The sequence below is a fragment of the Sander lucioperca genome, chromosome 1, assembly GCF_008315115.2.
Source record: "Sander lucioperca isolate FBNREF2018 chromosome 1, SLUC_FBN_1.2, whole genome shotgun sequence".
Taxonomy (NCBI): Eukaryota; Metazoa; Chordata; class Actinopteri; order Perciformes; family Percidae; genus Sander; species Sander lucioperca.
The window spans coordinates 35,759,911-35,831,591 of NC_050173.1; the positions used below are offsets into that span (position 1 = coordinate 35,759,911).

Below are 71,681 nucleotides of genomic sequence, written 5' to 3' on the forward strand. Positions count from 1 at the left end.
AAGCCCAAAGTCCACCCCAAAGGGACTTACCATCTCCAACAGAAAACACTGTTCACAAACTGCTCCAAACAGCTCTGTTGTAGTCCAGCCTTTACTTCTGTGACGAATGTGCGTCACTTTGTAACATGTTATAATGCTTGCCTAGCTGCTAGCATGGCATGACTGGGTAGTAGTCCTTACCTAGCTACTGCGCATGTGCGACTCCCAACAAAGATGGAACAGAAGTGAGATGCCTCACTCTGTAGCTAAAACAGAGAGCTCAACACACAGGGTGAAAAGAGGAGCTGCAGCAATGTGCAGTACAACAAAAATATGATGTGATATGATATGATGATTATGATACCAATATAAATTCTAAATACAATGATGAACCTGAAAATTAGCATAATATAAGCACTTTAAATGTAACGTTAAGTAAATAAATTTGGTTTAATAAGGACAGTATATTTTATTATGCGGTGTAATCTCCAGAGAACATTGTCAGGTTATTGCTTTTTATACCATCTAACCACCTAAAAAGACTTAGGTCTACAGCCATGCTTACAGGTAAATGCTAACTGTAAATGTTTAGCAGGATTAATGGTAACCATATTCACCATTTTTGTTTAGCGTGTTAGCATGCTAACATTTGCTAAATAGCACTAACACAAAAACCAGCTGAGGTTGATGGGAATGTCAGTTTTGCAGGTAGAGCTGCAACGATTAGTTGACTAACAGATTTGTCGATCGACAGAAAAATATTTGAAAACTATTTTGATAATTGATTAATCATTAAAGGAATGGCATTTTGTTTTATTAGACAAGACTCTGACCTGATGATGGTGCTAGATGAAAAGTGAGGGGATCACCAAAGTTATTACAACTCATCCTGAGGAGGACATGAGTGACACAAAATTGTTAATGACAATGCATCCAATGTTTGTTAAGACATTTACTCAAAACCACAAATGTCAACCTCATGGTGGCGCTATAAGAAAAGTCAGGGGATCACCAAAAGTCAGTAGGAATGTTTTTGCAAAACGGTAATCAATCCAATAATTACCAGGATATTTCAGTCTGGACCAAAGTGGTGGGAAAAGCTGAATTAACTTATTGATTATAGTTAATCATATAAATATGATTCTTTACATTTTTTTTCCTGGATTCTGGGAACCAGCAGCCAATATACATACTATTACACACTGTGCTGTGTGGGACAGGCATATTACATAACAGCATGTGTATACAAGTGTGTTTAGTTGAAGGAGGCCCAGAATGCAGGCAGTATTTTAACAGACCAGATTCACACAGACTTCAAACACACTCATTGCTTCCTCAGTCCCGCTCTCTCCCAGCACCATACATTACCCCTGTCAGCTTCCATGCTGTGCAGCTCGATTTTTTTATTTGTTTGTTTAGCTCAAGAGGAGGAGGAGGAGGAGGGGGGCTTGAAAACTTCTCTATAATGGGTCATCCTGCTTAGGTAACTTCCACTGGTATTGGTGAGTGGGTCACAAAAAAAGAAGAAAACAACACTACGTGGGCCAAAGATTATGCAAGATAATTTAACTGAAATCCAAATATGAGAACATCAACAAAGCGTGCATGCGTGCGTGTGAGAGAGAAAGTTAGTCTATGTGCATACTTGTCTGTGTGATGAATTAGTCTCCAGACAGATGGCCTATTCCACTTGGAGGGATCGTACTACCAACCCCAAAGCAGAGTGGATACATATTTGCCTTTGGTTGTCTTTGGAATGATTAAATATTTTTCTAGCAACTGAATGACTCGGATGTTGCATTACCGTCAGACTGCAACAGCTTTGTTTTTCTTTTTAAAAGATACTGCAATGCATCTTTTAATTTGACCAGAACTAACAACTTATTGACTTGGAATATAAGGCTGGTTATATTCTGTATATCCTTATTGTCATCAAATCCCTTGGAAAGTCTAAAACCAACAATGAATTGATCCTACTAAGAAGTATTGAATGCATAGCCAAAACCTAAAAGCTTATTTCTCTGTATCATAAAGCTACATTGTTGTCCGAAAAGTAAACTAATTAAAACCTAAAGATATTCAATTTTAACATGATATAAAACACAGAAAAGCAGGAAATCTCTATATTTGAGAGGTTGAAAAAAGCATTTTCTGACCTTTTTGCATGAAAAATAACTTTAACAATTAATCGATTATCAAAACAGTTGGCAATTATTTTTCCGTCAATCAACAACTAGTCATTGCAGCTCTACTTTGGTTTATGACCAGCAAAACTAATAACATTCCCATCAGCCTCAGCCATACTTTGTGTTAAATGCTGATGAGCAAATGTTAGCATGTTTACATGCTAAACTTAGATGTTGAACATGGTAAACATTGCAGTGCCACAGACAGGGTAGAGGCATCAGAAGGATTGCTTTTGTTCTTTACATGTTTACAATAAGAACATTATTGAATACACCAGCCTTATCCTTTGAAATATAAAGAAGACAGCTAACCAACCACATAATATTAAATCTGTATTCATTCATTCATTCAGTACTTCATCCATAGTATTGGAACACAATAAGTCAATATTATCCATATGTTCATATTGCTGCTCTTTCCTGGTGTCAATCTGTCTGTCTGAGGGGTCTAGAGGGTTTGCGGCGGTGAAGCTAAGACCCTGGAGCTAGTATGGCCTCGGCCCCACGCTCTGTGATTAGCTCATGGTTTTCCTCTCATTGCTTCACTCACTTGGCTCGTGTGACATTGACGTGAGCACGTGGTTGACAGGAAGAAAACGTTCAGCTATCATGGCGATTTGCGTCAGTCAGGCAACCTGCAGCCATTCTGCTGCTGTATCTGGTGTCGTAATGCTAGCCGCTGTGTGTGTGTGTGTGTGTGTGTGTGTGCAGTGTGCGCTCACACATACGCACACCTCTGTATCTGACAGTGTGTCAATGATGTTTCACATTAACATGAGTCAATCTGGATGCTGAGCTCACTGTCATTAATCAGCGGTCAGCAGCAGGGAAGTCTGGGTTTTTCCCTTAACCTACTTTCAACTGCAGAGACAGACATAAATAGATAGATAGATAGATGAGGGGACTATGTAACTGTTTGTTGACAAAGAGGGAAGAACAAATTGCCGTAATTATTTAGAGTAAAAAAGAATCGCTGGTGCAACACAGATGTCTTCTTACTTTATAGTTTTTTTTATTTTTTTAAGGTGCATAACAGTGACTGAACGTTAGAGTCCTCAAGGACTCTGATGAAGATGTAACTTTACATTGAAACGTTAGTCACTGTTATGCACCTTAAAAAATAAAAAAAACTATGAAGTAAGAAGACAAATGTGTTGCACCGGCGATTCTTTTTTACTCTACACTGTTTTGTCCTGCCCTGGTTGCACTGGCTTGTTGTAGATTGCAGAAGCGCAGAGAACCCTCTCTTTTTCACTTGGTGTAATTGTTTATTTGATTGTTTATGACTGCAGGACACAAAGTCCAAATTGTTACCTGATCCATCTTCTCCTCTTCCTCCATCTGATCCGCTCCGTCTCCCCTCAATCCTGGAATGCTCACAGACGAGCCATACAGTGACGTGGCTGAGTTGATTTAAAGGTCCGCAGTTGTCAAATTGTAGAGTTGCCTTTTGGGTTTGGCTGATGTTAGCCCGGGCAAGTTGATAGTGCAGATATTAGCTGTGCCTAAGCCGCATTAGATCACAACCCTGACCAGGGTATGTGTGCGTGTGTGTGAATGAAATATAGGCTGACTGCTTTGTTGCATTATGGCCATGGATAATAAAAAGGAAAGTAACTAACAGTTCCTAGAGATTTCACACACACACACACACACACACACACACACACACACACACACACACACACACACACACACACACACACACACACACACACACACACTGAGCCTTGACATATTGATAAGTGAGCGGAGGCTGGTAACAGAAACCTCCCTGGTTGTCCATGTGTGTACCAGCTGTGGGAACTGGTGACCACACATCTCTGGCACACACACACACACACACACACACACACACACACACACACACACACACACACACACACACACACACACACACACACACACACACAGACAGACACACACACACACACACAGGGGTTTCTCGGCTGAGATCACAGCTGGATCTGCCACAGGTCAGAAGTATTTGAAAGGGGAAAAAAGCGGCAACCATTTAAAACCCTTTGATTCCCTGCAATGTCCAATCAGTAAATGAACTGCAGAAATAAAAGCCTGCTTTGGTCCAGACTTAACTCGTCTGTTATGCAGGTTGCATGTCTGTGCGTAAGCCCTATTGCTCATTTCTCCCTCTATTTTCCTGCCATTATTCAGCAACCCACACCTCTTAAGTCTGACAGTGTGCTCAGTCGAACAGGGATAAAAAAAATACGCAATGCTGAGTGGTGAATGTTGAGAGAGGCCAATGTGGTGTTGATTACCTTGTCAGCAATGAGGTTGCTGAGTTTACACAGCCACTGAGAGACTAGAGAGAGAAAGATAGAGGGAGAAAAGAGAGGGACAGTGGAGGAGAGGAGTGAGGCAGTTAACTGCCTTTCCATACAAGGAGAGGTAGGGGGAGAAAAGAGGAAGGAGGGGGAGGAGAAAGCGAGAGGCAATGAGAGAAAGAGAGGTAATATGAGGAGATACAATGAGAGAGGGAAGAGAAAGGAGATAAAGACAGAGTATAGAGGGATAAAGGCTGATAAGGCAGACAGCCGGTTGCAGTGAAGTGTAGCTGTATCCTCTCTGAGGTCCCAACAGTGTGATTCTGCTGCAGCTTCTCTCTCTGTCACTGACTGACTGACCCAACACAGGTAGGACACACACTGAGCCTCCATTCATTCTCTGTACGAGAGTCTGAGAGTATGCATGCAAGTGGGAAAGCTTTTTTAGCCATATGAGATCCCGTAAGCTTGTTTCTTTATCTGGTGAAAGGTAATGTATTTTTTTTGTAAATGAACAGTGGTGGAAGAAATCTTCCAATCCCTTAATAAGTAAAAGTAGCAATACCATAATGCAAAAGTACTCCATCCCAAGAAAATAATTATCCATTCAAAATGTAAAAGTATATAATTATCATAAAAGTGTATTATAAAATAATTGCCAGCAAAATATACATAAAGTATCGAAAGTTAGTTACTATTTCTGCAGAGTGCCAACTTTCAGAGTGTTATATTATTATTATTATTATTATACTGTTAATACTGTGATTATGTTATAATTAAGACTGATGCATTAACATTTAAGCAGGATTTTATTGTTGCAGCAGTTTAAGGAGGAGACGATTTAAACTCCTTTGAGTGGTTTAATCTGTAACAATGCATCGTGTTTCCGAAATATATCATATGTTTTTAATGTGTAGAATCTTATTCTGCAAAGTAACCAGTAACTACAGCTGTCAGTGTTGTTTGATAAAAATACAGTATTTTCCTCTGGCATGTAGTGGAAAAGAAGTATAAAGTAGCATCAAGGGGAAACACTTTAGTAAAGTACAAGTAGCAAAATTGTCAACCTCAAAAATGTTTATGTATATTGCACTACTGAATTTTACGACATGTTTGTTTTAGCAAGAATAATGTGCACATGTATGTCTTTATTGTTAGAATTGGATTCTTTGCAATGGAAGTTTCTTTGCTTATTGTATCCCTGAACACAAATATATTGCCATGGAATTCACACTTCATTAATTTGTGCGTGTGTTTGCACATTTGCATCGGGAGTTGCTTTGCCTTTATTAGTGCAGTTTCTATACAACATACTCTGTCCATCCACACTGGTCTCTGTGCTGAAGTTGTGGCTTCAGGCAAACCAAACTCTGCATGCCCTCCTCACTTGTCTCTGTCTGAACTGCTGTCTACACTGTGATGGTTTCCCACCACAAGAAGCAGTCATGTTTCTGACCCCTTGTTGTGATGCATCCCTGGCTGAGTGTGTCTGTGTTTCTGTGTATGCATGAAGGTGAACATTATACAGAAGTGTGTAAAAAGTGTCAGAGTGATGCATCCTTTTTCTCAGCAGAAACTCCTGAATCCACTACTGCCCCCCCCAAACAAAAGATTTTTGAGAACATCTGAGGGAAAACAGCAAATTACCTCCCTGCAATCCCCTCGTTAAAAACGAACACACCTCCCACTGTGTGCACAAATCTGTTGTGTGTGCATACCTGCATGCCTATATATATGAGCTGAGATGGATGTGTGTATTATCTCTGCATGAGTCTGCTGTAATTACACAGTGAAGGTGCCCATGGGGCGGCAGCCGGCACATTTGGCTCCGCGCCACATCCCCTCGTTTTATTGTGTCTTGTGCCTGAAAAACTGCTGCATGTGTCTGTCTATGTTGACTGATGAGAGCAGGTCTGCGTGGTGTGAGTGCATACCTGTGTGTGCGTGAGAAAGTGTAAACTTTATGTCGACTGAAAATAAGTGTGTGCCTCTGTATGCATCAATAAATACCATACAGTCTATTATTATTACTGCATGTGTTTTCAGGAGCAGCAACAGACTGGTAGCAGGTCTGTGTGTGTGTTGACTGATAAAGTTCAGTGTGTCAGTGTGGGAATTCAAGAAATGTCTCTTTAGCGTGTTATAGTGCCAGTGTGACAAGTTCAGAGAGGGAAGGCCGAAGTGTTTACTGAACCAAAGTCTCAGTGTAGTATAGGGTCATCTGATTAATGGTTGTTATAGCAACAGTGATCACATTGCATCACATTAACGGACTGCCTTTACAGTAAATCAGCACAAATCATTCAGCGTCTGCATCAAATCACTTTCCAGTTTAAAATGCTGATCTTTCTTGTCTGGAATGTGTGTGTAAAAGAGGTAAACTCTGCAACAGCCAGTGACAGGAATGACCTCCTTTTATATTTTATACAAAACAGTGGGCAGAGCAGACAGGACACTAGCAGTTAAGATCACATACTGATGTGAAAAACCTCCAGCTCCATGTGGTGAACTTTCATTAACCCAGGCACACAGATCTCAATCACAAGATTAAAAAACAGCTTAAAAAGACCAAAAGAAAGAGAGTTACTTTTGGAACAAGTTGCATAGTTAAGCATCTCGACCTGGAGCTTTATCCGCCTCCTGTAGAGCAGCAAAGTTGCAGCCAGTGAGAAGATCAGATGACTGAGTAGTGAGATCAAAGCTAGGCTCTGTGTGTCTCCATACACAAGGTATTTTTATGGCTGGCTGTTAAAAGTGTGCAGTGGTTAATATACATTTAATGGAGACAGGGAATTGATAAAACACTCAGTGACATATAAGGCTGCAGTCAGAAAAGTGTCAGAGTTGGAGTATTGCAGCTATATTGGCAGAGTAATACTATCTGACCTCTGGAAATAGACTTCAGGGACAATGTGCAGCTTGGACATGTGTGTTATGTGCTTTGAGGGTGTGTGTGTGTGTGTGTGTGTGTGTGTGTGTGTGTGTGTGTGTGTGTGTGTGTGTGTTTGTGTTTGCATGTGTGTTTTTGTGCACTGGTCAACTTGCCCAAATTTAACTGTCTGCATTCTGCAGCTGCTTGGAGGTTTAGTTATATCAATCCATAGAAACACCACACAAGGCTGCAGCCACAAAACATCATTCTCCGTTTCTGTGAGACAGAGAAATATATCTGTCATCAAGTCATAAACGGTCTTAAAGTTCAAACATCTGCCAATGAAATAGGAAGACGGTGAAATAACACCACACTTCACATGCATTTGTGCCCAAATTTAAAGAACATTCGTGTGAGTGTCCTCAGAGCTGCAAATTGGACAGACATATCACTCGCAGTCTTGCATATATCACGTCTTTATTCATGTGAATTTTTTTTATAGAAACAATAAAACTGTTGGTAGTTTCCATGAATATTTTACAGCTCACATTTTGAATGCAGCCTTGAAAAACTCAAGTCTGGAGTAAATTAAGATGGAGACATTGCAGTGCATTCGCATATTGTTGCCCACAATAGAGTAGTTTTTCAGGCTGTTGGTCTGTAATTATGCCACCATTAAAAAGGTTGGAGAGCAGAGGTGGGATGAGAGTATGGGTGTAGAAGGTGGAGAGGAGGATGAGATGGAAGGATGTGTGTTCAGATGTAAGGGGAGGGTGCAGAGAGGAGAGAAGTAGCATGGCTCTGATTTACATTCATCTCCAAACGCAACTCTTTAGCCCTACACTATGAAATGTAAGACTGAAATGTGTTCAGAGCAATAATGATGCACATGCCCTCCTCCCCTCTCTGTCTCTCTTAATAGGGTGAGTCTGACTCAGCAGCTGGTGGTCAGTGGATGGGCAGTCGGTGAGGTCAGTAGTGCAGCAGAGCAGACAGTATTTGCATCTATCCTCAGAGATGCTGCTAAAACTGTTGTTTTATTTTAGGCCAGCTTCTGTGGCAGACATTACCGTAACAGCGATGAATGTTAACCGTTTTGCGGTGTAGCCACAGATTGGCTGTGGACCAACACACACTCGTCACAGCCCAGGGGAATAGGAGCTATTTCTTTTTATCGAAGCTGCCAGGGTCAACGAGTTCAATCAGCTTTGTTCTTAGATAAAATGGATGTGTTGTGATATGTGAGGGCAGGGAGATGGAATTTCCCAGCTTTCTACTGATTTTCCAGTATTGTCTGGGTTTGGTTTCCTAAATGTTCCTGTTAAGATCCCTTCAATTGCTTGCTGATCGACAAATGTTGCCAAAGTACTCCTGACAGACCTCTTCAACAGCTTTTGATTATAAAATGTGCCACACATTTCATGGTATTCAAGAAAACTCTTTCGCAACCATTTTTCATTTCTCCATTTCTTTCAGATGATGTCATCAAAGCACCTGACCTGCGGTTGGCTGCAGCAGCTACTCGTTGTACTTCTGAACCTTTGCCTCACTTTTGCTGGGCCTTTGCGACCACTCAATGGGACAGAATGCACAGCCAAGGGTCCTGCTTCCTACATCCTGGTCTTTACAGGTCACTGGAGCCCACAGGCCTTCCCTAAGCAGTATCCACTCTTCCGGCCCCCTGCACAGTGGTCCAAACTCATAGGTGAGAAATACTAAGGGACAAAGAAGTTGGTTATTAGAAAAGCAGCCATTTCTTATGGAAAGTTTTACCTCTAAGATGTGGTAATACAATGAATTTTGACCATAATTTCCGACTTGCAACAGCAGTGAGGAGTCGGGGGTTGTTATTTGACCTGCCTTAGTCAAAATGTACCCACGCATAGTTGTGTTAAAGAAGAGGCAAACCAGGGACAGAGATGGTGTCCACAGTGAGATGAAGCTTTAGCTTCAGCTTCAACTAAAGGCAGAGTTTTGCTCTCCATCATGTGTGCGTCCTGGGTGCATTCCCACCTGTAGGCTACTTAAAGCTGTTCACTTGTGATGGATCACTCAGGACCGATTTTTATACTAGGTGGAAATGGGGTCACTGCCAGCATGCATGCATATGTGCATACAGACACATACACAGGGGTGAGGGATGTTAATGCGCAAAGAAGCAGAGAGTAATAAGAAAGGCAGTCTAAATGCTAACAGATGGGGTTTTCTCTAACTTCTGTCCAGCCATATATCTATTATTTTTCATCAACTCAACCCTTCCTTCCCACATTTCTGCTGGTTTACCACAGTGTTGGCGGTAAACACTGGAGTAGTGATGTTCGGGGCTGGTGAAGGTGGGTGATGATAGTTGGGGTGTGGTGGGGTCAGACTGCTTACATCAGAGCCAGGAGGAGGAGGAGGAGGAGGAGGAGGAGGAGGAGGAGGAGGAGGAGGAAGAAAAGAAGAAGCGATTCAGGCTTTTCCATTCTGCTTTTTTTTCTCCAAGCCATGGAGCATGGGATGGATGGCAGATGTTTGTACATGTGTTTGTGCATGTATGTGGTGGACTGCTCTTGTGCATCACTGTCTCTGGTGGCTGTGGCTTTGTCTGGTTTCCAGCTCTTTCACTGGTGCCCTGCTGCCCTGCCAGAGGATAAAGGGCTACTTACTCCATATAGAAACAGGCACAGGATTCTGACACACCCATAATGGCTTTTAATGTCCCTGGGCTCTGGGGGACAGGGGGTGGAAGAAAAACACAAGGGCCCTAATGGGCTGACAGTCTGCTGGTAGGAAACAAAAACATTGTTAGAAATGGAGTTTGTCACAGCACAAAGAAAAGCATAACCTGTCGGGAGCGATTGGGGGCCTGTAATGGTTTTGTCTGGGGGCTAGGGGCCAATGACACTGCCAGAGGGAAGAGGGAATGGAGTTTGTCATGGCCACAGAAAAAACACTGGCAATTTAGGAAGGCCGGGAAGTAGGCTTTAACGTCTTGGTGGGGCTTAAACGTGACGTGTTATCGAGTTTCAAGGTCTTGACGCTTGTGGGAAATTTGTTAGAATGGAAATGCAATTAAGTGCGTAAGTAATGGCAGTTTGGGGAGAAACAAGATAGTGTGTGAAGTGTGCTGGGCAGGTTGTGTGTGTGGCTCTATGCAAGTATGTGCATTAATACATGTGTCAAGAGTGTTTAGGTATAAATGCATGGGTGTGTATGTGTGCCTGTACGCAGCTCTGAAAGTGAGGTAAGGCAGAACCATCAGAGCATTTGTCAGCGTGTTTCTGGCTAACCTTACTCTGCCCTTAAAACCACTGGCCCAGGCCAGTGGCTCTGTGGGTTTCAATACAGAGTTCCAGAACCTGCGGTGCAAACAGTTTAAACTAAATCAGTCTCTTGATTCTCAACAGATTTCAGAGATAACCATAACTAAATATGAGAATGTGAAGCAAATGGTTGTGTTGGCCCTAAGGGTATGAAAAAGTATCAATAAAGGTTTTAAAAATTGTTGAAAAATCGGAGATCCTGACCTGTCTCCTGGCAGTTCTAGTCTGTGTTGTGGTTTTATCAGTGATAGATGGAGAAAAGATGTAACTATAACCGTGCAATAATGCCAAAGACATGCATGTGGGCAATTCCTTCAGAATTGTCTGTTTAATTGCAGGATGTAGGAGGCAGCCGTAGAAATACATACAGGCTCCATGGTGGAAATGATCTCACCGTCTGGCTGAGGCTCTGTGGTACTTCATTGACATTGATATGCATTCCAGTGAATACGCATCTTACTCCTGGCTTCTCCTTTTTCTTGTTTTTCTTTTCTCCCTTTAGCGGTCAGCCATAATCGCCATTTTCGGCTGTGGGAGGAGGGTGCTCCAGCCAGCGCAGGGGTGCAGAACTTCGCCGAAGTCGGGGTGACAGTGGAGCTGATGAAGGCCGCCAAGGAGGCCAGAAAGAGACGCGCAGTCGGTGCCATGCACCGAACGGCCGGCATCCCTAACGGCATTGGGCACAGCTCCACGGAGTTGCTCATGCAGCCCCGGAGTTCACTGGTAGGCACAAATAAAACTTAAGTAGCAGCAATACTCATTCACAAAAGCATACACATGCTCAGACACAGTAAGTCACACAAACCGACTGTTTCACTAAATGTATTCAGTCATTTGGTGACCCGAGCCTCCCCATAACGTCGTCCATCCGCTCTGACCAAACACTTCACCACATCTTTCCACTATCCAATCATACTATGTTTAGCCCAAGTGCTGAAGCCCTGCAACCACAAACGGCCACATCCATCCTGCACTCTGCTGCCTGTCCCACTGAACTCTGTGAGCTCAGGATGAAGTTTAGTAAAAGGAATAAGTTCATAATTTGGGGAACACGTTTATTCACTTCTTTAAAATTATTTTTTGGGCCTTTATTTTTCATAGGACAGATGACATGAAAGGGGAAAGAGAGGGGGGAATGACATGCAGCAAAGGGCTGCAGGTCGGAGGCGAACCCGCGGCCGCTGCATCGAGGCGTAAACCTCTATATGCCTGCTCTACCCACTGTGCCAACCAAGCCACACATTCACTTACTTTCTTACCGAGAGTTGGATGAGAAGATGGATACCACTTCATGTCTGTACAGCCAGCAGCCGGTTAACTTAGCTTAGCATAAAAACGGGAAACATGGATCTCAACAGGGTCAAATACGTGTCGAGAGTTTGGTTGGAAGAATGTTGTGAGATTTTTTGTCACGCCAACACAAAAATGACAACAGGGTTTAGGGGACGCCTGTTGGAGATCCTGTGGCTCAACAGAAGCCAACCACTTCCACATTTTCTGGAATTGTAAGGTCATACACACCTACTGGAAAGAGATACATACACATATAAACAATATATTTGGCACCAAGATCCCTTTTCAGTGGGAAACGGTATATCTGGCTGATATAGATTTTGGCAATTGGAAAACTAATGACAAAAAATTACTTTGTATACTACTGACAGCAAGCAAAAAAACAATAACAAAAAAATGGTTAAGGGCAGAACCACCCACCATCGAGGAATGGATTGACATTATTTATGGGATATACATTATGGAAAAACTGTCATTTTCTCTTAAAGCAAACAGAAAAGTCGGATCTGGACTAAATGGATGGAGTATGTAAAACCTGTCCGACAGGACTTCATATAACTGCATCTGCATTGAAGGATAACATAATCCCTTTATTTAACTCAGCCTTTAAGGTTACTTATTTCTAGAGCACAAACCTTATCCACCAAAGTGTCAAGTTATCCCCAGCTTTCATCTCCTTTGCGTATATTTGTTGTGTATATAATGAGTCTGTCACTAAGATAGTCTGTAAGCTCCCTAGTTCAGCTTTGTTCTGTGTCCTCAAAAAAATGGAAAATGGGAAAAGCAAAAGAAGTGATGTTGTTTTTGTATGCAACTGTACTTGTATTGTTTTGCTTTTTCAAATAAAGAAAGAATTAAAAAAAAAAAAAAAAAAAAAAGACTGGAAACAGGGGAAACAGCTAGCCTGGCTCTGTACGATGGTAATCTGCCTACCAGCAGCTCTAAAGCGCAATAATTAAAATATCTTGTTTGTTTAAACTGTACAAGTAAAATGTACATTATGCCGTGTTACGTGGGGTTGTGCTGAGCTTTTTCTTAGCTAGACACAGTCCCTTCCTGTGAACACTGCTGAAGCCTCATATAACCTCATGGTGAATGGGCTGATAAATGTGGACTGCTGTTGGGCTGCAGGCTCAATGTCCAACTATGGCAGCCTACAACTTTGCTCATCGCTGGACTGTGGGGTACCACTACTGCTGAATAGTGAGTGCATTTGGAAGCAAAGGTCATGGTTGGACTTGCTAAATTTGTTCCAAGGGCTTCAACAAAGGCTAAGGATTTGAGGAAGGAATGAGGTATGGCACTGTGGAAAAATGTGTCATAGTATTCACCGAGTTAAAACTAGAAAGAAGGCATTCTTTTATGTGTAAAGCATAATGTAGCTGATGAAAGAGGGGAAAAGAGGTGAAGAGGAAATGTGGACATTCCCTGGAGTTTTTAGAAATAGGTGTGTGCCTGCCTGAAAGTCTGGTGACCTACATTGGTTCATTGGATATTCCACTGCCTGGAGCCGGAGGCCCTTCAAAATCATAAACAACCCTGTCGGAGGGCATCTTTGCTAAGTACTTGTCATGGACAGCAGCTTAACAACTTGTCATCTAGGTACATGATGTCTGTTTTAGACCAGTGGACAGAGCAGCAAAAATAAGCAGGGTATGACTATTATGTGTGTTTTGAACGTGACAATGACAGACTGAATGATGTGGATTTGTTCACAGCTTCATCTGGTATTCTGCGTTCCTGTCTGCTTCTCTCTTTTGCACACTCATATCTAAATCCCATCTTTTTTCTCTTCCCCACAAACCAAAACATTCATACGCAATGCCCCAAATATCCCAAACACATATGATTCCTTTCTCCATATTGATGAGCCTCCTGCTATTGCTGTTAAATGTGTAATTCAAAACAGGATGATAACGGCAAACAAGTACCATTCAGTATCCAACTGGCATTATTCTTCAAGTATTTATGTATCAGTGGCACCACAGAAAATGGGACAACAACAACTGAGCATAAAGGTGCTTTGCACTACTGGACCGAGTTGCATGTTTTCTAAGTCGGCTCGCTTTCTAGGTTCTGTCTTCGGCTCTGCAGAAGATTTTCTGTGATGGAGAAAAAGTAAGCGGGATCATGAGAGCTTTGAGTAACTCTGTGCTCCAGAGATACTTCCTGGCCTGTCTATTGCAAACCACCATGGACTGATCAAGCCAGTGACAAGGGATACCCTTGAGTAGACATCCTTGCTGACTGGCCCAATGGATATAGCAGGACAGGACTTCTTGGAAAAAAACACTGTTTGAGAGGAGCCTGATAACGACAAGAGGAGGGAGGGATGTTAGCAGAGGAGGGAAGAAAGGAAGGAAGGAACGAAGGAGGGGATCAGTGGAGGATTCTGAAAAGCAACAGAGCTGCTTCTGATTTGGTTACTCTGTTTCTGCGTCACAGGCAAGAAACAGACCACATGTGTCATGCTGACACTACCTGTGTCCTGTTCCAGGAGGTGTGTTCTGTCTGGTGAACTGGTTTGATGTCTGTTCCAGCACTCTTCTATCCAGCACTCTGTTTGACTCTAGGCCTCCCTTTATTAGCTCTCCAAACCCACTTATCCCACGCCGAGCCTTAGCAGCTCGGCCCGTCCCTAAATATCAGGCCGCAAGTGGGGAGGCGTTTTGAAATGCGCTGTTTTCTGGGCGTATGCCACCTCAATGTGCGCTGACCCCCAGGCTACTTCCTGTATGAGGTCACCAGCTCAGGAAACATCCATCACACAGGAGACACAGTCCTGCACAGGAAACTGAGTGGGTGCATGCATGTGCACACATGCAGTCCCCAGTCCCTGCATTTATAAGTTACAAAGTGTATAAGGCCTGACATCAACAGTGTGTGTGTGTTTTTTTTAACTTACTTTTTCCTTTGATTTCCTTTAACTTCATTTATTTTACACACAACGTATATCAACAGACAGGGGGCAGCATAACACATAATATTGTAGTGAGGTAATCAAATTATCTTAAGACCGATTGATTGTTGTTTATTATTATTATTATATTATTATATTATTCTATCAGAGTGCTGGAGTTAGACTTTTAATTAGAGCTAGAAAAATAATCACAGCTGTGCTTAGATTGCTACTCTAGCTCTCTGGGTCCTGTAACCTCTGTCTTCCACTGAAGTATTCCACTGCATTTTCTCTGTAGTTTCATTTACAGTTATAATTTGACAAAGTAAACAAAGACAAGAAATCCGCATTAAAACAAATATCTTGGAAAAAATATCAAAATATATGTCTGAGTATTTTGCTCCTGGGTACTACATGAAGAAAGAAAGAAAGAAATCAGTCTACAGCCATAGTGGCTCTGTGAGGCTGTACATTGGCACAGTGGAGCTTTGAGTTAAATGCTAACATGCTGATGTTTAGCAGTTATAATGTTTACCATTACATACATGATTACGATCTTAGTTCTTTTACATTTTTCTTATTATTCTTTCATTTGAGGATTATCACTGTACACAAAGCTCAAATTCCCAGAGCCATGCCATTAGCTACAAAGACATCCATCCTCTTAATTTTAAAGCACTTAACGGCCTTGCTCCTCAATTTGTTTTCAGTGATGCTTACAATGTATGAGCCATCAACTTGATTAACAAATACCTGATGTTATCAAGTAATATTGTTCTATAAGAGTACATCATATGTGTATTTTTTTTTAAGATTATTTTTTGGGGCTTTTCCGCCTTCAATGGACAGGACAGCTAGGTGAGAAAGGGGAGAGAGGGGGGGAAGACACGCAGGCGCAAACCGTCACAGGTCGAACTCGAACCCTGAAACCCTGTGTCGAGGCAGAAACCTCCATGTCTATGTGCGCCCGCTCTACCCACTGACCCAACCCGGCCACCATCTGTGTATCTTTATTGCTCTGTCTACAGTCTTAACTGTAAACTAAATGTCCCTTTTGGACAGTAAAGTTCGAACTAACTGCGTTCACTCTCTCTCTCTCTGACCGACAGTTGTCTCTGATGGTAAAGATGGTCCCCAGCCCCGACTGGTTCGTTGGCGTGGACAGCCTAAACCTCTGTGAGGGCAGCCGGTGGAAACAGGAAGTCACCATTGACCTCCAGCCTTATGATGCCGGGACAGACAATGGATTCACTTTCTCTTCTCCAAACTTTCCCACCAGCCCCCCAGAAAACATCACAAAGGTGACGTCACAAGAACAAAAATCATACATTGATTAATTAATTTAGTCATTCATTCCATGGTGAAGCAAAGCAAGGTGGTTGGTCCTTGTTTTCTTCTTAAAATAGGTCAGCAGCATGAGAATGGGACATTGTTCTTAGCTGTCTCCACTTGAATGATTTCTTGGCGGCCTTTATGCCTGACCTAAAGTGATTTGACTAAAAAGGGCTTGTCTTATAAAATAGACCATCTATTGTTTTCCAACATGTGTTTTAAAGTGGACTATTGTGTTGAGAAGCTGCTGGCTCTCACAATGAAATATGCCTGTTCTTTGCTGACTTGTTCAGATCACATCTCAGATGCCAAACCATCCAGCCAACTCCTTCTACTATCCACGTTTAAAGGAGCTTCCACCTATTGCCAGCATAAAGATAACTCAACAGAGCAGATCATCTGACCGCCAAACCCCAATGTCCAATCATATTCTGCCAAACTCTATTATTCCTAAGCGCTTCTCAGGTAAGACCACAGGACTCCCTACATCAGTGGTACCAAAACATTTTACGTAGAAGGGCCAAAAAAAGAATTATGATTTGTATTACATGAACGTTGTAATATGGTTCCACTTAAAGAGTTTTACATAACTTATGTAGGCTACAAGAACATCTTCTGCAGAGATTTGTACTTCTGAACTCTTTCTTTCTTTACTCACACACACTGTGTTTTTCTCACATCTCTCTCCCCTCGATTCAGCGACACCATTGGACTGTGAAGTGTCTCTCTGGTCACCCTGGGGTTTGTGTCTTGGTCCCTGCTCTAGAGGTGGTGTCCGCCACCGCACACGTTACATCCTCTTGCGGCCGGCCAATGCTGGCGTCCCCTGCCCTGAGCTTGAGGAACAGACTGAATGTGTACCACACAGCTGTATGAGACTCCAGTAACCCACAGCGTGCACAAGCACAGATACTGCCAGTATTCAACACTGGGACTCTCATGTTATTACTGCTGGACTGAGAAATGTTGCTGCATTTTGAGCATCTCCTTGATAATGCAAAGGATTTTTGTGTTTGTCACAGTCAAATTGTGAAAACCTGTGCAGCCCGTTAATATTAGAGTGTACACTCCTCTGGGTGTATTTTAATGGCAATAAAGGAAAATTTAAGTCTGAGTGTTGGACAGTTAATAAATGTTTGAGATAACACTTTGAATGTGTTCAGATAAAAAGTGATTTTTATAAATTCATGTGGATGCAGAGTAGAGAAAATTAAGAGGCAAAAGTGGCCCTCTTTAAAGACCAGTTTGAGACTTATTATAGTTTGTTAATTATCAACAAATATATGCATTTAATCTGTACGCTTATCGTGGCACACCAGAGTCAGGAATCTTCCACACACTGTTACATGTATGCACACAATCCTTGCACATACTGCATACTTTTACAGGCATGGAGGTATTAGTTTACAACCTATACATGTTTGGCACATGCATCTTATTCAAAATAACCTCACACCCCAACCCCGATTTATAAATATCACCTTTCACAAGAAACACCTAATAGCTGACTTGGCTTCGAGCTAGTCTGAAGAAGCTGGCCTATTTTATAATAAGATACTTTTTTTAAGAAAGGTTTTTATAGAAAGAAAGATAAATATTTGTATTATTATATCTTTTGATATTTCAATGTTGAGATTTTGTATATACTGTATGATGTATCTTATCTTGTATAACTCATGAATAAATATGGAGGTGTGTTTTTCAAGTAGAAAAAGTCTGTTACTTTGTTCCCCTGTATGGCTTTTCAGTTGCAAAGTGATAAGATGTAAAAACAAATTTCTTTATTTAAAACTCTTGTGAGACTAAAGGACATTCCTGATTTGCACAGTTCCAGTAATACATGATGAAGTCAATTTATTTGTGTATGCCAGAGCATAATTTGACCAGTATTTTTATTTGTGTCCAAAGAACTCACAGCTTAAATGTAAAAAATACACAGCCATATATATCACAGTGTATGATGCCTTATATTCACCAAAATATAAGTCACAGTTCTATATATTTATAGATGAGAATTATATGTATTCCACAGTATATTTATATCCTAAACGTTGATTACTTCATAGATGGGCTACTTTCTGTGTGGTATTTTAATGGTTAATAAATTAAAGTAAATAATAACTTTTTTACTCATGGGAATTGTAATAATAATAATAATAATCATAATAATAATACTGCTACTACTACTACTACTACGACTACTACTACTACTACTACTACTACTAATAATAATAATAATAGAATATTATTATATTCTCTGGCAGAACGTCCCTATGAATACTGACTGCACTGCACTGCATTGAAGAGTTTATAGCGGGGTAGCACCTCCTAGTGGTCACAATCAACAACAACAGTTGCTACTACTACTAATATACCACATATAATAATGAACAGAGTATCTGCTGTGTTCTGTAGGTCAAAATGCATCACAATTGAGATCACTTTTAATCATAATTGAAATACAAAGACGGATCAAGAGTCTTAGGTAAGATTGTATCTACTTGTATGGTACTTTAATTGCGTAAATGCCTATTTCTTTGCACTATATGTTTAACATTGCAATTAATTATTTAAAAAAAATTGAATCACAAAATATGTTGCATAGTGCCATGTATATGTTCCTAAAATAATATAGATAAGGTTTTGTTCTGTGATATGAACAGCAGCTCAAATTGTAATAATGTTTTTGTGTTTCTAAAGCAAAAATATTGACTTTCAAATGTCAGTTATTTATTTATTTATTTTTTAAGATTTGTAATAAAAGGAACTCCTAGAGCAAAGGTGGTAAGCCACCCAAATTGTAAGGCATCTCATCTTGTGATGAGTTTAGTTAGTAGATGCTCAACAAATTAAATATGGCATTCCTTATGTGAAATAAAAATCAGAGCTAGACAATAAAAATTACGTTAAAAATGGTCGATATATCATCAGATATACCGGTACTAGCGTAGCCTACATGTTGGCGATAAGTAAGCTAACTAATCGCAGTAGGGAAATGACAGATTCAAATTTTAACATCCAATTCCATAAATTCATTATCTCAATGTTTGGGTATGTGTAAAATAATAATTAATCATATTCAGATTCCAATTTTGTAACTGGTAAATATCATATCGGTACGCTACTGGCTTGACTCTAATGCATTTTTTATTTCTTTATTTCATTAAAGTGATTTAACTTTTTATTTCAGGCGTGTCGGTCCACCTCCGCTGTAATACTGCGGAACATAAAACTAAAAGCATCCTACAGTGCACAACGTAATCACTATCGTGATTCACAGGCCTGTCACTAGAGGTCGCTGTTTCCACACACTTGCTCTCTGTCTCCGCAGTGCTGCCTGTCTACGAGGAGTGCGTTTGATTGTTGCAGGGCTCAATGGCGGACAGAGCAGGATAGTTGCGCTAGCACCGAGGACAATAACATCTCGACTGTGTGAATTCCTGGCGTGACTTGGTCCGCCGCCGCGTGCCCTCGTTTGCAACGGTTCTAACGGGCTCTCCTTTGCACCAACGTTAAATACAAAGTCGCCGCAGCTATTTTCTGCTTGTCTTCTAGCATTCCTGAGTTCCTATCCCAAGCGGAGAAGTTACACTGTTCATGGTGGCTCACTGAAGACAGCTAGCTTGCGAGCAAACCATGGGGGACTCTCTTGAATTGATAGGGAAGCGTCTGCTTTTGCTCCTCGACGACGACAGGTCCGCGAATGGATCCGAGCCGGAGCAGGCTGCCTGGGCCCGGGACTGGCTCCGGGGAACAGTGCGGGCAGTAAGCGTCATCGGCCTGGCCGCTTCGGAGGTTAGCGGAGGAGAGGCGACAACAACAACCACTGCTGCTGCTGCAGGGCTGACGGTCAGTGTTTACATACAAGTGATGCCGTACTGCGTAGCTAAATACCTACCAATGTCTATATAAAATGTATACTAGCTATTAAATATGTGTTCAAACGCATTGAACTCGTTTTTAACCGTCAATGTTGGTGTATTTGTTGGCAGTTAACGTAAGCTCATGCATATATTAGCAAGCTACACGTCTCAGACAGTGAGGCGAAGCTAAACTCGAGGCCGGGGATTTTCTGGCCTTTGCTTTGTTCGCTTTTTAGCTTGTTAACGAATGACATTAAGCTCCACTAATATTGAGCTTAACCCCCTAGCAATCAGTTGCAAAGCACAGATGCGGCAGAGATAACCAAACGATCACGATATGGTAACAAACCGCTTGCAAGCAACAGCGAATAACAGCGTTAGCTAGCTAGCTCGTCAGTTCCCATCGTTAGCTAACGTTAGTCTAGTTAAAGGCCTCACAAGTTCAAACGAGGGTGAACCAGGAATTCTTTCGACTTAACTGTGGGTTCCAGATTGTTAAATTTTCAGACTAAAGCGCAAGTTTACTATCGAAAAAACTCTTGTATGAACGAAATTAATCTTCTCAAGCTGCTTCCCCGGCCAGCGAAACTGCAGAGACATTTGAGATTTGTAAAAATGTGGGGAGGTGGTGGGTAACGTTACAAGTATACACTAAATAGCTAAATTCTGGTTTTTCAATTATCAAGTTAAATAGTATTTATTTAAATTTACATTAACACTTTAATTTTTTACAGAACGTTTAAAGATGTTAAGGTCTTAAATATGCACATAATAATACAGTGAATTCTTAGAACATAGGGTTAATTTGATTAAAAAGCACCTAGTTGGAAAGAATCTCGACTAGAGTGAGGATTAAATAAATTAAATTGATCCCATTTGGCTATCGTATGATTATTAAACTAAATGAAATAGATATGTTTTAAGGACAATAATCAATGAGGGTCCTTTGGGTTGTTGCGGGATGTCCTTTTTGTTTGTTAGAAATTAGTTGACTCAAAACAATTAGCCTACTCTTAGATTCTCTCTCTGTAGAATAAGAAAGTGCACTTTTATCTATTGGAAAAACAAGTCTGGCTCTCTTTTCTGATGTGTGCATTCACCAAAATGGATATTTACTGGAGAAATGAGGTCCATCAACGATGAACATTAATAGGGCTGGGGCTTGGATATCTTTTTCTTTTTTTCTGTCAGAGAAAGTATTCTTCTGCCCTGTCATTATGAACCTTGACAACATAGTCAATGCAATCATATTTAGCCAAGATCTTTGATTTACAGGGATAAAGGGGAGGTTGTCAGAAACAGGTTTGCTAGTCTCCTACTCACAAAACCTTTTCACTATAACAAACAAAACGAAACAAGTACACGTAGGATTATGCACCTGCTCAATGAGTTTAAATTCATTTCATCACCATTCTGTATGTCATGGGTCACCAAGAAAAAAAGACAGGTGTTATGGCTCGGTTTACTTCTCAGATTCCCACCAACCTGATTACATGTGAATTGATGTCAACCACTTAGGGCAAATGCTAGTTTTTCGATGTTACATGAGCTTGAGGAATAACCAGCATGACAACTGGGATGTGTAGAAATAAAATACAAAAATAAAATACAAAACGTGCTAAGATCTTTTGTTCAGAGGCTTGATTGAGTGGTCTCTGTGAAAAAGGTGGCAGTGCACATTGCTGGCAGAAAGGTTTGACATGTATTTTGAGTACAGCTTGGTAATAATCTAGATATACCAATATAATAATGTTCATGTATCATCTGGATTTCTGCTTCTCATCATCTTTGAGGACTTTTTGAGTTTTTCTCACAGATGTCAGTCCAACAAAAAACAAAAAAATTAATGTAAAACTAAATTGAAGAATGAAAGAAGCCTGCATTATAATATCATGTAATAATCCCCTTATATCTGAATTTGGTCAGACTAGAAGCAACACTGGCTCTGAATTTCTGACTAAAGACAGGGGCTTTTTTTTTTTTTTTACAAGAGAAAAAAACCAAAACAAATCCTTAAAATGTGTTGCTGTGTAGACCTTCGGCAGTTCATAATAATAATGCCTGGCATTTATTGTTAGTAAATGAAAACAAGAAGTGGTCTTCTACGGCTGAGTATGTATGTAAATGAAGAGAATTTTTGCCTCCTGCCAAAAGTCCTGTTCCAGATGTGAGGTGAACAGATGCACATGGTGCCACAAATTGAGGCAAAGACGTGTCCACTCTGTGTAAAAAAAAAAAAAGAAGGTTGGATTAAAAGAACATTTGCTATAATCTCAAATTGTGTTATTCCTCCTCATTAATGTACGGACATGTTATGTCAGTTCATGTCATCATCACACTTTGTGCCGTGTTATATTGTGCAAGAAAATATCACTACCCCATTAATTAATATGGAAGAATGTGGAATTATTTCCTTTTGTCATTTGAGTGAACCAACTGTATAAAAAGTGCTTCTCAAACGAGTCTTGAGAGAATCCTCTTGTAAAGTATATTATGTGTGTGTGTATAAATGTCATGGTGTCCTGGTGGTGTCTGATAAAAGTCAATGGTACAAATCTTGCACACAGTTCATAAGAAGAGGAAGCCCAGCTGTTGTCAAGGTTACTTTGTGAAGTAGTTTAGATTTTGAAACCTTGGCTAATGCGTGTCATTGTTCAGTTGGATTGTCCATTGTGAACCAATGCATATCAGTTTTATTTTGTTATTTTGACACAGAAGATGCATAACTAAAATATCTTGCATTAAGAAACAGGGTTATGCTCTGGATCTATTTTATTGTCTCATTAGATCTGTGGCAGTTTCAGTTGCTAGAGTATTACTTGCCCCTCTCTCGTGAACTTTAGTTGAGGAACCTTTTGAGCCAAACACTTAAGCGGAGATTCAGACTGAAACAGTGCAGGGGGCTGCGTTTGCGTGGGTGTGTTTAAGGTGAGACATGAAATACAATCTAGGATGTCTAGTTTAAGTAACAGATTACATGGGTTAAAGGGATAGTTTGAATATTTTGAAGTGGGGTTCTAGGGGGTACTCATACATGTACATATGTAGATGGCAGTCGGCGCACCCCAATTTTAGAGAAGCACAAGGGAGTAGCGACACGGAAGCTAAGCAATGTACTGCTGTGGACGGGGGCAGCAGCAAAAACATATTTTAGTCTCCTAAAAAAGGGGGCACCTAAAAAAAACAAAACAATATCAAGCGGCGCTTCATTTAGAATATTTTTACCGCTTTACCTTGCGATCAGACAGCCCTTTCCTTTGGCACTACATTTTCTCAACCTTAGAACTGTATTACGCCGCAGATTAGCTGTTTGGGTCAGACTTTCAGCGGTTTATGGAAGAGACAACAAAAACGAAGACGTTTCGTCATTCACTGTGGAGACAAGAGGATACCTTTTATGAGCCAGAGTGTACAGAAGAAGAACTTTGAGAGAGAGAGAGAGCCTGCTTGGTTCTTTCTGTGATGAGGGGCGTAGCACAAAATGCTGGGCCCTGTAGAAAGGCATTTTCTATGGGCCCCTCCCCGCATCCACAGCTATTCATTCTAGCATCTTTTTGGGTCCTCCTCACATGAGGGCCCTGGGTACTCAGTCCCATTCCCCCCCCCCCGAGTCCGACGCCCCTGTCTGTGAATGATTGCAAAGATTTACAAAGAATATGTTTACGGCATTTACTATGTTACTGGGAAGTTTTGGGACTGATTGGTGGGATTGCTGTGGACAAAGTACACACGGCGATACACTGGTAAGAGCAAATTACGTTAAACCATGTATCCAGCTAATTTTAATAGCTTACGTTACTTTATTGTGTAAACAGTTTACCTAATTTAATGTTGTATGTGGCGTTTTCTTTTGTGGGTGCAAATGTTCCACCAAAACAAGTTCCTTCCCAAGACCAATTTGCAGAGCCACCGTCGCTGTGTCCAAAACTTAGCACCGCCCGAGACGGTTGGATTGGTTTAAAGAAATGCAAACAACCCGGAGCGTTTTTTTCTCTTATCCTAGAATGTTTCTGTGGTGGCCAGACTGCCATCTACTACACAACTACACTGACTATAGATAAGTAGCCCTACTCATACCTCATACACCCCCACTTCAAAATACAGTTTGTAATACCCACAGACAGTACTTATAACTTTGCAAACGTATGAACTTTTTTATCTTTTGTTTCGACAATCGTGAGGTAAACAGTAGAAATACAGAGTGTGCAGAAATGTGCAAATTAACGAGAGGGCTGCACTTTTTCACACAGGGCTATTGTCGTATGAATGCACCCTAACCACCAATCTGCTCTATTAGGGCTTCTCAGTGTCCTTTGGATAAGTTTGTGGTTGTTCTTGGCATCTTGCTGGTCTGATGGTGTGTATCTGTCAGTGTGGATTTGTAACAAATGACAATCATGCTCACTGAACCTACCCTGCAAATACAAGATAATAAAAAAGATCCTGACACATTAATAAACAACATTTCCAATTTTAATTCCAATCCATTCATGACTAACTGGAGGTTTCCTGGTGTGTGTTCTTAAAGGTGGAGTCTGTGATTCTGGAGAAAGATTGTTGATACTTGAACTCGGCACACAAACAGCGTCAATGTGCTACTTCAGAACGTTAGCATGTGCCAGATTTACCATCCCTCTCACTTCCACTGCCTTTCTCTTATACATCCATGGCCTTTCCCCTCCTGTGCACAAGCACGACTGGAATAGTGTTGTGTGGCTCGGTTCGATGCACTTTGTTTATTTCCCATTTACAGAGCCAGGTCTGTGCATAAAACACCTGATCTATTTTTAGGGCACACACAAAACGGAGAGCTAGCGGACCGTGAGGCGATATTGGCTAAAATTGACAAAAAGTGTATTGCATTAGAAAAAATTACCTTTAAAGCTACAGTGGGTAGACTAAGACCTCTCCCAGCAGCTCTCCCTCTCCTCTCTCGGTTGCACGGGCAATGCATGCACGGAACAGCCAATAGGAACGCTCTGTCTCTGAAATGATCTGTGATCGACCAAAGTCTCCCATCAACGGCTAGATTTTCTGAAGCCTGAATACGGAGCCATGAGGAGGTGCAGAAGTAGTTTTTCTCTTAGACTACTTAAATTACAAGATGCTGAAAGATTATTATGGAATTTTTGCCCAGTGATACCAACAATAAAGTGCTTACCACAGCTTTAAACCAAATTTAAACAACACTACAACCATATCAACCTATAATACAGGTGCAAAGTGGGTCAGTATTAAGACACTAGCTGCACATTTTCAGCCACATGTCCAGGCTATAATCATTTTAAAAAATCTGGGTATGGATGCATGTAATATTAAAAGAAACTACAGCAAAAAACATATTAAATACCGGTAAATATAATTTTATATATTTTAAGTCAGCACAACAGACTAATTATGTTTAATACGATCACCGGGAGTGTTTTTTTAAGGCTGTGTTTTTCATTTTAAGCCAATTATTCACTAAAACCTTTTTCTTTTAAACCAAAGTAGCTAGATAACTAATGATTAACAGGCACTCCTCCTGTGATCCTATCCAGAGGGTCTGTTCATGTGAGTCAGTGAGTCTTTAGTATCTGAAGTCAGAATCAGAAAATGCCAAGTAGGGTGCCCGGATAGCTCATTTGGTAGAGCGGGCGCCCGTATATAGAGGTTTACTCCTTCGGTGCAGCGGGCCCGGGTTTGACTCCGACCTGCGGCCCTTTGCTGCATGTTATTCCCCCTCTCTCTCCCCTTTCATGTCTTCGGCTGTCCTGTCGAATAAAGGCCTAAAATGCCCAAAAAATTATCTTAAAAAAGAAAAGAAAATGCCATGTAAGTAATTTGCTTTGGTTGATGGTGCATACATAAACATATTCAAAGAAAATGAACAATATATGTAAAAGAAACGATAACATAAATAAACAAATGTACAATATAACTGTTTAACAATAAGAAAAGAAGGCTGAATGGTTTAGTGCAGAATGTGCAAAGATGTTAAAGATGCAAAAGTTCAGTATATAGTTTTCTTCCTAGTTCTATGCAAAATGAAGTGTGCTATCCAACTCTTGCTCTAGTAGTAAAGGGGCCACTTTTAAGTCTGATATCACACAGCATGAAAAGTTTAGAAAGAAAAAGATAACCCAGACTGGACATTTTCCTTTTCTAGTATTCTCATTTTAATACTGAGTAGTATTAGTATGAGACTGTATCGTCATGGATATGAAATGCTCTTTCAGAGGAAGTCGCTGGTGCACACAGGCATTGCTTTGCTAGTTGACAACATTTTCTAATGAGCTCTTGGCCACTGAAGAGGCCCTGTGTGGCTGTCTGCTCTGACATATAGTAGTTTGCCAATCCACTTACAGTCATTCTGTCTTTAAAAAAATGTGTTATGTTACTTGCTTGTTACTTTAATTAATTAGATTTGCTATAGTTGCAGTTGCTGAGGTAGCAGTCTTATATCACATATATCAGTCCTTATGTTTATGTCCCGTTTCTTTCTGTTTTTCCCACTGCAGGTATTTGTGGAGTTTGACAATGTTCTGCAGAGGTGTTCTTGGGTGCAGGTGTATGATGATGGGGTGAAAGCTGTGTTGGTGGAAGACTCCATTGTTTGGGCCAATCAGAGTGATGGTACTGGGACTGCTGGAGCCCCAGCATCAGTCACAGCCTGGCCTGCTCTGGTGAGTGCTCAGTTGAACAGTGGGAGTAAGCAGGACCATCTGCATACAAGTCTAGCCTTGAAACGATCTGGGCTACCGGTTGAAATGGGGACAAGGCATTAGGACAAGGCCATCCATAGCTGCCAAATAGGCCCAATGCAATTTGCCAACTGGGGTTCAATTTGAATTCAATAACTTTAGCTTTTATTTTGAGTATTCTCAAGTTTGGACCCTGACCATTACTAACTACTTTTAAGTAACAAACACCTAACACTTTCCAGAATGTTTTAATTTATGCAGTCAAGATTCACAGAAAAATGCTTAATTTGTTTTAACCCTCTTGACCCTGAAGCCTTTGTTGCTGAGCCCAGTAGAGGGCAACTTTTCACCCCCAAATGCAAAATGAGTACATTTAGAGAGTAGGGATGCACCGATTGGGAAATTCTGGGCCGATACCGATGTTTAACATAACAACTTGGCCGATGGCCGATGCCGATGTTTTTTCTTTTTTTTATTTATTCCTTCTTTTGTGCCACGGAAACATACAAGTCTTTCGGCTCTTGATCACACTTTCCTAGAATGAGCACAAATTCAATCAGACCAATTTATGAAACAAAAACAACCTTTAATGTCACTTTCTGGTTGACATTAGTTATAACCTTATTTATGACAAGTTCTTTTCTGAAAAATAACATTCAAAAACCTTTGACTGCTAACTAATCAATGAAAAGATTGTTTCAGTACATTGCCCAACAAAATTATTTGAGTGGTTTTAGCCTGATAAACAAAAACTTGCTCAATGAGATTATTTTCATGGCCCAATAAAAAATATTTTTCTGATAAATAAAAAAAAATGCATCAAGTGTAAATGCAAAAACAAGTGAAATAAATAAATTATGTTATTCATAAATACAAACATAAATAGGGCTATCTTTCACCTTGTGTATTTCTCATAAAGTGACGCCGGCTCGGCAGCGTGTAGCGTGGCTCCATAAACTTCATCAGACTCCGAAAACCCACGTCCTCCACTACAGAGAAAGGCTGGTCATCTAAAGCGATGAACTCCATCACCTTGTTTGTTATCTGTTTCGCTTTGGCGCTGTCTGGAGGCAGCTGTTTGGCTTTCTCAAATGCCGTGTCAATTGAAGTCTGAGTCTTACCGGGGGTTTGCGCTTTCTTGGTGGCTTCATTTTTCCATTTTTGGTCAGCTTGCAGGTAATCGCCGTACACCGCCTCGTGCCTACTTCTCAAGTGTCCAATGAGATTGGTTGTGTTAAATGACTTTCTAACAGCCCCCCCTCTTGAAATTTCAATGGAACACGTATTGCAAACTGCAAAACGCTGATCTTTCTCTGAAACTGTAAAATATTGCCACACGACCACCATCTTCTTTGTTTAATCTAAGTTACTGAGGAGAGTGCGCGGGTGCCCTCTTCCGTCTCGGTCTCTCCCCCCGCCCAAATAAAAAGAGGGAAAAAAAAGTTTCTCCTGAGCACAGCGTTCATGACACATATAATCATCGGCGAATGTCATTTTTATTCCCCGATGGCAGTTAACGAGGCAAATATGTTCAGCCGATGCATCGGTGCATCCCTATTAGAGAGTAATGTTCTCAAGTGAATATTATGAGCAGAAACACAAGAAAAAGATATAAAATGACTACAATTTTGGCATGAAGACCTTTTTAGTGTAAACGTAGTCTAGATTTCTTAAATTTAGGGCTGTCAAAGTTAATGTGTTATCGCATTAACGTAAATTTGTTTTAAGACCACTAATTCTTTGGACGCACGAAGCCCAGTGTAACTGTACAGTTCTCTGGTTTATCAGTGAAGTGTAGGAACTACACTGCAGACTGAAGTCTCTGAACGTGTCCAACTGGGCATCAGTGCACATCGGCAGGTCCGTGTTCTAAATGTCTGGTGTATGAAATGTCTGTATCCTCACTGAGCTGCATTTTTATGAACTATGATGGTCGTGGGTCACATCTCTCGCCCGCACAGAGGATTGTGACTATATTGCAACTTCAGTAATATCTGCTGCCTCGAAACAGCTCCGCTCATTTACCGGAGCCACTTTGAGTCTCTGGCACTGCAGCCTTCACCGCAATTCTACCAGACCTGATGGGGGCAGTATACGCCTACAGTGTTCTAGTCTGCCGCTAAATGCTGGAGAAGAAGAAGAACACCCCACCAGCACAGAAAAATCATCTCCGTGACAGCAATACATCCATGCGTGACAGCAGTCAGCCTCTGGCTTTACCGTAACGTTACATCTACAGCAACGGCTTACCCGACTTTACCTGGAGCTCCCAAACAGAAAGTAACGTTAAGTCTGTTTCCCTCTGCCATTGCCTGTCACAGCCTAACATTAGCTCTAATAGCGGAAATTAATGTTAGCTAACTTCATCACTTGTTTTAGAGGGCCTTTATAACGTCAGTTAATTTCAACCAGCCCAATTCTATGTGAGAAAACAACGGCAGTGAGTAACAGACATAACTAAACATGCTTGCTGTCTGGAAGTTCCAGGTAAACTCATGGAAGACATTACACTATGCTGGCTGTGTGGTAATGCCAGGCTTCGGAGCGGCAGACTGCGGGTCCAGAAGACTGGCGATTTCCTAGCCTAAATCACGCATTCCTTGCCCCCTCCACTTAAACCCCTCCACTGTGACAGAAAGCTGTGATATCGAATTGGGTATCAAGAATCGTGAAATTTCAGTGGTATTGGTATCGATGACAATGACATTCGTAGTTGCCACTATTGTTGTGTTTTTTTATATAATGTTTAAATATTATTGTTCTTTTTTTTTTTCACACTGTGGTATCGACTTTGGTATCGAGTATTGTGCAATTTTGGTGGTATCGGTACCGACTACTATATTTTTGGTATTGTGACATCCCTAACTCTAACACAGATAACAGAAACACTGCTATGAGGGTTTCTGGACAATATTTCTCATTGTTTTGTGGTGTTAATTAATTTCCAATAATAAATATACATACATTTGCATAAAACAAGCATATTTGTCCACTCCCATTGTTGATCAGATTAATTAAACACTTGACAAATACCCCTTTTAAGGTACATTTTGAACAGGTAAAAAATTTGCTATTAATTGGCGATTAATCGCCATTAACTGTGGACAATCATGCCATTTAATTGTGATTAAATATTTTAATCAATTGACAGCCCACATTTTGAAAAGAATCTGCATTCTTTTGAGATGTATATGGTTATCATATCAAGTATTTTTGTACAGGGTCTAAGAAATTCATGTTGTTCCCTTTTTCTTCAGGTCTTCCGCTCCCTGGTGGACAGAGTGGGTTTAGGATCATTGGTTCCTGTGGAGTATTTTGGAAACAAGAATTTTGAGTTCCTGCCTGATAAGAAAACTATCCAGAGGTTTGAGGTGTGTATGTTTTTTTTATTGTTTTTTTACAGTGTGTGTTAATCCTTTAGTAGTGTTAAGTGCTAGACTGATTAGTTTGTAAACCAGTTCGTTGACAGAAAACAATTTTTTATAATGGACTAATTATTTAGGATATTTATCAAAAATGACCTAACCACATTTTGTGGTTGAGCTTCTCAGATGGGATTTGAATACATCTGTGCTTTTTGAATATTAAGCAGGCAGAATAAACAATTTCTTGGGACAGGGTATTTCTTATTACTGTTAACATGTTTAAAATGATAACCCAATGAAATAACAGTAGTAATTGTAAGTTGCAGTGCTGGTGTTCTTTCTTATAATATTGTAGTGTGAAGTTTCATGTTATTGCTGCTATTATTACTGTACCACTATTTCAGGACAGTGTGGTTTGTGTCCTTGTGCAGGTTGATAAAGACATAAGACACCCTTTGCTGTTGGAGCAGCCCTCCCTGCAGGCTGCCATCTCCAGCTGGCGTACTGACTTTGAACTGCAGGAGATCTTCAGGAAGGGTGAGACTCAACCTTCACAAGTTTTTTATGTTTTCCTTTACTGCCTCCATGTGTTCTCTGGGATGTTATGTCTTAACAGTGTTTGACATGTTTTATTTTGGGGGACTTGCTCAAATTGGCAGCCTTGGAATTGCTGTTCATTTAAAATGCCTAAACTTGGCATGTGTCATCACATGTAGTTACGAAGATGATAAGCATAACATTTTCTAGCCTGGATTCTTGTTGACTGCCAGAATCTAACTCTTACTTTTCGTTGTGTTTCTGCCCTCAGGTTCATACACTATTCAAGGACGCAGAGTTCGCGTGTACCAGCCAGAGTTTGAGGAATGCTGGGCTACAGGACTGGTCTCACAGCACGATCCTATCTCACACATAATGGAGATTACCTTAGATAAGGTAGATAACGCCTATGCTACAAGTAAAATTGGGATGCAAATTGTGTATATTATATTTAGGGATCAAAATACCAAAACCATTAGAAACTCTTTATGACATAGACAAATTTAGATGGAAAATCAGTCCTGTCACATTCAGACTGGATAAGTTTGATTCAAATGACTGTATTGCCTCACTACTTGTTTTATTTAACCACTACCTAATACCATTAGCTCTGCTACATTAAAAAAAAAACAAAAAAAATACAATGCTAAAGAAATTGCTCTGTAATGGGCGAAACCCAAGATTAAAAATGAAATGAAAATTGCAAAAAAAATCTTTTTAAAACTTATGTTTTGCCTAAATATATTCTGCCCATGGTATGAAAGGATGCCACTTAAATACCACCTCTTGTTGCTGTAGGGAGAAGAAAACCAGATGGTAGATCCTCGTGTGATACATGTCATGCTGACAGAGGAGGAGGTAAGGTTGCTATATTATAAATCTATAAAACTATACTCTATAATTGGTACTGCGCTGTATATTTTGTTAAAGTATTTTCAGCTTAAGATAAACATTTTTAAACAAAATTACTTCCTAACATTCTCCCTCTCTTTAGCTGGGTAAGAATGGGCGGCGAAGGAAGGACAGTGAAACAATGAAGGGTGACAGTGGACGCAGACGTAGGACTGCCTCCGAAGGTGAGGATGACTTGAACTTGAAACGTTTTAAAGGAGCAGGAGATACGGAAGCTGATGGGCAAAACTGTGGCGATTCCAACAAAACTCCAGTGGAAGGGATGGGGCTTTGGGGTGGAGACTCAGGAGAAAGAGTCAGCAGCACAACCAAAAACGGAAGCTCTTCAGAAGGAACCTTTCCTCAGGGCAGAGTGTCGTCCCCCAACACCAATTCCTCACTCCAGATGGACCAATTAAACGCTACTCCTCCTCGTTATCCCGCCCACGTCAAAGAAAATGGTCGCTCACTCTCCACACAAGGGGCGGCGGACTCCACCTCTGCCATTACTCACACCCCCACCCCTCCTCCCCTCAAACCAGCCCCCTCTCCCTTCTCCCCCACATCTTTCCCCTCACTAGGCCAGATGCCTAGCCTGGTCCCTGGAGCTCCAGCCCCGAAGGCCTCCCCATCCCCCCAGCCAGATCGAGAGGAGGCCTCCCAATCAGCTTATTCCAAAACAGCTGCTCTTGTTTCCCCGGGGCCTGTCACAATTTCCTGGTCACATGACAGCGGCCCTAGTGTGGCCCTTTCTGCTTCTGTGGGTTTTAGTCCTAAAGCCCCCACCTGGGGAAGCCTCACTGAGGTAAGACGATCAATATACTGTTAATACCATTATATGATGCCTTTGCAAGTCATCAGTTATTTTCTGTTATTAATATACTTTTACTGTACCACATTGTTTCTCAGGGCTCTAAAACGGCATCAGGTTTTCGTTTGCCCCAGACCGTGCCCACTGCTTCTGTATTTGGAGATGTTACTTCTCAGACAAATGGAGCTCCTACTACTACTCCAACAACCTCCCAGGACACTCCCAGGCCCTTTGGCTTTGGCTTTGGTGGAGCAAAGAATGAGACTCAATTCCAGCCAGACCAAAACTTGTTTTTTCAGTGCATGACCCAGAATTCTGGGTCCAGCCCAAGCCTAGCTGCTTGTCATACCCAGTCCAAGGACACCAATTACTTCACCGCAGTGTCTGAGAGCCTGACTAAAGAGCCCCTAAGCCTTTTCAAGCCTGCAACCTCCACTGAAGGGCTGAAAAAGCCCGAGCAGCCCAAAGTGCCTGAGACCCATTCAACGGGAAATGGTGTGCTCAACAAATCGTCATCGGCCTTCCAGGGCATGGGTGGCTCTGCAGCAGGAAGAGGCTCTGGTCTAAGTATTGGTGGTCAAGCTGCAGCCTCTGGAGCTCAAAATACTTCTAAGAAGAACAGTAATAATGGGACTTCTGTGGGGGGCTTAGGGCTGCAATCTGGATTTAATACTTCAGATAGCCACCAGAACCTTTTTCTGCAGGCCTCCAAAGAGCCCGCTAATCCATTTCTGGCATATGGGGACAAAACCTCCCACACCTCCTTTGCTGGCCTCACAGGGGCTGAGCCGCAGCTCCTTGGTCCTGCCTCGGACTGCAAGCCAAACCTGTTCACTATGGCAGAGCCACCTAAGGGGATTCTGTCTTCCCCTTTCCCAGCCCTCTCAGCAACTGCTTCACCCAGCTCTTCCTCCTCTCCAGCACCGACCTCATCACAGAGGTCACAAAGTGAAGAGACTGTGACAAAGGAGGAGCAAGATGTTGGGGAGATGCCTACATCCACTTCAGGCTGCCCAATGTTTGGAAGCACTGAACCTGGTGGAATGGAGGAGGTCCCTGTGTCCTTTGACCAGAGCCAGTCTCAGAAGTTTACCCTGGAGGAAAGAGGCCAATCATCCAAACGTGACTCTGACTCCAGCAGCAACAGTGACCTGTCAGACCTGAGTGAGAATGAGGAGGGCCCAGAGAAAGGCCAAATCCCAGGAGGAACACCACACCCTGCCAAGGATGGGGCCATGTTGCAGAAAACTAAAGTCCAAGTGGCTGCTAAGGGCCGTCCACGTAACAAGCCTTTCAAAGGTAAGTCTTGTCCACTCTTTCTCATTTGTGGTGACAAGCTAAGCAATAGAATTAACACTAAGTTGTCTCCTCCAGTGGGCCAGTCTGTACTAAAAGACCAGAGCAAAGTGCGTCGTCTAAAGCAGTCTGGTGAGTCTTTTCTCCAGGATGGCTCCTGCATCAATGTGGCCCCTCACTTGCACAAGTGCCGCGAGTGCCGTCTGGAGCGCTACCGTAAATATCGTGCTACAGACGAAGACAGCGATGATGACGACGACCCAAATGTGGCCTGTCGGTTCTTTCACTTCAGAAGGTACACGTTTATATGCTTGCGCTGTTTAGTGTCTTGCTGTGTGTATTTGAGCATCATAGAGGAAGCAATTATTAATCAACCAATGATGTGTTACTGCATTAACCTTTCTTTTTGCCCGTGACCAGATTGGCTTTCACTCGCAAAGGTATACTGCGCGTGGAAGGCTTCCTGAGTCCTCAGCAGAGCGATTCCATGGCCATGGGTCTGTGGCTACCTGCACCAGCTGTCCAAGAGGGCCTTGACCTTGATACATCCAAGTACATCCTGGCCAATGTTGGAGACCAGTTCTGTCAGTTGGTCATGTCTGAGAAGGAGGCCATGATGATGGTGGAGCCTCACCGTGAGTATAAAGACATCATTTTAATAATTTTAGTCCCATTTGGTGTGTTATCTTGTCCTACACTTTTTCTCAACACTCACCCTGTCAGAAGTGTCTATTGTGTATGTAAACCTGTTCTGTTTTTTTTACTTGTCCTTCAGAGAAAGTAGCGTGGAAACGTGCAGTGCGAGGTGTCAGAGAAATGTGTGACGTGTGTGAGACCACGCTGTTCAACATCCATTGGGTGTGTCGCAAGTGTGGCTTTGGAGTGTGTCTGGACTGCTATCGGCTCCGCAGGAACAGGCCAAGGGAGGGTGAGTCATTTAGGAAACTTTTAGAGCTAAGGTAACCAGTTCACTACAGTGCTCCTGTGTTAACCTACCTTGTTTTATATTATTATATATATTTATTACAATAATAGAAACAAGTGTTCACAGGGTTAATACTTTGTGAGATCTTTGGAGGTTGAGTGCATTGGAGACACACACGTTGGTCAATATGTTCTTTCCTTCAGATGTAGATGAAGGTCCTGAGGATGAGGTTTTCTCTTGGTTGAAGTGTGCCAAAGGCCAACCTCATGAGCCACAGAACCTTATGCCTACGCAGATTATACCTGGGACAGGTAACATGTACATTATGATTGAATCATGAATCTATCAATCCTCCCCCTCACAAGCATCAAGTAATTAGGTATGTATTATCTTGTATTGATATTGTAAGAGTTGTAATGATTGATTTTATTGCCCTTCTCCTTTAGCTCTTTACAACATAGGTGACATGGTGCACTCAGCGAGAGGCAAGTGGGGTATTAAGGCCAATTGTCCCTGTACCAGTCGACACACCAAGCCTCTAGTACGCCCTAGTGCCCCCAATGGGATTTCACAGGTACTGTTTTGCCACATCATATTTTTCTTAGCGCTCCATTTCTGCATTGTGAAAAGTGTTTAACTTGAAGGCTCTAATGTTGTTGTGCTTGTCTCAGCAGTCTACAACAAGCAGTAGTGGTGTCCTCGCAGCTGCAGCTTCTGGTATTGGCACCACCCCAAAATCAGAGGGAGAAACATCAGCGATCAAAACAGAAACTACACAAACAGCCACGCCATCAGACAGTGGGGGAGGAGAAAGTGTGGGCAGTATCAGTAACTCCACCAGTAGTACATCCACCCCCTGTAATCTCACCCAGTCCTCTGCCAAAGAGCCACGCTCATCAGGAGAGGGCAACAGCTCTGCTCTGCACTGGTTGGCAGACTTGGCCACACAGAAAGCCAAGGATGACACCAAAGGTAAGTAGGAATAAGGAAATGTTGAGTCAGTGTAATCTGAGTACATAAAAAAGTCCAAATTAATATTAAATTTGACGTTACATCACCATCCTCTTGCCATCTTCTTCCAGAATCTGGTTCACTTCGCTCCATGATGAGTCGAGACAGCCGGCCTCCCTTTGGCCTGGACTCACTCAGTGCCCTGTCAAAGCCTTCTGCCTCCAGCCCTAAGCTATTTAACAGCCTGTTACTGGGCTCCAGCATGGCCCAGTCCAAACCTGAAGGGTCCAGTCTCCGGGACCTGCTCAACTCCGGACCGGGCAAACTCCCTCAGGGGCCTGGAGAGAGTGGGGTACCGTTCCCCTCTGTCTTTACCTCAGCAGGCGTACGTAGAAAGCTTTTATCAATCCATGTAGTTTTACCAAGTGTACAAATGTATACTAAAAGATCAGAGCATTTATAGCAAGATCAGTTTCTGATTGAAAAAATAGATCAGTTGTAATAAAACGGAATCAGTTCAAATCACAATTCACACAGTGTATGTCTATATTTGGAAAATGTTGATTATGCCTATAATATTTTTGTGTATTTCAACACAAAGAGATATACAAAGTGTTAGGCACATCTCTCCTGGAACTCTATAGAAAAATACAACAGAAAATGTTGATAAGGAAAGTACTGTGAATTTTCAGTCTCATTTTTGCCTTCTCATTTTCAATAATGCATGTAAGTGTAGTGTCAATCAGTGTAGCCTATGCTCAAAATATAGTGAATCAACTAAAAACATTTTCAATAAGATTAATTTAAATTTTAAGAATACTAAGATTAGGAATAACTGAATTGATTATAAATTGTATTTCTGCCATTTACTGCTGTAGTTAAAGTGAAGCGGAACATTCACTTGGCACAAAATGCCAAGGTGGATAAAAAAAAAAAAAAAAAAGACAAGCCTTTACTTAAAGTTATTTACCTGTAAGTACAAGTACATAGCTGGGTAATCAATCATTTCTATTTTGTCTGTCAGAGTGACAAGCTGAAGAGCAGCCTCCCAAACTTCCTGGATCACATCATCGCCTCGGTTGTAGAGACCAAGAAAGCAGAAGGCCGTCGGACCGGGGCCTCTGAGAGTGGCGAGCTTGGTGTGTTGGGGGGCCGAAAAGACGGAGTAATGGGCCTTAGTGTTTTGGAACCACATACCTCACACTCCTGGCTCTGTGACGGACGACTCCTCTGCCTACAGGATCCCAGCAACAGCAACAATTGGAAGATCTTCAGAGAGTGCTGGAAGCAGGGACAAGTAAGAACTACAATGTAACACATGAGGCAACTGTGGCAGAAACATGATGGAGATGAAACAAGAAATATTGCTGTTGAAGAAACATGGGTTGAAACTTCACCACACTGACTTCTGTTGATCTGTCATCTGTCTAAACTCTTCTCTTTTGTGTCCAGCCCGTGTTGGTGTCTGGGATACATAAACGCCTGAAAGGTGATTTGTGGCGGCCTGATGCTTTCAGTAGGGAGTTTGGAGACCAGGATGTAGACCTTGTCAACTGTAGAAACTGTGCCATCATCTCGGATGTGAAGGTGCGAGACTTCTGGGACGGCTTTGAGATCATCTCCAGTGAGTGCACAAACTATTTTCCCTAAATTATTCTTTTTTTGTTGTTTGGATTGACTGATTGATACAGTGTTATTTTAGCTCCTGTTTCTCTCAGAAATGGTCGCTAATGTGTTTTTCTGTGAATGCAGAGCGACTGCAAGATAATGAGGGCCAGCCCATGGTATTGAAATTAAAGGATTGGCCTCCAGGTGAAGACTTCAGGGACATGATGCCCACACGGTGAGGAACCCAGAAATATGTTGCTTCTTTTGTGTCTCGTGCATTTGCCAACCAAGCCACCCACTTCATTCCCAGAGTGGGTCATTCACAAATATGTATTTTACTAATTATATATAATAATGTATATTATTTGAGGTTATAGTATATGAGTTATATCCACAAATAAGATTCATATCTCACACGCCAAAATGAGATTCCTTTTTTATCACATCATTTACAAGTCACTGGGCACATATGGAATCTGTTGTTTTTATGACATTTCTCACATGCCACAATAGATAAATGTATCTTTTATTATAGATGTTAATGTTAGAATGTTCTTTGCCATCCTGGTGCTTTGATGATCTATACCTCAATTTTTGGTATCTACATATGTTAAAATGTGGAATAACCAGCATATTTTGGCCACGTTACATTGACAAATGTTTGAGGTATTCTACACATGCCATAAATGCAAAACAATTTTTGTCAACTAGTCGTTTCCCTTGTAAGATTAAAAAGAAAGTATGAATTGGATTTTTTTTGCCAACCAATTCATTTTTTGTAAGGTACAAACACATTAGTGAATCTTACTTGTGTTGTTCTTTGATGTTCTCTCATACTTTTCCCAGGTTTGACGATCTGATGGATAACCTCCCCTTGCCTGAATACACAAAGAGAGATGGTCGTTTAAACCTTGCCGCCCGTTTGCCCAACTTTTTTGTGCGTCCTGACCTGGGACCTAAGATGTACAATGCCTATGGTGAGAAGGATTGGCTGAGTCTGACAGAACATTTTCATTCCCTATCAACTCAGATGTCTCATCTCTTTCTCCCCCTCCCTCCATAATATATTTGTCTTCACTTTCTCTCTTTCACTGTCTTTCAGGCTTAACCTCATCTGAAGACAGGAAGGTGGGAACCACTAATCTCCATCTGGATGTGTCTGATGCTGTCAATGTCATGGTCTATGTTGGCATCCCACAAGTAGAGGGAGACCTGGAGGAAGGTCAGTGGACTTAAACACACACTTTGTCCCTCTCTCTCTGTCTTGTTTTGTCTCTCACACACACACACACACACACACACACACACACACACACACACACACACACACACACACACACACTTACACTTACACATTTATTGCAAGACACTTGTACAGTACACCATTAATTAAACTGCTAAATGTTATCAAAAGCACAACTTACTACTCAAATCACACAATCATTTCATTATGTATTATTTACAATATGACACGCAAATGATCAGATTTCCCCCTGTACCAAATCCAAGACATTGTATAAAATACATGTAGGATATAAAAGAAATGACTAATTTTAAACACTGGACATTATACTCTTGTCTTTCATCTGATCCCTCCTGAACAATCTTAAAGAATACTTTCAAAGATGTTTCCCGAACATCATGCTTTTACTGTTTTAGTTGCTTCAGGCTTGATTGGTTTGGTTAGGACCCTGAAAAAGACCATAGAGTGGGTCTCACTCATTTACATTCAAATCTCTCATTCACAGAGGCAGATATCGATGGACAAAAAGGTTTGTAGACTCCCAGTTGTATCACTTCAGTAGCATGCCCTTCTACTTGACTAACCTTCTTCACTCCTCCCCCCATCCTCATGTTATTATCTGTGCTGTGTAGGGGCCAGAGCACTGTGACCTATGTGTTAGTTTCTACTGTGGCATGTTTTGTACATTTCTATGGAAATGTAACCTTAATTAACACCTTGAATGAATAACAGATGGCATTGAAATTTCTGTTGTTGCCCTTTGGAGATCCTGACTTTCTTTATCTTTGTAGATTTCAGGGTTGAGTGAAAACGTGTACTGTTTGGGATTCAGTCGATAAAGCAAGTGAAAATCCACAAATTGACATGAAGTTTACACAAGATTTCATGTAATTACTGGAAGTATATTCAGTTTCTTTTCCCTTTGGTTGAGCTGTGCTCTGGTCCTTACACAGTGGGAGAAAAGTTTGAATGAAGGGCATCTAGAATTGGCATCCCTATTCCCTTGCAGACACACCCCACTATATGACCGTAGGCATGCTGTCCTCATACACCGACCCTTCTTCTTCTTCTTAGGACCATGGGATTTTACACGCACATCAAAATAAACACACATTATCCTGGCAACTGAACTTGTCTGTGAAGGAATCATTTGTGACCAGATAATGACTATGCCAGTACACACACACATTGTTATTATAAGACACCTCGCTGGCCGCCTAGCTAAATGCATACACATTGTTAGGTAGCAAAGAGAAACACTGGAAATAAAGCTGAGCTGGTGACAAAGGGCAAACACAGTCATGAATGTGTTAGTTTTCGCTTATCATCTATCTGAATAACTTGTAAATCAGCACTGTAAGAGTAGACACAGTATCAGTATATTTCCATGCAGTAGAGTGGTAGAAGTGGAGTGGATGTAAACATAATGTCAGTAAATGTGATTGTGTAGTCTGTAACTTGTCCTTTTCTTTGCCCCAGTGGTTCTCAACTTCTCCAGCTACATGATCCACATTTGTCTTAAGTCACAACCCAGACATCAATAAAAAGTGGAACAATTTTCATAGATTTCTCAAAATTAATAGTTTAGTCATTTATAAATGCCTTTACACACTAGAAACAAAGGCTATTTTAATAGTTTCTGTTTAGACAAATTTTCTTTTTTACCACAGTTCTTTGGGGAAAAACATGAACCCACAGTGTGCCGCTGCTTGAGCTGTTTGTGTCACATGATGCAGCTGCAAACAGTATTTCAAAAGAAGCTCTGGAAAATCAGCGCACTTCAGAATGAAACTGTTATGGCCCACACACTTGCATTTCACTTTTAATGGACCTGCAACCCAATACTGGGTCATGAGTCAGCAGTTGAGAACTACAGCTCTGTGCTATTTTTGTCAAAAGGTATGATGGATGTACATTGATATACTTGTTTATGCTATAAATTATGCTATAAAGATGAGACATGCAAATGTAGCTTGATAATCTTAGTCACTGAGGCATGATACGTTTTGTCAGTCATTAAACTGGAATAAATAAAAGACAGTAATCTTCATATAATTTTGAAACATCAGCAATCATAGCTCAAAACGTGATTCACGAGAGACCTCTTAAAGAGGAAACGAAACTACTGTAAAATCTTGTCATCATAGAGACTGCTGATGACTCTTCGGTGCCTGTGTGTGCGTTTTTGTTTGTTTGGTCCTCCAGAGGTCATGACCACCATTGAAGAGGGTGATGTGGATGAAATGACGAAGAGGAGGGTGTACGAGGCAAAGGAGAAACCCGGAGCTCTCTGGCACATCTACGCTGCCAAGGATGCCGAGAAGATCAGAGAACTGCTCCGCAAGGTCAGCAGCCAGTAGATTTCTGTCTAAAATAGGATCTGATCTTTTGAGCTTCAGTATCATTGGCTGTACTAGTAACACATTTGAACCCAGGGCTTAAAGTATTCCGGCACCGTGCCGGATCTCCGGCGTGCGGCCTTGAGGAAAAAAAGAAATTGGGAACTTGCATGTGGTTTATTATTTTCGAGGCAATTGATTTCACCTACCAATCATATGAGAGGATGCAGCTCTAGCTAACGCAGGGCTTAAGTAATCGGGCCTGGTGCCCAATTTCTGGCATATGACTATTTTAGAAAAATAAATTAAAAAGTCCACATGGGATCTGTTTTTGAATGCGCTGGATTTAACCAATCATCGAACTTCCACCTACCAATGAAACGAGTTCTAGCCAATCAGATACAAAGTAGGGAGGGTCTTTGCCGAAATGCGAGAGTGTGGTGCCGGTGTGGTCTCCGTGGTAATGCGGCTAAAAAAAATGGAGGCAAAGTTTATCAAACTTGGAGAATGTAGATACAGCTTAAGTTGAGAAAGGAGTTAAAAACAAATGGCGCTGGGCATGAATAGAGGACAAGATGTAAAGGGTGGAGACGGGAAGCCGTTTAGCACTTGGTGCCTCAAATTGAGGGAGCCGGGTGCTTGCTTCTGTAACGCATGTTCAAGGAAGACCCTGTACGGCAGCAGCGGTAAGAAACTGCTTGCTAGTCACAAAGCTTTGGTCCGTGCACTCTGCATTACGAGTACGTTACCGGCAACGACGGCTACCGCTGCAACTGTGCCTTCACTGACCGACCGTGTTTGTGATACAAACAATACGTGTGTGCACATTCATACACGATTTGTCATTAACGATGGCCACTGTGTAAAAGCTATCTGAAGCCCAAACTGCCTTGACAAAGCTGTCTGTTTGTAATCAGCATGGCAGGTATTTAAACATAACGGCCTTGTCCCAGAGTTTAGACGTCTAGATAATTGAAAAGCTATATAATGCGACGTTTTTAATAATGTATGTTGAAGCAAACAATGTACATGAAGCAACTAATATCAACATGGACAAAATCATGAATGTACTAATTCGCTTTTTTGATGATGACCTGCCAAAGTAACAACACAACATCTAGAAAGTTTTGTTTTCACAATGATTCATTGTAGGATTATGATATTATTGCAATATGTAAATCTACATTGATTCTTAATTTAACATATGGTTGGGAGAAGTAAAAATGTATCCAAAACTTTTTAGTTCTTAAAAATTATTACTTTTATTATTGTGTAATGGAAGAAGGACTTTAACTGTTTTGCCAGCCAAATTAACTTTAATGAGTGCATATTGACGTACATTCTATGAATTTATGTTAATCTGAACCCTGCTAGGTTTACCCGCTACATCCTTGTTTATTAACCTAAAAATCAATATGCCATGGTTTATCTGTGTCAGGTGGGAGAGGAGCAGGGTCAAGAGAACCCTCCAGACCACGACCCCATTCACGACCAGAGCTGGTACCTGGACCAGGTGCTCCGCCGCAGGCTCTATGAAGAATATGGCGTTCAGGGTTGGGCCATTGTACAGTTCTTAGGAGATGCCGTATTTATCCCTGCTGGAGCTCCACACCAGGTCAGACATGTTGTGTTATATTAAGGATGCTTGCTGTATAGATATCCATTCATGTAGATGATTCAAGATCCATATTTATCTTGTTTCATTAACACATTTGTTCTTTCTCTGCTCTTTCCTTCTCAGGTGCACAACCTGTACAGCTGTATCAAGGTGGCAGAGGACTTTGTGTCTCCTGAGCATGTAAAACACTGTTTCAGACTGACCCAGGAGTTCAGACACCTGTCCACTACACATACAAACCACGAAGACAAGCTACAGGTGGGTGTGCATTTCTCTCATGTAGTTTCAGTGTCACATTGTAATGCATTCAACTAACTAGAGAAAGACTTCCGTGGCGGTAGTGCACAGAGCTCCCCACGGAGCAGAACAGCGGAGGTCTGTCGAGATCCGCCACTTTTTGCGTCATCTGACGTATCTCCGTTCCTCCATGCACTGGCGCCACGGAGAATAGCCAAACACCATTCATCTAAACACTCTGCCCACACAAAGATGACACAGAGCTGGATTAAAATCAGCAAAGTATCTCTTTAAGAATCATGGATGTTTCCAAACTTGGCATGCATCATTAAAGGAAAGTGAAAATAGCCATAAGTGACAAAACATTTGGCTCATTGGGTAATGACAAGAAGACTTTCTCCAGTATAATGCAGCAATGTTTTCGGTAAACTGGTTGCTACCATATGGCTTTCCAGTAATATTACTTCGTATTGTATACTCGTGTTCTTCTACTTACTGAATCCTTTGAATAGTTTGTGATTTCATTTATAATTCTGCTACTCTTCGTCTCTATGTTATTGACAAAGCTCTTCTACAGCTGCTCATGTTAGACAACATATAACATTTGTGAGGTTTTGCTTTTTCTGTTTATTTCTTTTTGTAGAAAAACATGTTAATATGTAAGTTAAGTGTTGTAAAAAATGCAAGGTAGGGCGGTAGGGCAGGCAAAAGCGCAGCGCAGGTATACATATAGATTTGGTTGCGCCTTGAAAGGTCAGCGGCAACGAGGTCAAAGTTGAAATAATTGGAACTTTGAGCGCAGTGCTCGGCGGCAATTCCCCATAGGAAACTAATGGAACGGCCAGCACAGAGAGGTTTTACCGTGGATCATGTGTAGCTTAAGGCATTGTTTTTGTTTTAACAAACTTTTCCTGTCCTTTTTTCTCAGGTGAAGAACATCATCTATCACGCAGTGAAGGACGCTGTTGGAACACTGAAGGCCCATGAACCTAAACTAGCACGCCCTTAGTTCCTCTAACGTAATGCTGTCTGAAAACAGCCTCTGACGACCACTCCACTACGTACACAAACACAGTATACATTACATACCTACATACACAAGTACAGGCTGCAGAGTGCAGAGTACAAAGATAAAGTGTAGGTTATTTGGGGGTGGAAAGGTCTGGGTTTGGAGAAAGAGAACATTTGATTTGGGGAGGGATTAGACGGGGAGGGGCTAGTCAGCGCTTCGATGAAGGAAGTCCTTTATCGCTGTTACACAGTACGCTCAAACTTGTCTAGTTGTTTTCCAAATTTTTTTTGGATTAACTCTGTATTTAAGGTCAGTGTGTTTGTTCTGTTGTTTCCATTGTATATGTAAGATGTGAGAGTAAGGGAGGTAAAAGCTGACGTGCCTTTGGAGCAAAGGTTCAGCTACCATATTAGCGACTGACAAAATGTGAGTACTGGGCTAACTTTCCTATTTTGATGACGTTATGATTTTTCTTCAATAGGAGCGAGGTTAACCTGTTTTTGTAGATTTTTTTTTGGTTGTTGTTGGAGTTTTTAAACAGCTCATTGCTTCTGCCGTCTGTGGCTGAAATGAATTTGCGATGCAGCCAGTGATGGGAAGCAGACCAAATGTTTTAGTTTTTTTATTTCACTTTTAGAGTAAGAAGTCTTTTTTTATACACCACAAGGCAATGATCAGGAGGACTTCAGAGATGGCAGGTTTAATTTTTTTTTTTGGTCACCTATCTTTGTCCCATGGGCTTCATGAACTGCAGACTTCCAACAACATTGTTCAAGAATCACAATTGCAGCTGAACAAAACTACTGGCCATTAACATTGTACCAATATATATATTGATCTTAGCAGTCTGTTTGATTTTTCACAATAAAGTTTACAAAAACTACTGTTTGTTTACCATTTGTTGTTACCCACAAAACCAAAAATGCGTATACAACCAGGGTGTCTATTAGGGGTGGGGGAAAAAATTGATACAGTGTAGTATCACGATATTCTCCGTGGCAATACTGTATCGATACATGGACGCCAAGTATTGATCTTTTATTATATAAATTGCACATGACAATTAAACTTTTTGGTCCTAGAAAGAAGAAACTGAACTGCCTTTCCAGTCCACCAGCTGGTGCAGTTGAAGTTTTGTTTCTGGTGGTCAGCAGGAGAAATTTATCTTTTTAGATAAAACAGACGTTAAAGTTTTTGAGACATAATTTGAAGTTGGAAAAAAGCTAAATTGCAATATATCGCAATATGTTGAAAATCGCAATAATATTGTATCGTGGGGCTTCTGGTGATTCCCACCGCTAGTGTCTATAAAACATCTGAATCAGAGCTGCATCTAACAATTATTTTCATTATCAATTAATCTTTTTGATCAAATCAAAAAAAATAGATGATCAGTTTACTATAATAATAAAACAGAACAGCAGCTAACATCTGAGAGCAAACATTTGGAATTATTTCCTGATGTATGACAAACAACCACTCAGTTAAAATTGTTGGCAATGTTCTGTTTGGTTTATTAATTAATTGTTTCAGTAGGCTACTAGATCTAGAATGAATGTCTGTCTTATCTCAATTTAAGGTCCTGTGTGATGTTGAATATGGTTAGTGTGTTTATATCCTAAAAAGTGGAAGTATTAAAATGTTGCTATTTCTTAGAGCCAAATTTAAATTCTGACAAAGATGCTTTCATTCTCAATTTTTCAGTGCTGAGTCTTATTTTCCACTCTAATTAGCTTAATAAGGCCAACTAAGTAGTATATTGCTTCCCATTAGTTGTATCTATCTTCTTGTTACACCTTTGTTAACACCACACGCTATAGATTGTGTTTCACTGATGCTCACGCCCTCGTATATGTCATGTGTGGCCCAGCTTTTACTGCTCATGTCTAAATTAGTAAGTAGATCACAGAAATGGGGCAGGGAAGCTTGAGAGTACTGTACTTAACCAAGGAGAAGGATGCCTAAAGATTACCTAGTATGTTATATTACAAACAGGGTCACTTTACAACTATGATCCTTTCTTTTAATAATAGGCACTGTCATGTTTCTAATAAAACTCCTCTGTTGTGACGTAGGCATCTGTCACCAATTAATTGAGCTCATTAGATCATGTTTGTCACTGTTAGTAGTGCAGGTATCTTTATTTATTTATTAATTAATTTTTACTTAGAATGACACATTTTTTTAAGCGCGGCCCTGGCCCTTTAAGAGCCAGTCTTTCCAGCAGTGGTAGAGAGCAGAGCAGCTTGGAGCCAGAAACTGCAGAAGCACATCCTCAGTTGCTGCGAGCCCACCTAACAGCACAGCAGAGCGGACAGGCAGCACCGGCCAGCCTCCCGGTTCACATCGCATCACACCGCGTCCTAGAGGGGAATGGGGGGCACCCAGCCCGCTAGCTAACTGACTAGATTTCTCTAGAAGCGGTGAAGGCTCACGGCCGGCGCTCCAAAAAGATGGTATCCTGGATGATTTCGAGGATAGTCGTGTGAGTATGGGCTGGGCTGCAACTGTTGTTGTGTTTCAACGTTAGCCAGATCAGCGGCTCCTCCATTCATCAGCTGTCTGATGCTGAAAGCTGCGCCGCGCCAACTAGCTAGCATCCATATATGTCCTTTTAAAGTTACATTGCTGTAATGTAGAAAACAATGTAGGTAATCTGTTAATTAGCTAGCTAGCTAGACACCGAGCTAAACGGTTGTCTATACTAACCGTTGCAACCGTTGCTGTGTGTAGTGTGTTTCTTACGTTACAATGATGCAGTGCAATCTGCATCCAGCGCTTGCTAGCCGCTGGTAGCTAACGTATGCTGGCTAGCCAATAACTACCTGACAGATAATGTGTTGGCAGGGAAAGGGGCTTTTAGCTGGCCACATTATTCAAGTGAAACCTGCTTAATATGCCAGCGTCGATGCAGACAAGTAAACAGACTGCCTGCCAAAGCTTTTTAAAACATCACAGCCTGAGTATTGTTCGTCTGTAGACTGAGCATTTCAGCACCATATGGTAACATGAGTTAGTAAAATGTAATGGCAAGGCTCAGCCCAGTCATAGATGTGGGTCTATCCATCCATCCTTGATCAGACCTATGTTCAGGAACTGGCCAGAAAAATGTGTTTTATTTTCAATATTACAACGTGTTGGAGTGACTTTACAAATGATCAGTGAAGCAATATCAGCAGTTCAGGCCTGGATTTTCACCTGTACTGTACACCCTACATTCCGAGATTGGGGATGACTCAACTAAAGCCAGCAGCTGCCATCATCCTGGCCGCTTATGCAGACATTTTTACAATGCTGCATTAGTGTCGTCTTGTATGAAGTGACTGAGTTTTTAATCAGGATATTGTGTCGTCTGACCACTGGATGTACATACTTTGTCAATGATGCTGTCGATTTCTTGTGGATTTAACCAGGCTTTACTTAAAGTGGCAATCAATCCCGGCTGATATAGAATTTCTAGTTCAGTGAAAACAATAGAATTGTGCTGAGAGTTTTGCAGTTTGGAGCATAGAAATTTAATAAATCTCATTCAATTTCTGTGGTCTGGAGTCTTGTTGAATACATGAGCTTCAAGTCTTCAGATTTGTGTGGATAGTTCCATTTTTTTTTTTTTGTGTATACAATAGAGAAAAACTGTAACACAGCATTTTTTTCACGCTAAACGCCCAGTTGGTAATACTCAAAATGTGCCAAAGGCTCAATCACCATTGTGTTACCTCCTGCGATAGATAGTGACTTAACCAACGTTTATTTTTATTAAATGAAAATCTTTGAAATATCAGTTTTAAGTTTGATAGCGTAATCCCCTGTAAACTATGATGGTGTCTTTAAAAGGCCCAGGTGTAGACATGTTATCGGTGTACCATTGCTATAAATAGCCTAGTCTATTTGCCTGGATTACATAAGTAGGAGGATAACATTGGCAAACCGTTACTTTTAGTGACTTCCAGCTGGCTCTTCCACTTCATTGCACCTCAGGTAGTCATGTGTCGATGTGAGACAAACAGTGTGACTGGATATGCATCATAATGGCTGCTGCACATTTAACACAAGATAAATCATTTGCCGTTTTTATTCTCTGTTTTAAACATGCAGCTGCCTCTTTGTTTTTTTTGAAAGGGTAATCGGACAGTGCTGGTTTTTGTACAGAAAAATGATTTGCTCTAACCAGAAAACAGGTTAATAAGCAGCGTAAATCACGTTCTGCTCAATAGCTCTAATCTTGGAAACTCATTAAGAGGACTGGATTGCCTCAAACTCTGAAGTGAACTTGAGACGGGGACACAGAAAGGCACAGGGCGTCTGCTGAGGGAGTCTACTGGCCTAGAGATCTGCTACGAGTTGCCTCAGCTTACTGTACAAAGCTGAGAGGCACCGTACACATGACTGAGCAGCTCAGACACATACTGGGACAGAGGACCTACTTACATGCTGAGAAAAACAGTAGATATACAGCTGGGAGCACAAGCCTCATAAGGAGACTGTGTGAAAAACATTCAATCCTTAGTTTAGATAAAGTATTATAAGTGTCACCATCAGAGGTTTACACTGTAAGCATACAGACAAACTAGTGACTTTCTGAACTCTATTCTCCCTGCTATCCCCTCACTCAGCATTTAGCATCCTGTCACATCAGCACAAATCACCACAGTGCCACAGGACGCGACCAAATGCACATCAAAAACACAGCTCTTTGTGCACAGTGTCCCAGTCTGCACGTGGACCAACACATGGTGACCCACCCCTGGCACACTTGTTTTTTTTTCCATTTTGTCTCACTGCAGTCTTCCTGACTCCATGATCCATTTATATTTTTTTGTACCGATAATCGGACCAGTGTTGGCAAGCCACTACCCATCAACTCTCTGCTGTTCATTCAGATCCAAACCATCTGAGAGACTTTGAGGAAGTAGCCCAATTATACAGAAAGCTACATGTGTTTACATAAGCACAGAGCAAACATGGCTACCCTGCTTGCTGGTACACATTTGTTAGGTGTCAGAGTCAATACCCAGAGGCCATGTTCTCAAGCTGAATCCCCCTTCTCTGACCTGCGTTTCTCTGCTCCTCTGCTTTTTGCAGCCTTGCCTTTGGGACGCTCTACCCAGCATACTCGTCATACAAGGCTGTTAAAACGAAGAACGTTAAGGAATATGTAAGTATCACCTTTTGGTTACTAAATCACAGAAAACCGTTTTTGACCCCTGTTTGACTTTTGGGGTACTTTGCCCCGGGCTGCTGTTTGCTGTTTTTACACTAATGTTTTAAGTTTTTAAATGCATATTGTGAGAAGGGATGTAATACAAAGCCCACAGATAGAATTTAGGTCAGGCACATACATGACATAGTTTAATAGGAGGACACATGTTAATCACCTAGAGTAATCTCTGTTCTGATGTTGGCCACACTGACTATTCTGTCTCTTTGAGCGCTATCACTAAAAGACTGATTGATTGCCAAAATATCAAGCATGTTTGATAATGAGCAGAGTCTCACAGACGAGCATGGCAGCTAACTGGGGCACACCAACCTTCATGAAAATGGGTCCGTGAGGCACCATAATGACTCTAAAGACAAAGTAATACCTCCATAACGCTCTCCTAAATCATCTTATACATAGGTTTACATGTCACGTCTAGAATAAAAGACAAATTGGAAACAAGATAGTTGTGGGTGTTCTTTCATCCTGTTTGAGCAGATCATTTTTATCCAACACTTGCAAAGAATATATGAATATGCATGCACCTCCTAATGATTACATGACAGCCTGGCACACTGCAGATTGTGAATACCCATCTGCATCATTTAATGCAGTTGTTCCCAAACTAGGGGTCACAAAATAAATGTGATGGGTCACAAGAAGATTAAACGGATAGTAAAGGATAAAACATGTTTTCTAAAATACAGACTTTTCTCAATCAGAAAAAAAATTAACTTTTAAGAGGAAACAAGCCAATAAGGTTGGGAATCACTGACCTGGTAGGCGTTTTGCCTGAGACCCATATCCTGTTAAAGTGCATGAACTACCCAATCCCTTGATACCAAAATGATTCATAATTCAAATGTACACTCCCTTATTTTGTCATGGCATCCAATAGCGCCTGCAAGGTTCCTCTCAGTTCACCGTTGATATTTTAAAACTCAACACAGAGCTGGTAGAAAGGTTTGGGATTTAGCAGCATTATAAAACTGAGAGGATATCTTTAAGTAACCCAACGAACAAAGTGGTAATGATGATCAGATAGATAATAGCCAGTGTTACCTGTGGAAACCAGGAATAAGAGCAGTTGATTCCTATCCTGCCATTTATTTATTTATTTATTTGATTTATATAAACGGGGTCCTCACTGCTTACCTCATCACTGCAAGGGATGAGAGAAGGGGTCCAGGAGGAGGAGGAGATAGCAGCATCCTGGCCCTCTGCCTAGATTTGCACTGGAGAACAGTCTCCTCCTGGCAGGTTACTATGGCAACACACACACACACACACACACACACACACACACACACACACACGCACTACAAAAGCAGATAGCCACAGAATGAGGAAGAGGACAAGGGGGTGAGAGAGAGAGTGGAGGACGCCATTTTTAGAACTGATGTTTTCATTCCCTTTTCCTCTTGTTTAGCTTGTTTTCTAATGAGTCAAATCATTCACCCTTATGTGTGTTTATACGGCTGCATGCCTGTGGCCTGTTAATGCCTTTTAACGTACCGTTACCATGCAGTTCTTTTCTCTGATTTTGTAACATTAGACATACCAATATGTTTGATTATTGAGAATGTATTTCCACTAAATCTATTTGGTTTGGTATTGTTTCCTAAGCGAGTTTGCCTCCTAAGTGCCTAGTTTATAGCATTTCTTTTAGTTGAAACGATGGCCTACATTTTCCTTTTGTCTCCAGGACATGACCATGCATACTGATGTGATCTGACAAGACTGAAACATATGTTGCATTTCTGCATCGGCATGTCCGTTTAACGTGTGTGTGTGTGTGTGTGTGTGTGTGTGTGTGTGTGTGTGTGTGTGTGTGTGTGTGTGTGTGTGTGTGTGTGTGTGTGTGTGTGTGTGTGTGTGTGTGTGTGTGTGTGTGTGTGTGTGTGTGTCCCTCCAGGTGAAGTGGATGATGTACTGGATAGTGTTTGCGTTGTTCTCTACAGCAGAGACAGCCACAGACCTGCTCCTATCATGGTGAGTCAGGAGCTGCTCATGATCGCAACCCTCGTGTCCAACTACCTTGTAATTAATAAATGGCTTATATAATATCAATAGGCACATTCATGTTTTTATCTAGTGCTAAGTGTTTAGGATATTTTTAGTACAATGACTCTTATTAAAGTATGTTGTTTTCACTTTTAAAAAATGCAACTCGCAACTATCTTTGTAAAGGAGCTCAGCGTCTTACCTTCTCTTATTATTATGTCTTTCTCTTTATATCTCCTTTGTCTACAAGCTTTTTTGTTTTATTTTCCTCTCTGTTGATAACCCTGTTTCATTACCTAGGTTTCCATTTTACTTTGAGCTGAAGATTGCCTTTGTGATCTGGCTCCTGTCCCCGTACACCAAGGGCTCCAGTGTCCTCTACCGCAAGTTTGTCCACCCAACGCTGTCCAACAAAGAGAAGGTAGGAACATGACCTTTTTAAATCTTTAAGTTCATCCCACAAATACAAACTGTCCACATTTTTCTTTTTCCTCTTTGTACCGATTGCTTACTTCGTCGTTGTGTGCTATAGGAGATAGATGAGTACATTGCGCAGGCCAAAGACAGGAGTTATGAGACCATGATGAAGTTTGGAAAGAGGGGTCTCAACCTGGCTGCTAATGCTGCTGTCACCGCAGCCGCCAAGGTGAGCTCCATGATTTAATGAAACGTTTCATGTCCATTCAAGTGGTGGAAAAGCTTAAATGACCAGTAACATCAAGTTGTTTTTACAGGACATAAATAAGCCATTTATATTCAGAACCCTGGCTGCCCAATATAATTGTCATACAATTCTTTCTGTCCTATTTTATCAGCCTTATGTAGATCAACAATCAGTCGGTTTTCACCAAATATTTTTTATTTTTGAATGACCAATTCCTCCAAGACGTGAGATGATGCATAGGTTGGGGATATATGTTCTCATGCTGTCCCATATCTGACGTGTCTGTTTGGTTTTGCTGTGATGCCCAGGGGCAGGGCGTGCTGTCGGACAAGCTGCGGAGTTTCAGCATGCAGGACCTGACTCTCATCAATGCTGAGGATGAGCTGGATCTGCACACCTCAGACGCCCGCATGAGACGGGAGCCCAAGGACGATTTGAGCTCAGGGTCCAGCACGCTGCCCCGGGCCAAGAGCACCGCTGCACGGCAGAGTAAGGCCACACCACACGCACAACTCGCACTGCTTCATACACATCTGTATAAATACATACACCCTGTGTGTCCAGTTTGCTGATTGTTTGGGCTGGAGTGTCACTCAAAATACTTTGTTTGTTTAACTGTTATCAGAGCAGGACTGAGGCTAGTTGGGCCAAGTGGAGTCATGTGATTTAAAGCACTGCAGGATGGCAGGAAAGGTGTGTGTGTGTGTGTGTGTGTGTGTGTGTGTGTGTGTGTGTGTGTGTGTGTGTGTGTGTGTGTGTGTGTGTGTGTGTGTGTGTGTGTGTGTGTGTGTGTGTGTGTGTGTGTGTGTGTGTGTGTGTGTGTGTGTGTGTGTGTGTGTGTGTGTGTGTGTGTGTGTGTGTGTGTGTGTGTGTGTGTGTGTGTGTGTGTGTGTGTGTGTGTGTGTGTGTGTCCTTCCAGTGGGAGGAGACGCTTGGAAGGAGCACTCTTTGTGTCTTACTACACTGCCGGCTGGCTGGCTATGTGGGCCTGACGAGCTGTGAACTGAATACAGAGGCAGAGAAACAATGAACGAACAGGGCGAGGTGGCCTATTTTATTTTATACTTACAAAGAAACCCAGTCTGAGAGAAGGATGGAAGCAACACACTGAAGTGAAAGAATCAAACAGCTGAAGTTGAAAATAAAAACTTTAGGGTGATTTGTGCATGTGTGTTAATTTTTGATAACCTTTATGAACAATACAGTATAGTGAAGAGAATCCAAGCTCAAAGATCCTCTTACAAATGATTCCGAGCTTTCAATCACTTCATTTCATTCACTGTCTAAATTTGCATTTTAATACTTAACAACAAAATAATGGACATAGACCTGAACAAAATTTATTTTCCTCATTTATTTCTGTCTTCCTTGAAAACTCTCTTAAATCAGATGATGTAGTGTCAGAGGGCACACAGGGATGGGCATTTTCTTGCCCTTCTCTTTCAGACTGCACTAGTGCTTAAACAAGTAGTTATTTAATCAATCTGTTGATTGACTGACTGAAAATTAATCACCAACAATTTTGACAGTTAATTGTTAAACTCATAGAATTTTGTTGTTTTCAGCTTCTCAAATGTTAGGATTTATGGATTTGTACTGCTTTATAATGTAAACTGAATATCTTTGGATTTTGGATAGGACAAGCAAGCAGTCAAAAAAACAACTACGTACACTACTCTTGAAGGTGAAACGACACATTTAGAGTGCTGCTCACCAAAACACAAAACCTAGAAGTCATCTTTTTCTTCTTTGTTTCTGTGCATTGTTAAATTTCTTGGCACATTACCACCACATGTACTGTAGATCAGTGGAATACTGTGAAACTATTGTTTCTCGTCATCCGTGTCCTCATGCACGTGCATGAGATGAACAAAAAGAGGACCCACTCATAAAAAAACTAGCGCTGCGAGAAGTCACAACCTTGCTTTACTAATCAAATGTTTCAGTTCATACTGTAAACCAGTTGTTCCACATCTTTTTGACTTGTGTCCTCTAAAACGCAGCAATGTCTAGTTGTGCCTCGCTATTGAGCTCTGATTCAGAATCTGTTAACCTAGGAATGATTTGCCCTTGTCTGATTGTTTAATTATTTTTATGCCTTAAGGAAAAAAACTGTCAGTATTTTACAAGAACAACCCTTTAAACATCTCATGACCCCTGAGATTAATCTTGCAACACATGGCAACACAACCAGTTTTGGAACCACTGCTGTCCGTGGTTATAGTTTAGGAAATTCTAATCCCAGTCAAAGGAGATGTTATTGTTTTGTTTTTTCTACATGCTGCAGCCCCAGAGTCCCTTTGGGGTCCAGAGTGTTTACAGCAGCAGGCGGTGACCAAAGCGCTCTGTGCTGCTCATGTAGCATCGATGTGAGTGCACTGAAATGGATGCAACGCTGATGACCCTGTCTGAATTTGTATTAACCCAGCGTTTCTTTATCCTGATACTAATGGTGTTTTGGCAGAAGAGTTTCCTGTCTAGTGTGACCTTTTTATTATATCTCCAACATCCAACTTTAAAACTGGTGGAAACAATAACTGTATTTTGAAATGTGGCCACTTGGTGCTGTGAGAGGCTGTGACTGCAGTGTTGTACAGGTCTGCAAATAAACACAACAAAACAACAACAGTTGCTTTAGTCTTGTAAATTTAGCATTTTAATGTTAATATAATGAAATCCTTCTGGTTCTAAGGGAATGAAATGCATATGTCTGACTGGCTAATAATACTGCTGAGTAACCCTAACCCTGAGGTAATTTGGCCCCTATTGATTCAGTCTCTCTGGTCTCTCAGCTGTCTGGTGAATCATGTGGGGATTATTTTTTAACCTGCTTTTAGTCTGAGTAGAGCTACTCTCTTATTGAGTGATTCCCAATTTTTGTCCAATCCTGCAGCCCGCTCTCTAGCGGCCATGTCCCTTGCTGACGACACATCATCCCAACACAGCTCTGACCAATCAGACACAAGGACTGAACACTCTGATGAAGATGTAGGAGACAAAGCCCCCAAACGCACTACCAGCGTCAAGGCAACCAAGAAACCTGCTGCTGCTGCTGCTGCTGCTGCTAAGACAGAGGTAGGGCCAATAAACACACACGCACACAAATTGCCCTACAAATTGTCTTTTCTTTGTGTTCTCGTTCTACTTTTTATGTTTTTTTGTATAGCACGTTGGTCAGATTAAGCTGTGTTTAAAATGTGCTCTAGAAATAAACTTTACTTTCTTACTGTCTCGGTGATCTCTAGCCTGGGTAAACCCTGTCGAACTTCCGGCAAATTTGAGATTTGCTCTGCAAGTAACTCTATAAGTTAAGTCTGTAACTCTCCGTTACAACTGAGAAGGGTCTGGTGTCAACCAGGCTAGATGATCTCTAGCTGGCTCGGACGAATTTGCATGTTGTGGAGACTTTCTGACCTCTCCAGAGATGCACTTTAGAACTCAATAATCAACACAAAACGCAGAGAAACACAGATGGTTAAGGTGATATATTGCATATGTTTTATGTAATTAATCACAGGGAAGTTACAGAGGAAAAAGTAACAAGTCTCACTGGATCAGTTTTTCCCCAGAACTCTCACAGAACACGAACATAGTGATTATATACTTGTCACAGAACAAAGAAGCCCATGCTTAATGGAAAACAGCCAAATTAATCTTTCTTCTAAACCTATGAAAAGATTTCTTTGCAATACTGTATTTTACCATTGGGCAGAATTACCATGCTCAATAACCAATGAAAAGCTTGTGCTTCTCCATGCAATTGACATACAGTACAGTACAGTACAGTACATACAATCATTTTTAATGACAAATGACCCCAGGAACATGCCGGTCATTAGGAAACAAACCTAATAACAGGGCCCCCCTAACTGCATCTCAGTATCACAGCTCCGAACACTATGTACATAGAAAATAGACAAATGATAATTTATAAAACTTGAGGAACTAAATTCCTTATCATGCATGTCTGAGTTCAACTTTGACCGAGCGGATTTGCTCGGTCAGCCAATAGAAACACTGCAGCACTTTTAGTACATCATTACACTACTAGAATACAAACTGTAGCATCACTCTTTCTCCTTCTGTTGTTTAATCAATTGTGTTAATTACTCCTGTCACTCTCCTCTCTCTGCAAGACTCAAACCAAGACGGTGAAGAAGCCGACCAAGAAAAAGGCCACGACTAACAATGCAGAGACGCCACCATGAGGCCTGCTGTCCACATCCACCTGCCTATACTCTCTCGACCCACAGCCTGCGTGCCCTTCGTCCTCTGTTTAGTCTCCACACAAACACACATACACTGTGTATATTAAGCACTGAAATTGTGTCACTCCTGCTGGTTTTTAGAGAAAAGTGTAGGTTTTGGTTTTTAGCAGTATGTGGGCACCCTTAGGTAGGGAACAGTTCTTTTACACAGACTGAGTTGTTGCATATTTTGCCTCACTCTTTACTTACTGTGAGCTAATCACAGATTTAACATATGGGTTATTTTTTGTCTGACAATGGTCAGTGATACATCCATAAATGCTCCTTTTTCCTTTAACCCCTAGACATATAGGTCCCTATTGTAGGTGAGAACGTAACCTGGCTATGTTGCAGTTTCACCAGTCCCTTCATTCACGTCCTGTTGCCGCCATTGTGACATTCTCAATGGAGGCTGTTTTTGGTTAAAGTATCGCCGGTAAAATATCACATTCTTCACTCCTAGTTCTCTAGATAAGGATCCCTTATGTGTCCTCTGAACTACTCCTGCATGGTTCCAATTGAAAGTAAAAATCACACCCTCTCTGTGTGTACAGGCTACAATTCTGGGTCCTCATCTGGACCTTACCCCAATGGTAGAAATCCAGAGAGCCACAGTTGGCTTTAAGTTTATTGTGCCTGAGGTTTTTTTCTTTTTACTGAGGAATAAGAAGGTAGTTCAAATTAACTTTAAAGCATTGGTTGATAGTTGTAGACCATATTACTGTTTCAGACCTAATAATTCCCACTTTTGACTACAGCTCAGCTCTTAATACCACCACTATGCCCTAGCTCACGCAACTGTCTAGTTTTACAGGATGACCTGTCATCAAACCGGTTTTGGTTCTCTATTTTACCTTAGTTTGAACCTCTTTGACTGCATCTTAGGCCTCACAGCTTGTGGAAAAGTTTAGCTTCTCCTCATTAGGTCTGTATAGTGAGTCTGGCTCTGCTAAGTTCAGGTCTCACTTTCAGCAACTTACTTCCTCACGGCTTTTAATGTGACTTTCACGTCATGTACAGTACTGGTGATGGAGTGGTTTGCTTAGTGTTGGCTGAGTTATCCTTTACTAAGACTTCACTCTCCTATTTATTACCCTTCTGTTTTATCCACTTCTTTTGGTCATATGATATTAGTAATAGGTATGATCAGTTGTGCAAAGCCAGGCCTCTTAAGGTAATGCTGCAGCTCCACAAAACATAAATACAGTAGTCATTAAAGAGTTTCTGGTGTTTTGTGAGGCAACATATCTGCTTTCACCACAGTAGTGAGGTCTGTATATTGTTTGTGTTTAACATTTGAAAGTCATGGAGTAGCTCTGCACTTTCTCACTCCTTTTACCCAGCTGTGTGGTGACACTCTGCCTTTTTGTAATGTTTATCTCAGAAGCCAGGATAAAGCATAGCAATATGGAACAAAATTAAACCAACATCAGGAGACTGTGAGGAAGTATTTTCTCAATCCCGTGATGTTGTTCTAGATGTGGAGGAAGTGTCAGTCCAGACTCCGGGTGTTTCTAAACACATTGGACTTTTGTTCTGGGATGGGCTCGTCTGGTTGCCAGCCACTGCATTGGGCGTGGTTTCTTCCTAGTGCTCTAATGAGAGATTTAAAAGCATGAGACTACATCAACCCTCATTACTGTTGTCTGCAGTGTGACACTATTTTGAACCAGTAGGTGGAGACAAACCCCACCTCAACTGTTGGCCGAGTTATTAAATAATATTTAAACAGAATGTAAATAGTAACCTTGACTGTAAATACAGTATGAGCTTGCTTGCCTTATACATTCTGTGGGCTTGAATCCATTGACATTTTTACTCATTTGTGTGCTTTTTTAAATTCTTAGTTCTGACAAATCCTCTATGTTCTGAAACTGGAAGAAGCTCAGACTCCACCAGTGTGGAATTCTAGTGTTAGAAGTGATTTTTGTATTTTACAGACTTTAACTTTTTTTTTCTGTCCTTAGTCGTTCATTTTAACTTTATCACAAAGTAAGGAATCTTCTGACTGAGTATATTTGTTGTTTGTACATTCACATCCTGCTGTGTACTCTACTCAGACTGGTGAAAAAATATATTAGGGCCAAAAGTTGAAAATAGACTTTTCTGTCTTTAAATTTAAGAAGACAGCACATAATAGAGAAATTTTGTCTTTTACAACCCTGCTATTCTTGTGTTTATGCCATTTTTCTATATTTATTGTTCGTTAAAATCCATATTGTGTACAGGGATTTTCATTTGTTTGTGCCAATTCTGAAAGCTCCATGTCAAAAAGCGTTACAATGTGTGTACTGGGACAGTAGTATCTAAAAAGGTCATATATCAGTAATAAAACTACCAATAAAGTGTTTATTAGTGTTTCTGCCTTTTTTACAGTTGAATCAAATCCTTTTGTAGGAAGGAGGAACATTGTGTGTGTTTTTTTTTTTTTGTGTATATGTCAGACAAAATGTCACGATGTAGTATATACAAAAAGTAATATTCTAGTGTAAAATCATAGCTGAGTATGTCAAAAGTCATAGTATAGCATGTCAAAAAAATCCTTAAAGTCATGGTGTAGTGTGTCGAAAAAAAAGTCATAGAATAGTATGTCGAAACAAATCCTAAAAAATCATGGTATAGTATGTTGGGTGGGGGGGAGTCTTAGTATAGTAAGTCGAAAAAAAGTCATGGTATAGTATGTTGAAACAAATCCTAAAAAAGTCAAAAGTATAGTGTGTCAAAAAAATCCTAAAGAGCTCATAGTATATAGTATGCCAAAATAAATCCCCAAAAAATCATAGTATATAATATGTTTAAGAAAAGTCACAAAAAGTCATAGCATAGTATGTCAAAACAAATCCTAAAAAAGTCATGTATAGTATGTTTTTAAAAAAAAAAGTCTTAGTATGTTGAAAAAAGTCATAGCATAAGCATGTTGAAAAAATACCCAAAAGTCACAGTATAGTATGTTGAAAGAAATCCTAAAAACGTGTTAGTATGTCGAATAAAAAAAATAAAAAAATGTCTTAGTATAGTATGTCGAAAAAAAAAAAGTCATAGTATAGTATGTCGAAAAAAAGTCATAGTATATGTCGAAACAAATCCTAAAAAAGACATAGTATATTGAAAATAAATCCTAAAAATAAAATTTACTTTATTTTAAAATAATAAATTTCATAGTATAACATGTCGTAAAAAAGTCATAGTATGTCGAAAAAATCATAAAAAAGTCATAGTATAGTATGTCATAAAAAAGTCATAGTATAGTATGTTGAAAAAAATCATAAAAAAAAGTGATAGTATAGTATGTCGAAAAAAAGCCATAAAAATGTCTTGGTATAGTATGTTGAAAAAAAGATTTAAAAAAGTCAGTGTACTATGTCGAAAAAAGTCATTATATAGTATGTCATGAAAGTTTAAAAAAAAGTCATAGCATAGTATGTCGAAAAAAAGATTTAAAAAAGTCATAGTATAGTATGTCGAAAAAAATCATAAAAAGTCATAGTATAGTATGTCATAAAAGTAATTAAAAAGTCATAGTATAGTATGTCGAGAAAAGTCATAAAAAATGTCATGGTATAGTATATAGATAATAGTTATAAAAACATCATAGTATAGTATGTCGAAAAAAGTCACAGTATAGTATGTTGCAAAAAACATCTAGTATAGTGTGTCAAAAAAAGTTATAGTATAGTTTGTCGAAAAAAAGTCATAAAAAAGTCATAGTATAGTATGTCATAAAAAGTTATAAAAAAGTCATAGTATAGTATGTTGAAAAAAAGTCATAGTATAGTATGTCATAAAAAGTCAAAAGTATAGTATGTTGAGAAAAGTCATAAAAATGTTATGGTATAGTATATCAATAAAAGTTATAAAAAACGTCATCGTATAGTATGTCGAAAAAAGTCAGGAAATCAGAGCACCCGAGTAGCTTAATGGGCAGGTTGTGTACCATTAAGTCTCAATTGTATTCACAGCTGCCATGGTTCGATTCCAACCCTGGACACACTGCTGAATATCTTACATTTAACAAAAAACTCAAATAAAATGCCTAAAGAATACCATTGTTAAAAATGTCACTGTATAGTATGTCGATGAAAGTTATAAAAACGTCATAGTATAGTATGTCAAAAAAAGTCATAAAAAGTCATAGTATTGTATGTCGAAAAAAAGTCATAGTATAGTATGTTGCAAAAAACGTGTAGTATAGAATGTCAAAAAAAGTCCTAAAATCAGAGCACCACAGTAGCCCAAAAGTGTGTATCATTAAAACTCTTTTTTTAAGATTATTTTTTTGGGGCTTTTCCCTTTATTAGACAGTGACAGCGGATAGATAGGAAAGGGGGAGAGAGATGGGGGATGACACGCAGCAAAGGGAAGCAGGTCGGATTCGAACCCGCGCCGCTGCAAAGGACTCAGCCTACATGGAGCGAACGCTCTTACTGGGTGAGCTAGAGGCCGCCCCGTGTACCATTAAAACTCAATCCTAATCACAGCTGCCAGGGTCAGATTCCAACCCTGGACACACTGCTGAATCTCTTATATGTAAATAAAAAAATCAAATAAAATGCCTAAAGAATACCTTTTTTAAAAATGTCATAGTATAGTATGTCGAAAAAAAGATTTTAAAAAAAAGTCATAGCATAGTATGTCGAAAAAAAGATTTAAAAAAGTCATAGTATAGTATGTAAAAAAAAATCAAAAGAAAGTTATATTGTATAGTATGTCGACAAAATTCATAGTATAGTATGTCATGAAAGTTATAAAAAGAGTCATAGTATAGTATGTCGAAAAAAAGATTTTAAAAAGTCATAGCATAGTATGCCGAAAAAAAGATTTAAAAAAATTCATAGTATAGTATGTCGAAACAATCATGAAAAAGCGATAGTATAGAATGTCAAAAAAAGTCATAGTATAGTATGTCATAAAAAGTTCTAAAAAAGTCATAGTACAGTATGTCGATAAAAACGTCTAGTATGTCGAAAAAAATCATAAAAAAGTCATAGTATAGTATGTCAAAAAAAAGTCATAGTATAGTATGTTGATTAAAGTTATAAAAAGTCATAGTATTGTATGTCAAAAAAAGTCATAAAAAGTTGTAGTATTGTATGTCAAAAAAAAGTCATAGCATAGTATGTTAAAAAAAAGTCATAAAAAAGTCAAAGTGTACTATGTCAAAAAAGTCATAGTATAGTATATCGGAAAAAAGATTTTAAAAAGTCATAGTGTACTATGTCGAAAAAAATCATAAAAAAATCATTATATAGTATGTCATGAAAGTTTATAAAAAAGTCAAAGTAAAGTATGTAAAAAAAAATCATAAAAAGTCATAGTATAATATCTCCAAAAAAGTCATAGTATAGTATGTCAAAAAAAGTCATAGTACAGTATGTTGAAAAAATTCATAGTACAGTATGTCAAAAAAAAGATTTAAAAAAGTCATAGTATAGTATGTCGAGAAAAGTCATAAAAAGTTATAGTACTGTATGTCAAGAAAGTCATAGCATAGTATGTTGAAAAAAGTCATAGCATAGTATGTTGAAAAAAGTTATAAACAATTCATAATATAGTATGTCGAGAAAAGTCATAAAAAGTTAAAGTATTGGATGTCAACAAAGTCATAGCATAGTATGTTGAAAAAAGTCATAGTATTGTATGTCGAAAAAAATCATAAAAAAGTCATAGTATTGTATGTCAAAAAAAGTCATAGTATAGTATGTTGAAAAAAAGATTTACAAAAGTCATAGTATAGTATGTCGAAAAAAATCATAAAAAAGTCATAGTATAGTATGTCGAAAAAAGTCATAGTATGGTATGTCGAAAAAGTAATAAAAAAGTCATAGTATAGTATGTCGAAAAAAGTTATAAAAAAGTCATAGTATAGTATGTTGAGAAAAGTCATAAAAAGTTATAGTATTGTATGTCAAAAAATCATAGTATAGTATGTTGAGAAAAGTCATAAAATGTCATAGAATTGTATGTCAAAAAAAGTCATAGTATAGTATGTCGAAAAAATTCATAGTAGCCTATAGTACGTTGAAAAAAAGATTTAAAAAGTCATAGTATAGTATGTCGAAAAAAGTCATAGTATAGAATTTCATAGAAGTAATAAAAAAGTCATAGTATAGTGTGTCGAGAAAAGTCATAAAATGTCATAGAATTGTATGTCAGAAAAAGTCATAGTAAAGTATGTCGACAAAATTCATAGTATAGTATGTCGAAAAAAATCATAAAAAGTCATAGTATAATATCTCGAGAAAACTCATAGTATAGTATGTCATAAAAAGTTATAAAAAAGTCATAGTATAGTATGTTGAAGAAAGTTATAAAAAAGTCATAGGTAGTATGTCGAGAAAAGTCATAAAAAGTTATAGTATTGTATGTCAAAAAAGTTATAGCAAAGTATATTGAAAAAAGTTATAAAAAGTCATAGTATTGTATTTCAAAAAAGTCATAGTATAGTATGTAGAAAAAAAGATTTAAAAAAGTCATAGTGTACTATGTCGAAAAAAATCATAAAAAAGTCATAGTATAGTATGTCATGAAAGTTTATAAAAAAATCATAGTATAGTATGTCGAGAAAAGTCATAAAAAGTCCTGGAATTGTATGTCAAAAAAGTCATAGTATAATATCTCGAAAAAAGTCATAGTATAGTATGTCATAAAAAGTTATAAAAAAGTCATAGTATAGTATGTCGAGAAAAGTCATAAAAGGTTATAGTATTGTATGTCAAAAAAAGTCATAGTATAGTATGTCAAAAAAAGTCATGGTAAAGTATGTTGAAAAAATTCATAAAATGTACTACTAAAATATACTACTGTATGTTGAAAACAGTTATAAAAAAGGCATAGTATTGTATGTCAAAAAAAGTCATAGTATAGTATGTTGAAAAAAAGATTTAAAAAAGTCATAGTATAGTATGTGGAAAAAAATCATAAAAAAGTCATAGTATAGTATGTCATGAAAGTTTATAAAAAATTCATAGTATAGTTTGTTGAGAAAAGTCATAAAAAGTCATAGAATTGTATGTCAAAAAAAGTCATGGTAAAGTATGTTGAAAAAAGTCATAAAAAGTCATAGCATTGTATGTCAAAAAAAGTCATAGTATAGTATGTCAAAAAAAATCATAAGAAGTCATAGTATAATATCTCGAAAAAAGTCATAGTATAGTATGTCAAAAAAGTCATAGTATAGTATGTTGAAAAAAATCATAAAAAAGTCATTGTATAGTATGTCATGAAAGTTTATAAAAAAGTCAAAGTAAAGTATGTTGAAAAAAGTCATAAAAAGTCATAGTATTGTATGTCAAAAAAAGTCATGGTATAGTATGTCGGAAAAAAAAATCATAAAAAAGTCATAGTATTGTATGTCAAAAAAAGTCATAGTATAGTATGTCGAAAAAAAGATTTTAAAAAGTCATAGTATAGTATGTCGAAAAAAATCATAAAAAGTCATAGTATAGTATGTCGGAAAAAGTCATAGTATAGTATGTCATAAAAGTAATAAAAAGTCATAGTATAGTATGTCGACAAAAGTCATAAAAAAGTCATTATATAGTATGTCATGAAAGTTTATAAAAAAGTCAAAGTAAAGTATGTAAAAAAAAATCATAAAAAGTCATAGTATAATATCTCCAAAAAAGTCATAGTATAGTATGTCAAAAAAAGTCATAGTACAGTATGTTGAAAAAATTCATAGTACAGTATGTAAAAAAAAAGATTTAAAAAAGTCATAGTATAGTATGTCGAGAAAAGTCATAAAAAGTTATAGTATTGTATGTCAACAAAGTCATAGCATAGTATGTTGAAAAAAGTCATAGCATAGTATGTTGAAAAAAGTTATAAACAATTCATAATATAGTATGTCGAGAAAAGTCATAAAAAGTTACAGTATTGGATGTCAACAAAGTCATAGCATAGTATGTTGAAAAAAGTCATAAAAAGTCATAGTATTGTATGTCAAAAAAAAGTCATAGTATAGTATGTCGAAAAAAATCATAAAAAAGTCATAGTATAGTATGTCATGAAAGTTTAGAAAAAATTCATAGTAAAGTATGTTGAAAAAAATCATAAAAAGTCATAGTATTGCATGTCAAAAAAGTCATAGTATAGTATGTCGAAAAAAATCATAAAAAAGTCATAGTATTGTATGTCAAAAAAAGTCATAGTATAGTATGTTGAAAAAAAGATTTAAAAAAGTCATAGTATAGTATGTCGAAAAAAATCATAAAAAGTCATAGTATAATATGTCGGAAAAAGTCATAGTATGGTATGTCATAAAAGTAATTAAAAAGTCATAGTATAGTATGTCGAGAAAAGTCATAAAAATGTCATGGTATAGTATATAGATAATAGTTATAAAAACATCATAGTATAGTATGTCGAAAAAAGTCACAGTATGTTGCAAAAAACATCTAGTATAGTATGTCATAAAAAGTCCAAAAAAGTTATAGTATTGTATGTCAAAAAAAGTCATAGTATAGTTTGTCGAAAAAAGATTTAAAAAAGTCATAGTATAGTATGTCGAAAAAAATCATAAAAAAGTCATAGTATAGTATGTCGAAAAAAGTCATATTATACTACTGTATGTTGAAAATAGTCATAAAAAAGGCATAGTATAGTATGTCGAAAAAAAGGTTTATAAGTCATAGTACAGTATGTCGAAAAAGTTATAAAAAAAGTCATAGTATTGTATGTCAAAAAAAGTCATAGTATATTATGTCGAAAATAATCATAAAAAAGTCATAGTTTAGTATGTCGAAAAAAGTTATAAAAAAGTCATAGTATAGTATGTTGAGAAAAGTCATAAAAAGTTATAGTATTGTATGTCAAAAAATCATAGTATAGTATGTTGAAAAAAGTCATAAAAAGTCATAGTATTGTATGTCAAAAAAAGTCATAGTCTACTATGTCGAAAGAAATCATAAAAAAGTCATAGTATAGTATGTCGAAAAAAAATCATAAAACAGTCATAGTATAGTATGTCGAAAAAAGTCATAGTATAGAATTTCATAGAAGTAATAAAAAAGTCATAGTATAGTATGTCGAGAAAAGTCATAAAATGTCATAGAATTGTATGTCAGAAAAAGTCATAGTAAAGTATGTTGAAAAAAGTCATAAAAAGTCATAGTATTGTATGTCAAAAAAAGTCATAGTATAGTATGTCTAAAAAATCATAAAAAAGTCATAGTATAGTATGTCATGAAAGTTTATGAAAAAATCATACTATAGTATGTCAAGAAAAGTCATAAAAAGTCATAGAATTGTATGTCAAAAAAGTCATAGTATAATATCTCAAAAAAAGTCATAGTATAGTATGTCATGAAAGTTTATAACAAATTCATAGCATAGTATGTCGAGAAAAGTCATAAAAAGTCATAGAATTGTATGTCAAAAAAGTCATAGTAAAATATCTGAAAAAACGTCATAGCATAGTATGTTATAAAAAGTTATAAAAGGTTATAGTATTGTATGTCAACAAAGTCATAGCTTAGTATGTTGAAAAAAGTCATAAAAAGTCATAGTACTGTATGTCAAAATAAGTAATAGTATTGTATGTTGAAAAAAAGATTTAAAAAAGTCATAGTGTACTATGTCATAAAAAGTCATAGTATAGTATGTCGAAAAAAGATTTAAAAAAGTCATAGTGTAATATGTCAAAAAAAGTCATAGTATAGTATATCGAATAAATCATAAAAAGTCATATAATATTTGAGAAAATCATAGTATAGTGTCAAAAAAGTATAGTCATAGTATGTTGAAAAAAATCATAAAAAGTCATAGTAGGGTATGTCGAGAAAAGTCATAAAAAGTTATAGTATTGTATGTCAAAAAAAGTCATAGCATAGTATGTTGAAAAAAGTCATAAAAAGTCATAGTATTGTATGTCAAAAAAAGTCATAGTATAGTATATCGAATTTTTTTTTTAAAAAGTCATAGTCGAAAAAAATCATAAAAAGTCATATTATAATATCTTGAGAAAACTCATAGTATAGTATGTCATAAAAAGTTATAAAAAAGTCATAGTATAGTATGTTGAAAAAAGTTATAAAAAAGTCATAGTGTAATATGTCGAGAAAAGTCATAAAAAGTTATAGTATTGTATGTCAAAAAAGTCATAGCATAGTATGCTGAAAAAAGTCATAAAAGTCATAGTATTGTATGTCAAAAAAAGTCATAGTATAGTATGTCGAAAAAAATCATAAAAAAGTCATAGTATAGTATGTCATGAAAGTTTATAAAAAATTCATAGTATAGTTTGTCGAGAAAAATCATAAAAAGTCATAGATTGTATGTCAAAAAAAGTCATGTTAAAGTATGTTGAAAAAAATCATAAAAAGTCATAGTATTGCATGTCAAAAAAAGTCATAGTATAGTATGTCAAAAAAGTCATAGTATAGTATGTTGAAAAGAAGTTATAAAAAAGTCATAGTATGGTATGTCAAGAAAAGTCATAAAAAGTTATAGTATTGTATGTCAAAAAAAGTCATGTTACAGTATGTCGAAAAAAAGATTTAAAAAAGTCATAGTATTGTATGTCAAAAAAAGTCATAGTATAGTATGTCGAAAAAAAGATTTAAAAAAGTCATAGTATAGTATGTCGAGAAAAGTTATAAAAATGTCATGATGTATATAGATAATAGTTATAAAAACATCATAGTATAGTATGTTGAAAAAAGTCACAGTATAGTATGTTGCAAAAAACATCTAGTATAGTATGTCAAAAAAAGTTATAGTATTGTATGTCGAAAAAAAGATTTACAAAAGTCATAGTATAGTATGTCGAAAAAATCATAAAAAAGTCATAGGATAGTATGTCGAGAAAAGTCATAAAAAGTCATATAGTCAATGAGCCAGGACCCCAAATTTGGGCCATCGGTATCATCTGGGGGGACAAAGTCTCATAGTGATTTTTGGCAAGGTATACACCCCTAGTACTAGAAAAATCACGATAGCAGTGCAGGGGTGGTAGCGAAATCACTTTTTTTCAGCTCATGAAGTAACTAACCCCCTAAGATAAATTCTGTTTTTGAAATCTGGCGTATATCTGGTTTAGGCTCATGATAGGGATATTGTCAATATTCTATAATATGGTGCTTGGTATCGTTGGAAAGGTGACTTTTTAGGCTTTCATTTAAGCCCAGTACTGAATCTGTCTGACAAACACAGAGGTCACATGACTTCTGAAACCAGAAATAACACACATTTTCTCACAATTTCCGCCTAAACTGTATGCTTTCTTTTATCCCTGGGGCATGAAAGAACACCAGGGACACAAAACTCAACAACTTCAATACTTGAGGCACTCTGATGATTCAGAAAATGTACAATATACCCATACTATTTATTTGTGAGAGCCTTAAATTAGACTTGTGCAGCCAGCACACGTCTTCAAAATGGAATGGACAAATAGAATACCCTATTAGTCCAGGGCCAAATGGCCTATTTATTCATGTACAGTTGTAATAAAAAGTAATTGTTTCAATAGTGTTGTCAACATAACACTTGTAAGTGGTTTAACAAAATGTTTCTATCATGTATTTTGATATTCACCCACTTTCAGTTAGAATGTCAGAAAGTAGCTCATGCACGGTTTTGTCAGTTTTGTGAAAAGCTCGTTGGTTCAGTTGACTGGTTATAACAACACTACTAACTATGCCATCTTCAACCAACTTCCAATGAGTTCCAGGGGTATTAAATGTAAGTACAAAATACCTTTTGTCTTGTGCTTGTGAATTGATGGGGAATAGACAGGAGGCGGGTATGGCTGCAGCCTGGAGCGTCCCATGTCAAGCCGTCCCGTCTCATGCCGTCTCGTCTCATGCCGAGGCGTGTCCAACGGTAAGTTCAGAGGGTCAAAAATACGAAATCGAATTATTTTCCAGATGGAGATACGGGTAAGTTCATGGGCGTCAGTTTGGTTTGAAATGTGTTGGTGACAGAGACGCAAATTTGGAAGTACATTTCCAGAAGTGCTGGGTACAATGACGCATTATTTTTTTTTTTCTCTTTCGAGCAGGTCATGTTTGAAAGACGCTGTCCTGTAGCTAATGAATAAAAACGTGGTTTAATGTACGTAAACAATGATTACCAAATGTCTCTCTCATATTGCTCCTCATAACCACTGAAAACTGTCAAAAAATCCAACCCAAAGTGCAATTATTATGGAAGTTATCTGACATCTGACGCGTTTCTGCTTCACATTTTCAGCAGGGCAGCGGAGCCGCTGTGGGTTGACTCCCCACGGTTCTCATGAGCTTTACAAGTCATAATGTGAAAAAGCTTAACGTGGTTTAATGTACCTAAACAACGACCAATCATCACCACATTTCTGGTTAGATTTTTTGACAGTTTTCAGTGGTTATGAGCAATATGAGAGAGACATTTGGTAATCATTGATCATTGTTTAGGTACAAGCTTTTTCCTCGCCATAGGCGCCAATGAAGAAGAAAATGTTAATGTGAGAACTTAATCGTTGGAATGTGAGAACTTAATCGTTGGATTTCGGTTTAGTTCTTTTGACAGGCTTAAGTGTTCATTATAAGATATGGCCATGAGAAATTTGGTGATGATTGATCGTTGTTTAGGTACACCGTACATTAAACCACGTTAAGCTTTTTCACGTTAAGCAGAATGTCCCGAGAGAGAGAGAGAGAGAGAGAGAGAGAGAGAGAGAGAGAGAGAGAGAGAGAGAGAGAGAGAGAGAGATGGTTGGGAGGGGGAGAGATTTTTTTTGCATCTGTCGCTCAAGAATTATATGTGTTATGGACTTTTTTTTTAACTAAATTGAGCTAGAGGTTTTCAAAAAAAAGTGGTGGGTACAAAATGACTCATGACGAAATCTGGTAGGTACCCACTGTCCCCACACCGAAATCGACGCCTATGGCACGTTTGTTGCAATCAATTGAAAAACGTTTAAACTGTAAAGTTTAAAGTTTAAAGTAACAATTTTAGCCATACATATAGTTTGCTGATTTCTGGATGTTATTGTTGTGTCCCTGATGTTAACGTACATTTGATGAAACCTGCATCAGCGTTGGTTGACATTTGTTAGCGAATATTATAACTCTATACCTAGAGCAATTTATGGTTGCAGACAAATATGGTTTCTTTCTGTGATTTTCCTTAAGGTACGCTCAGTGTCTTAAAAAAAATTAAGTATTAAAGTAGTAAACGCCAGCTTTTTTAAAAAAAATAAAGTATTAAAGTAGTAAACGCCAGCTTTTATTTTGAAAAGTAGAAGCTCGGTGACGGCACCAGGCGGGACGGCATGAGACAGGACGGCATGAGATGGGACGCTCCAGGCTGCAGCCATACAGTCTTGATAGACAGAGGGAGATTATACCTATAGCTGTACCTGTAACAGTAGCTAATGTAAGCTTGGTGTTTTTGTAGGCTAGCCATCTAGCAGGCTAGATAGCTTAAACAGTGTAACAGTAACAGTAACTGCTACAATGCAGGCTAGCTAGCTTATCAGTTGGACATGTTCCAACATTTCCAAGAGGATGTAAGTGACATCAGGTTAAGCTTTTGTTATGATGGGTTGGGTTTAAATAATGTCAAGTAACAAACCTTTTCTTTCTTTTTTTCAACACAATTGTTCATTAACCTATAATGTTTACATCACTACCCTTGTGATTTTCTTTTTAGTTACTGTGATGGTGGGTTCTATTTCGTATAGGCTTCGCCCTCTAAGAGCTGTCGCTGTCGGTACACGATCCGTTCTGCCTGCACGATCCGTTCTGCACATGCGCAAGATAATACTGTTTTACCGAGGATACGACCTGCACGATCTGTTCCACGCTAGCCTATGGCTAGCCTCCACCGGGAAGCTAACGTTAGTTTAACTAACAGCTAATTCGGCTAACCGCTAGCTGACAGCTAGATTCAGTCTAATGAAATAACGTTAACTCAAACGTAATGGGAAAAGCAAGCTACAGCTAAATTAAGACTTCACAGTAATAACAATAAAGACAAGTATTGAGTGATTGTATTTTAAATGAGCACAAGTAAAGTAGAACTGACGTAACAGCTGTTATATATGTTAGGTGTTTGTTATATATGTCAACGTTTATTTTCAAGTTTTATTTTGAGGGTCTTTTAAAGTTATTACATGCTGTCTCAGCTAGCAGTTAGCCGAATTAGCTGTTAGCTAAACTAACGTTAGCTTGCCTGGGGAGGCTAACGGCAGACCGCTACAATCAGCTAGCGGTTAGCCGAATTAGCTGTTAGCTAAACTAACGTTAGCTTGCCTGGGGAGGCTAACGGCAGACCGCTACAATCAGCTAGCGGTTAGCCGAATGAGCCGTTAGCTAAACTAACGTTAGCTTGCCTGTGGAGGCTAACGGCAGACCGCTACAATCAGCTAACGGTTAGCCGAATGAGCCGTTAGCTAAACTAACGTTAGCTTGCCTGTGGAGGCTAACGGCAGACCGCTACAATCAGCTAGCGGTTAGCCGAATTAGCTGTTAGCTAAACTAACGTTAGCTTGGCTGTCGACCGGAAGCGTGGAACAGATCGTGCAGTGTCGTAAATCCTCGTACAACCGCGCATGCGCGAATATTTTGCGCATGTGCAGAACGGATCGTGCAGGCAGAACGGATCGTGTACCGACAGTCGCTATTGGGTTTATCCCTTCACACATGCGCAGTCGTGAAGATTTCTTTCCCGCCCTTGCGTCCAGCACGGGCTTTCAACTACGTCCGCAGAAACTGTATATAAACAGAGCGGACCCGTTGTTCATCTCCCACTTTTTCTTCAAGCTTTGCAGTATGAAGACCTCAGGAACTTCCATCTCCAGCAGCGTCCGCCTCTACCCTGGCTGTCGGACCGGCTACATCCTGCCGCCGGATCTCCACCCCCGCTGTGAGACCTGCCTCGGTGCCGTTCACGCCGGCAAGGCACTCACCGTCAACTGAACCGCTTGCAAGGTTGTCGGACAGGGGGACGGCAGTTGGGCAGACCGGCGAGACACCGTCGACACCCTGGATCTGCTGGAAGAGGACGTCTTCAACGGGCAGAACCTGGGAGAACTGAACCACGAGATAGGGATCGATGGGCTACGTTTTTCGGCCACCGGAAGCCAACTCCCCCGTCCCCCCAGGATCAGGTCTGCGCCCAGGTCACTGACCGGTCGCACCAGTGTGCGGCCCAGGGCCTTGCGGCGCAGAACAACATCACTCTGCTAGCCTCCGCCGTCTCCGCCACAGCTACCACTCCGGGAGCTCTTCCCCCCGGAGCTAGCCACAGAGATTGGAAAAGCGATGACCGCTATCCTCACCCTCGCCACTGCGTCCACGGTGGCGTTATCGAGGATTCAGGTGTGGCAGACTGTGGCCCAGCGAAACATCTGGCACCACATGTCACAGCTACCCGCGGAGGTCAGACGCGAGCTTCTGTATGGCCCCATAGCTCCCGATGGACTATTTGGGCCCCGCCCACAGACGGCCACGTCCCACCTTCACCAGGCGGCCGAAGACGCAGAGCGGCTGCGAAGGCTCGGCACCTGGAAGGTGGCTCCTCTGCAGCAGCGCCACCGCCATGACAACCGCCAAAGAGGAAACGCTCCACAGCCTCTGCTGCGGCTGCGTCCTCCTCCCAGGCTTCGTCCTCCACTCCTCCGCCCGCCTCCCACCCACCGGTCAGGAGCGGCAGCCGGCTCCTGACCGGCAGGCTTCATGGGGACGGAGGACCATGAAAGCGGCACCCACCCTCCTACACGCTTTTCCCCCGGTCCCTCTGATCCCTCGCCTCCTGGAACGCATCCAGGAAGAGAATCTGTCATTTTAGTGGCACCGGAGCACATCCTGGTTCCCGACTCTGGTTCAGATGTTGGCGGGCCCTATGAAGGTAAATATGGTGCAAAACGGGAGAGCTTGTAGAATACGATGTGAGAACTTGCAGAACAAAAAATCTGAACTTGTATGTTAAAATTTGCACTTGTAAAAATTTAATTTGCACTTGTAAAAATAAAATTTGCACTTGTAAAAAATATTCACACACGTGATCTGAATTTGAAGTCATACAAAGAAAAAAAACATGAGAGCTTGTAAAA

General features: G+C 39.6%; 3 protein-coding genes across 7 annotated transcripts; all 3 read left to right on the forward strand.

Moving 5' to 3' along the window:
- The first annotated feature begins 4,087 nt into the window (after positions 1–4,087).
- Positions 4,088–17,856, forward strand: spon2a (spondin 2a, extracellular matrix protein). Of its 2 annotated transcripts, XM_036007712.1 has the most exons (6): positions 4,088–4,819; positions 8,799–9,027; positions 11,130–11,350; positions 15,929–16,120; positions 16,445–16,616; positions 16,851–17,038. In XM_036007712.1, exons 2-6 carry the CDS (start codon positions 8,799–8,801, stop codon positions 17,036–17,038), a joined length of 1,002 nt encoding a protein of 333 aa, XP_035863605.1. In that variant the 5' UTR covers positions 4,088–4,819. The 2 variants fall into 2 exon arrangements, with proteins under 2 accessions (XP_035863605.1, XP_035863598.1); XM_036007705.1 differs by lacking the exon at positions 4,088–4,819 and having other exon boundaries at positions 16,851–17,856.
- A 1,622-nt stretch (positions 17,857–19,478) lies between these two features.
- kdm3b (lysine (K)-specific demethylase 3B) lies at positions 19,479–44,413 on the forward strand. Of its 3 annotated transcripts, none has more exons than XM_031319408.2 (25): positions 19,480–20,000; positions 26,515–26,679; positions 29,955–30,068; positions 30,494–30,599; positions 30,871–30,995; positions 31,398–31,457; positions 31,594–32,295; positions 32,400–33,600; positions 33,676–33,892; positions 34,018–34,232; positions 34,373–34,525; positions 34,726–34,833; positions 34,969–35,096; positions 35,194–35,494; positions 35,605–35,858; positions 36,498–36,770; positions 36,926–37,097; positions 37,226–37,316; positions 37,928–38,058; positions 38,184–38,303; positions 38,830–38,853; positions 40,530–40,669; positions 42,102–42,278; positions 42,405–42,539; positions 43,447–44,413. In XM_031319408.2, the coding sequence occupies exons 1-25, from the start codon at positions 19,788–19,790 to the stop codon at positions 43,525–43,527; spliced, it is 5,406 nt and encodes a 1,801-aa protein (XP_031175268.1). In that variant the 5' UTR covers positions 19,480–19,787; the 3' UTR covers positions 43,528–44,413. The 3 variants fall into 3 exon arrangements, with proteins under 3 accessions (XP_031175270.1, XP_031175268.1, XP_031175269.1); XM_031319409.2 differs by having other exon boundaries at positions 19,481–20,000; positions 35,197–35,494; XM_031319410.2 differs by lacking the exon at positions 38,830–38,853 and having other exon boundaries at positions 19,479–20,000.
- Positions 44,414–45,740: 1,327 nt separating this feature from the next.
- On the forward strand, positions 45,741–58,003 carry reep2 (receptor accessory protein 2). 2 transcript variants are annotated; one of them, XM_036007796.1, is made up of 8 exons: positions 45,741–46,015; positions 48,613–48,685; positions 50,646–50,722; positions 51,035–51,155; positions 51,267–51,380; positions 51,707–51,887; positions 54,292–54,473; positions 54,773–54,988. In XM_036007796.1, exons 1-8 carry the CDS (start codon positions 45,984–45,986, stop codon positions 54,809–54,811), a joined length of 819 nt encoding a protein of 272 aa, XP_035863689.1. In that variant the 5' UTR covers positions 45,741–45,983; the 3' UTR covers positions 54,812–54,988. The 2 variants fall into 2 exon arrangements, with proteins under 2 accessions (XP_035863689.1, XP_031175355.1); XM_031319495.2 differs by lacking the exon at positions 54,773–54,988 and adding an exon at positions 55,535–58,003 and having other exon boundaries at positions 45,743–46,015.
- Positions 58,004–71,681: the final 13,678 nt, after the last annotated feature.

Bases quoted from the DNA above. Each gene is read 5' to 3' on its own strand.
- reep2 (XM_031319495.2), top strand. From the start codon at position 45,984: ATGGTATCCTGGATGATTTCGAGGATAGTCGT. The intron at 50,723-51,034 runs GTGAGTCAGGAG...TTCATTACCTAG, and splicing joins ACAGACCTGCTCCTATCATG to GTTTCCATTTTACTTTGAGC. The intron at 54,474-55,534 runs GTAGGGCCAATA...TCTCTCTGCAAG, and splicing joins CTGCTGCTGCTAAGACAGAG to ACTCAAACCAAGACGGTGAA.
- kdm3b (XM_031319408.2), top strand. From the start codon at position 19,788: ATGGGGGACTCTCTTGAATTGATAGGGAAGCGTCTGCTTTTGCTCCTC. The intron at 33,601-33,675 runs GTAAGTCTTGTC...TGTCTCCTCCAG, and splicing joins ACGTAACAAGCCTTTCAAAG to TGGGCCAGTCTGTACTAAAA. The intron at 38,854-40,529 runs GTTTGTAGACTC...TTGGTCCTCCAG, and splicing joins AGATATCGATGGACAAAAAG to AGGTCATGACCACCATTGAA.
- spon2a (XM_036007712.1), top strand. From the start codon at position 8,799: ATGATGTCATCAAAGCACCTGACCTGCGGTTGGCTGCAGCAGCTACTC. The intron at 16,121-16,444 runs GTGACGTCACAA...TGACTTGTTCAG, and splicing joins CCCCAGAAAACATCACAAAG to ATCACATCTCAGATGCCAAA. The intron at 16,617-16,850 runs GTAAGACCACAG...CCCTCGATTCAG, and splicing joins TATTCCTAAGCGCTTCTCAG to CGACACCATTGGACTGTGAA.